The 72,089-nt window shown below is 44.7% G+C and overlaps 2 protein-coding genes across 2 annotated transcripts; one reads left to right on the plus strand and one right to left on the minus strand.

Moving 5' to 3' along the window:
• Nucleotides 1–12,708: 12,708 nt before the first annotated feature.
• LOC138246833 (complement C1r subcomponent-like protein) lies at nt 12,709–23,278 on the plus strand. Its single transcript, XM_069201590.1, has 5 exons — nt 12,709–12,775; nt 15,426–15,639; nt 16,265–16,445; nt 17,171–17,299; nt 20,580–23,278. Exons 1-5 carry the CDS (start codon nt 12,732–12,734, stop codon nt 21,341–21,343), a joined length of 1,332 nt encoding a protein of 443 aa, XP_069057691.1. The 5' UTR covers nt 12,709–12,731; the 3' UTR covers nt 21,344–23,278.
• Nucleotides 23,279–30,468: 7,190 nt separating this feature from the next.
• Nucleotides 30,469–48,596, minus strand: LOC138247200 (complement C1r subcomponent-like). The gene is made up of 4 exons (XM_069201943.1): nt 48,574–48,596; nt 42,007–42,214; nt 41,048–41,162; nt 30,469–32,432 (listed from the first exon to the last, which is right to left on the minus strand). The coding sequence occupies exons 1-4, from the start codon at nt 48,576–48,578 to the stop codon at nt 31,633–31,635; spliced, it is 1,128 nt and encodes a 375-aa protein (XP_069058044.1). The 5' UTR covers nt 48,579–48,596; the 3' UTR covers nt 30,469–31,632.
• Between the last annotated feature and the right edge of the window lie 23,493 nt (nt 48,597–72,089).

Raw genomic sequence — 72,089 nt, forward strand, 5'->3', positions numbered from 1 at the left:
CTTCACTTTAGAAGCAAGTTCACTTTTAAAGACATCGTGCAGCAAATGTGTAAAAATATAACAGTCACTTCAAAATTCAAGAAGTGTATTAAGTTAACACGCAGTCCATTTCACTTAAGTATAATTTATTGTATCAGTACAATGAGAAGTATTCATTTAAATGTGATAGTTTTCAAACAAGAATTTAGAAACATAAATTTTCACCTCTACCCTGACAAATACGCCAATAGTGAATTAAACAAGCAAGCCAGATGTTATGTGCACTTTTTGAGTGACCTGGGTTCCTATTATAGATGAACAACATTATAGTTTATTAAATCAAACACAGGAGCAGATTTGTACGATGCAGACCCTGAACCTAAAATTAAGCTATTGCCCATGATCACACAATTTGTAAAAGTGGGGACGCCAAGATTAATCCCAGGTTTTCTAGTTTCATATTGCTCAATTCAGCCACTAGATGTATATCCTTCGCTTCGCCTAGCAATATTTAATCGCCAGTCCTCCAACCCCCTCGCCCGACCACCATTCCGCTGGCATTGATGCGGCCCTCGGGCACATCACAGACCTAACTTTTTGGCCCCGGGAAAATGTTTGCGAGTACCCATGCTTTAGGCTATGTTGTGGAGCATTGTGGCTGCTGTGCAACATGTTGAAAAGTTATACTAAAGTAAAGAACGGATGTGACAGTTTGCAGTGTGCATGCCAGTTAGTAGGCTGCAAAGAAGAGGGGCACTGATGCCAAAAAATTGTAAATGATAGACGGGCGTCTGGCGAGCCAGACCCATGCGTTAGCGCACACACTCGCAGGCTCAACCCTAAAAATGTATTGTGATTGTACGTAGTGGAAGCTGCAAAATGTGCCTCAGTAGGGCTAAGGAGGGATAGCGGATAACATGATTTAGTGGAAACGCAACACGGAAAATTAACACCTGTCGGGAAAAATGCAGGCCCATATTTATACTTTTTTAGCGCCACAATTGCGTCATTTTTTGATGCAAAAGCGGCGCAAACGTACAAAATACAATTGCTAAAAAAGTATAGATATGGGCAGCAGTTTTTGAAACTGATTTGTGCCCACAAAGGAGACACATCAATCTAGGAAGCCAGACAGAGCCACGTCACAGGCCTGCCCCTTCTACCTGAGGCCTCCAGAATGGCGGGGGCAGGTATTTCATAATCAGGCGCCTCCCTAGTTCCTTGAGTGTTCTGGAAGAGGCAGTGCTTAATTTGTGCTTGTTGTTTCCGGTGCTGAGCACCGGCACTTATTTTTGAAGGCCGGGGCTTATACTTATGCCTCAAGCATTTTCTGCGAGCAAAAGACACATGGGAAAGACAGAGGAAGGAAAAACTAAAAAGCGTCATAAAGGGAGAAAGTAGAAAGTTGCAGGATGAGCTGAAGGGGCAGGGAGTGCTGTAAATGGATTGAAGAGGCCCGTGATGGCTTCAGGATTACGCTGCCTCAGTATTCAGTGCTGGCAGATTTAATTACAGCTGCCTCGTGTTTAAGAGAAGGGCTTTGAGCACACTGGGAAGAGGGTTTTTGTGGATGACAAACTTGGGCTAATATCTCACTCGAACCATTTGTGAAAACTTCAAACAGCAAAAGAAGAGGCTATATTTACGAACAACCCTGTAGTGCGAGATACATGTATAAGGTGTTGTTAATGCTTCGGGTTGGGAGAAAGAGAAATCTGCAATTTTTGTTTCGTAATTTACCAAGTAGTGACATTTTCTAGATTTGAAGCAGTCCCTTGGGCGGTGAAGTTAATGGGCATGGAATATTGTGCTCTCTGACTACTAAAGAGACATTCCTCATTATCATTTACACTCCGCCAACTGTATGAAGGCCCAGATGTGAATTAATCAGCACAAAATTAACCAACATACACATGCATATGATTTTTCCCCCCTGCCAATAACGTCACAAACGAGCTAAAAATCGCAAGATTGGAATGTGGGGCGTTGTGAATGCAATTGGCTGTGATGAATTCAGGTATTCCACCCATCGCTTGTTTTGGGTGGGTGGCGTCGATGTCACAACACGACACTTTAACGGAACCTTCCATCACAATCACGTGATTGTTTCTCTATGAAAAATAGGCGCTTTCACGATGTGCCTCATGAGGTTTATGAGAGTGCTTAGGGCGTTTTTATAGACACAAAATAATGCTTTCCCATAGAAAAAAACATGAACGATCAAAGGAAATGAATGGGATGTCCAAAACAGTAGGCCAGCACAGTGTTTCAAACAATAAAGTCAGTGGTCTTAGGTGCATCCAGGAGGTTTACACAGGGAGCTGAACATTATCCCCTGAATAAACAGATGTTTAGGATGTCATGAGATTGCATTCCATTGAGGCAAGTACAGGCTTCAATCCTTCTGAGGTCGGTAGCTCGCCCACTATAAATCGGGTAATGCCAGTACGGTATTCCCAAAATATCCTCATCCATGGGGCTTCGTGGTCCTGGAGGGAAAAAGCAACACATTTACGAGAAAACGAGAGGAAAGCACACAAAAGAAACAACAACTGGGAATCATGTGCACTCATGGAGTCCTTTAGCAAAAAGATATCTGCAGCAGCTTGGTGAGCCTGCACTACCCACAACTCCTGGGACTGATGGCAGGACGGGGGAGGGAGGACGGGCAAGCAACCAGAAAATCAGCCCTATGGGGAAATAGTACCTCAATCTAATCAAGAGCAGTGGACGGGCACAAAATAAGTTGACTCAATCTGTGCTTGGTCCCTGCTCCACTGTAAGGAACAGATGTGACGTTTGTAGTGCACAAGCCAGTTACTAGGCAGCAAAGCAGAAGGGCACTGACAGGTAAGTGACAGGCGGACTCCAAGCCAAATACTGTACACAACAAAGTGAGACACATGCCCTAGCGCACGCTCAACCCTAAAAATTAAATTTTTGTGTCTGGCAAGTGGATACACTTGCAGGTCATAATGGCAGTTTCAAACTGCAGGGTAGGCCTGAGACTTGTTTGAAAGGCTACTGTAGTGGGTTCACAGTCAGTGCTGCAGGCCCACTAGTAGCATTTAATGTACAGGCCCTGGGCACATCTAGTGCACTTTATTACGACTTACAAGTAAGTTAAATAAGCCAATTGTGAATAAGTCAATGTTACCATGTTTTACAGTACAGAGCACCTGCATTTTAGCACTGGTCAGCAGTGGTAAAGTGTCCAGAATTCTAAAACCAACAAAAACAAGGTCAGAAAACAAGGAGGAGGAAAGCAAAAAGTCTGGGGATGACCTTACAGAAAGGCCCATTTCCAATAATTCTCATGAGACTCACCGATGCTGTGAGTCCCCAAGCAAGTCATTCCCTAAAAAATGGAAACCTTATAATATTGTATTGAAATGTAGAATATACATGTCAAATGTTGTGTTAAAAAGCAGAACTATAACCATAATGAAAATATAAAAACAAATGCAACAAGTGTATTTATTATAATGTACATTAAAAATGTTAAATTATATAAAACATGTTAAAATTTATGTCAAATCGCATGAGTAAAAGCATTATGAATTGTGTAAAAATGAAACTGAGGTTAAAAAACAATGTTTAAGAATGATTTGTAATAATGCAACAATACTGTACTATAACCTGCAGAAGGGTTCATCTTCTAGTCCCGTTCCAATGTAAGGTACCTTTGGGAAAGCGTTCAACATTAAAGAGGTTAGATTTACAATTCCCACTCCAACACAGGCTATACTGGGGAAAAGGTTGCACTCTGAAGGGGTTAGATATACTATTTCTACTTCTGTCTAAGCTAGGTTGGGCAGGGTGTTGGACTTTAACAGGGGTAGATTTACAAATCCTATGCCAATCTAAGCTACATTGCACATTGAAGGGGTTAAATTACTATTCCCACTACAGTCTAAGCTACATTGAGGATGGCGTTGGACTATAATAAGGATAAATGTACTATTCATATTCCAATATAAGCTACATTGGGGGAAGTGGTGGACCTTGAAGGGTCAAATTTAGTATTCCCTCTCCAGTCTAACATACATTGGGGATGGTGTAGGACTGTACGAGGTATACATTTACTATTCCCACTCAATCTAAAATACACTGGGCAAGGTGTTGGAATGTAAAAGGGATATGTTTACAATTCCCACTCCAATTCCAACCACATTTGCAAAAGTCTTGGAGATTGAAAGTATTAGATGTACTATTCCAACTCCAATCTAAGGCACATTGGGGAAGGCTTTGCATTATAAGAGGGGTAGATTTACTATTACTACTGCAAAAGAGGTTGATCGGTTTGTGGTACTCCCTCTCCGCGCTTGAAGAGAATACCCAATGAATAACATTTGTGAACTATATCCGTAAGATGGCTTGTGATTTATAGATCAATTTTTTGCTATGTGAGGGATAGTCCCTAATTTAGGGATGTCTTTTGTTAAGATACAGGGATGCTCTCCCACAGAACTGGTATGCTTCATCACTGGGTCTGGCTCCTCATTCAGTGAGGGGATGAAATACCTAACTGGTACCCTTTCTGAGCTCTTCTCAAGATCTTTTATCCTAAGTTCAATATGCCTGTGTGGCTTATTGAACTTCTCACTTATGACATTTTCTTTTTGAATCCTTTGGGGTGGTGATTGGGCCACAACACACTATGGGTCCTATAATTAACCATGGAAACCCAAAATGAGGAAGAAAAAATGTTTTATTGACAAATGGATTCCATGGTAATATTAAAAACAGAGGCCACCATAGGTAATTGTACGTTCACTACGTTCGTTGGCAGAGTCTACATTCTCCAAGCCTCTGGATTCACATGAAAGCCCAGACCTGGAAACAATGCCTACAGTGGCCAAGTAGGGGGCGGTCACCCAGGTCTGGGATAGTATGCCATTGGCCTGTTTTATGAAACGTAAAAAAGCTTGTAGAGTGGTTAGTACAAACAACTTGTGATATTTGGTGCATAACATAATCAGGGTAAATCTTTCCAATTAATTTAAGTGAAGAATATTAATTTCTATAGAATTCGACATGTTGCGTAGACAAATTGATGCCCGTTGTTAGATATTTTCATCCACAATCTATATCGAAAGACTTGACCAAACATAATAATAAACCTAGGGTGATTTAACAACCTATTTCCAATATAAACCTTTCCTGATTCTCAAAGGACAGCTTCGTAACATCAGATATCTACTCCATTTGACTCCCTCCAACATTTGGAGTAAACTTCCAAATTTTATGAGATCCATAAAAAAATCCCAAAGTACTCCTGGAAGTCTACAACAATCTTACATTTTCAGTTGTAGTCCTAACGGGAAAACAAATGTACTGCTGTGGATTTCCAACTGGGTGTAAAGTCTGCATGAGTAAATTATGGGCAAATGTGCCTTTGCCAAATTAACTTTTTTTTCTTTTTTTTTTAAATTTTCGAATGTAGAAACCCCTTCCCTACACCTTCCCCCATGAAATACGGGGACGTTTCCTCACCTTTGCCACCCTTCTACAAGACTTGTTACTTATGTCTTTCCAGTGCAGGATTCTCCCTGCAGAATGTTTGGCTCTGGTGAGCCCGGACAGAGACTGACTGGTTTGGGAGGTGGTGACCACTGAGCTCTAGTGTAATGACCACAAAAAGGTGAGCCAGTCAATGAAAATTAAGATCTGTAATGTTTAAGCTTGAAGGGAGAGAAAGAGTCCACATGAGGAAACCAAGTGAGATGGATTTATGCAACTGTCCTCTCCTAAACATAAAGGGCCACGACACACAAAGCTTTCCACCATTGGAAAAAGTGAAGCAAATCCATTTTGTATCCTTTTTTGGCTTCTAAAATGAGGAGATAGTTTTTTCGGAAAACTAAAATGTTGCACCTGGTAAAAATGGGGAAAAACCTGAGTTGCACAGGAACTCAAGAGTCATCAATGAGCCAACAAAAACACGTTGAGTCCTCCAACCTATGACTACATCTAATGCCTGCATGTGTCTAAGCCCTGCATAATCTACAGATTTCAAAAGAAGGGCCATTTCAATTATAAAATCCAGTAGCATTATAATGAAGTATTTGCAACATTTGCAACCTAATCCACAACAATGCCGCATAATTTCCCAATTATAACAAAAATTACATTTTTTAGCCCAAACGGATCAAACATTCCTAAAAATGCTGCAAGGACCATACACAAAGGTTGACTAGTGACCTTTATGGTGCTTTTGCTGTATTCGTGTGTTAAACTGGTAATGAGATGAAGCCTTTGCCAAGACAGTGTCAACATCTGTAAACATTACAAATTAATTTTGACAAAATAATGAATTAATTCAATCACAAAATGTGCTGCTTTACGCCCCATAATTATTATTTCTTTCTGCATAATTTACTCCTGCCTACAAGCATAGTTTAGTCCTCCCCTATCACATAATTACAACTGCCTTGGTCAAATGCCTTGATTCTGTTCAGACATCCTTTTATGACATTCTGTGCATATATGAGAGTCTCAGAAACATCAAACAGCAGAGGCAAAGTCCAATAGCTTTGGTTTCCATATTGGACACTTATCAGAGGCTTCCTCTAATGTATGTAAATATCTAAAGTATCTGTCTGTGCAAATACCTGAAGCAGTCATACTGTGCACCTTTGTGAGGTTTCTATACTTGCATATATTTGTGGTGTGAATAGTGTGAAAATGTAAAGTTGTACCTACTGTGCAGTTATCCTTGTTAGGCTTCCAGTGTATGTTCATTACATGTACTTTTATTTTACTAAATGTTTATTTTGCACACATTCATTTTATAATGCTGCCATCCGCTGTCTGTGGACATATAGATTAAAAAATAAAACACCCCATTGGAAAATGAAGGTTTTGCTTCTGTCCTCCATTTTGGGTCCACAATACCAAAGTTGGATCCATGAACCCCAAAACAGAGTCCACAAACCCTTAAAAAATGAATATTAATTTCATGCAGATCTGGCTTAAGGAGCCAAAGTTGGTAGCAAATCAAACATTTGGTTCCCCCACACTTTCTTTTTACTCCCCCTTGATGAATCTGCCTAAAACTTGATGTGCAAAGAGACAAGTAAACAACTAAAAGTTAGCCAAATTTCATGTGGATACTGGAAATGCTATCACAATTATTAGTAAATGAACACTTTTTTAACAGTGAACCCATCCTTGTCAAATCTTCACTTTTTTTTAAAAAAAGCATATGCTAATAATGCTATGCATTTGACAAATCTTGTGCAAATTCACCAATCAGCCTTAAAATTGGAGGGAAGTAAAAAAAAAAAAAAATGTAACCTCTTTGTGAAAGACCACACCAACTGTTAAAAATGAATTTCACAAAACTACAGAATTTACAGCTAGGTTAGCTCAGACATTCCCTTGAGTACAGTTCTACTTTCATGCCGAGTTTGGTGTCATTTTGTTCACCATTTTTTATTTACAGAGCAAAGAATCCCAGGGGAGGTAAAATGGGGAATCTCACTTTTTAAATCCTCCACTGCCTGTTTTTATTGCCCTCAGTTTGACAAATCTACATAAAACCTGCTATGTTGAATCAAAGTGGCTGAACTTTTTTTTGGAAGGTTTAGTGTACTAAAGTTATTATGAAAAATAAAAATAAAAAAAAGCTTTTTTATTACAAACTTAATAACCTTATCAACATAGGGCCTGTTTCACAAAGGTAAACTTACACTTTTGTGTAACTCTACTATTTTTCTTAAATTCACAAACTATGAGTTAATAGTAGGTTTACAACTGCAGAGACTCGGCCGTCGGGCGGAGAAACACCGCAAGGCCTGTTGTATATTTCTATGTTGGGAGTTCTCAGCCCTCATAGTTTGTGCATCACGCCTGTATAGGATTCATGTTCTGCCATGGCATATTGTAAAGCACCGATGGCTCAGAATCCATTGTGAATGGATCCTCCCTTTTACTGTCAAGACAGCCGTCAAGAAACAGCCCACCACTGTGAATGGCTAGGGGAGGATGAAATGGGAGAGCGAGAAAGAGAAATACCGCTGTATTGTAGTTTCCTTGGATCATGATATGTGGAGCCCTCTCTGTGTAAATGATATTTTCCGGCAATTGTCTTAACCCCAAATCAGCCTTCCCCAGGGGAGCAGAAAGCCCCTAGCACCAAGGATTTTTTTATAATTATATGTTTCCATTTTTGTAATCAAAACACTGGGTTGGGTTAGTCCACCCTGACATTGAGCCTTGTCCCTATCCCCCAAAATGCACCACAGTTGTTCTGCACACCTTAGCCCCAATCTTCTACAGAGTAGAAAGCCAACTAGAATCAGGATTTGTTCTTCTATGTTTTTTTATTTAACAAAAAAATGAGGTAGGGCGGCTGTCCAGTCATTGAGCCTTACCCCCACCACAAAGGTTCCCAAAAGTCTTTCTGCATCCCTGATGGGAGCTGATTGTGGTGTTTACCCCACATTTGTGTTCCCAATGAACATATTTTTTAAACAAAACGATTGTGGCAAGGGCCGGCTGGTCATGGCATCAGGCTGTACCCTAGACCCCCAATATATTTCTGCCTCCCATGGGACCTAGAACATCCCAAGTTCCATGGCAAGCAAGAGGAAATTTTTCTTTAGTTTTGACATATGGGCCAGCAGAGGGGGTAAATCCCAATTTCCTTTCACTTGCCATAGTGAATGACTGTACTACTCAGGCACGGGATCAGCCGTCAACCAGGGAACCCTACCAACCCTGGACATTTCTGGAAACTAGATGACCCAGGGAGTCTATGGTGGTGTAGCTTGTGTGGATATCAGCAGGCTTTCTTTCTTAGGAAGCCAAGCAAATGTGAAAATATGGGTCAAAAAATATATATTTTTCCCATATTTTGTGACATAAAACTCGGGCACTTCTAGCCAATAACCCTTACAACCCTGCATTCAACACATACTCTCAACTGAAACACTACCTCCCATGTGTGGGTGAAACTAACGCATGTTCTTGTAAGAGACAAAAACAGCAACCATACGAAGATGTAATTGCGACTTGATATGTAAATGAAATAAATGACTGTGTTGGATCTTGTATAGTCTACTACCTTCACTGTGATGTTCCAGCAACTTGTAACTAATAGAAAAGTTGAAATGATTCCAGAGTTGGAAGGCGTGGGAGTTCCCCTGTTTGCCAGGCACCTAGTGGTTACAGTACTTCTGAAATATCTTCAATCACGACATGAGCTTAAGGGGGGCGCCAACAGTCTTCTTGACATTATGCTACTGATACACCACATTGACATCACATGGTTCAGTATGACCAGTTCTTGTACCAGGTGAGAGGCCCAACAACACAAGTGGAGTACGTTTTAATTGTGAGAACTGTAGGAATGCTGGGTGGTAGGAATTTTGTGTATCCCCTCAGATTTCAGAGATATGAGAAAAATGTGATATTTTAGACAAAGTTCGATGCTGCAGGGCATTCTGGGAAAGAAAACATAGTTGGAACTATGCAAGGGACACCACTGTGGAGTACTTGGGTGTCTAGTTTTCAGAAATGCCTGGGCATGATGGGTTTCCCCGGGTGCTACTTGAGCCCACTTCCAAATACGTAGCAACCCAAATTATCAAAATGGGTCAATTTGCAAGGAAAGCAATTGATATATCCCTGTTGCATTTTGGTGCATTTTCTGTTACAGGAGTTAGATCCAGTGACACAAATGATGTAACTTTTTACGAGGATAACAGTAGGAATGCTGGGTGGTAGGAAAGTTGTGGATACCTATAGATTCCAGAACTTTCCCTCAGAGAAATGTGTCAAAATGTGATTTTAGCCAAAGGTCTTCCAAAGTTTGAGGTTTACAGTACAACCCAAGTAAGACAATTTCATGAAATCCACAAAACTCACACCAGCCTGGACTCACTTCATTGTCTAGTTTTCAGAAATATTTGGGGTTGGTAGGTTTCATTAGGTGGAGGCTGAGCCGTGGCCCAAACACCACCGTTACCCACATATTCAAGGTGGCTCTATCTTCATGGCGAAATCTTTATGTCTCCATTTTGCATTTGGCCCATTCCACAAACAGCAACAAACAGACAAAGGACCACACAGACCAGTGGGGTACCATCAATATCAGGAGAAGTATGTGAACAGAGCATGGGTAACCCCAAATTCAGAGCTGTACAACTAACCCCACTTCGTAAACCCTGTATCTTGGGCAAATTTAAAAAATGCATAAGTTTCATTCATACCAATTTTACATTCAGTACCTTGTGAACTGAAGAATAGATGGAATGCAATGGAAATCCATTAAAAGCTGTATCTCAGTTGTTAGCTCTGGCTACAGTGATTTTGAGCAACCAACAAACATTATACATCCCTGTGACCAGAAGGGTCTGGTTGATGTAATGGTATATCGCTTTTGGAAACCAGCCATTGGGGCAAGAAAATTGCAGATGAAAACATTGCCACATATTTCCATTTTTACGTACTTACTTTCATTCATTTTTTTATTTCAGTGCTTATTTTCTTTGGAAAAACCACCAGGAGGACCAATGAAATTAAGCAATTCAGCTGTTGTGGTGTTTTCTGCATAAGTATGAATTTGCCAGTCTTGCCACATAATCTATCATTTTCTCCATAATTTACAGATTACAACAAAAAATTAGTTTCTAGCTCAAACAGATAAAAATGTTTTTAAAACGCTGACACATGTTGCTGCGCAGGACCTTTACTGTGCAATGATAGGTCACCTTTATCGCTGATTACTGCATTTTAGTGTAAAATGATACTAATGAGGTGCAGCATCTGCCAAAACAGTGTTCTGCCACATAATTTGGCTTTTTTCTTGCTGCATAATTTAATTGACCCTACTGCAAATTGTTCATTATCCAGTTGCACTGATTATGAGTTATTACAGAACTGACCCCTACTGCAAATAGGTGAAACTACATAATTCATACTACTAAAAAAATGCATACAATGTGGTAAAAGTGTTTTATACAACTTTGCGAGCTCCTGAAAGCTGGAATGAGGCTGTTTTTAGCACAGCAAGCCTTGTGTTGCCACTTTTAGCAAAAAAATATATACACTTTCTTGCACAACACGTTTTCCCAGTTTTTGTTAACAAAAATGTTGCTATATTGGCTGTTTTCTGAGGTCCCTACAAGAGAATTTACAAGTCCTTGGTGCCTGTAAAATGCTCAATATGAGGAAAAAAGAAAACAAATTTGATCTGGATATCATTTGTGGAATAAAAAATCTGGAGGCCAATTACGGACTCTACTTAGTTTAAATTTGGCAGTAAAGGCACTCACCCTGCTCAGAGGCTCACGGGAGCCCAGCTTTTCTCCCTCCCTTGTGTGACCTTTGTTCAGGAGCACCTGCATGATTGAGGCAAGTTTGCAACTCCACATTACTGTCCAAGACTATATAGGACCTGACCAGTACCTGTGCCAGGAAGCAATTCACCATCCTGGGCAGAGATCCACCCTTCAGCCCCATATATAAGAAAGGTATTCATGGCCTTACATTTCTCAAGATGCTGTCCATTTTTGGGGGCCTCGCTGGCCTATCTGGTAGGTCCCAGTCTGATGTCATGATCAGTGCACCAAGGAGTATCTCAGGTAGCACCCTGCCAGGGCGTGAAGCCATGAGCCTGAGTCCCAATGCTCCAGGACTGGTGCATGGGCTCTGACGGGATAGATGGTGGGCATGTATAGCAGCTGGGTGTGATCTACGGAGGTGCGGCTGCTCTAGGCGCTGACTTGGTTGGGGAAGCACTGACCTGGCGGGGATGCAAGTTGCGGCTTGCGACGGGCAAAAGGGGTGGGGCTGTGTGTGGCGGGCGGAGGTGACAAACAACAAATAAATAAATAAAAAACTTACCTGACGTTCCTCGTCACAGGAGGCACAGGCTCCCAGCCTGCCCTGCTGCCACGCCTAACGCTGGAAGCAGTGTTAAAATTTGCCAGAGCGCCCTGGATTGGTGCTCTGAGGCAGAGTGGGAGCCTCTGCCTGCTGCCTACAACCCGGCAACACAGTGCCGGGTTGTAGAAAGCCCAGTGCGCATGTGTGTTTGGCCAACCAAACACACAGGCGCACTGAAGTGCCGAGCACTCCTCCTCTGTCCTGTCATCGCCCGTGGCCCCACCCCCTCAAAAATAAAAATTCTTTTTTTGCCTCAAGCATTTGCTGTGAGCAAAAGACACATATGGGAAAGAAGGAGGAAGAGAAAAACGAAAAAGTGTCACAAAGGGAAAAAGCAGAAAGCTGCAAGAGTGAGCTGAAGAGGCAGGGAGTGGCAGGGAGTAGCTGTAAATGGATTGAAGAGGCCCGAGGTGGCTTCAGGATTACACTGCCTCAGTATTCCGTGCTCGCACATTTAATTGTAGCAGCCGTTTAAGAGGAGGGCTTTGAACACCGGCACATTTTTATTTACAAATTAAGTACTGACCACAGGAGACCAGCTAGTTTGTGACAGTTCACAACTGCAGTTCCTTAGAGACTGGTTGGTATGTGCTCTTGCACACAACTGTGACATTGTGCCGCAGAAACAAGTGCCGCCTGCCCAAGAGCACAAACAAGTCAGTGGGAGCCTGGCGACTCCACACTGCGTGGGCAGCCGCTCACTTTCCATTAAATCCACTTGGAGAACAGACTGTGTCCTCCAGCCTGGTTAAAAATTACAAACCTCCACTCCCCGCCCACTCAACTTCCCGCCAGCTGCAGCACTGCCCTGTGCACTGCCCGGATACACACAACCTCTGCCGGGAGTCAGAGCTGCCATGCCTCCCCAGTCTCTCCCCTGGCCCCATGGCGTCTTCAGATGGTGAGTAAACCTCGAGGGCTGGTTACAACTGTGGGATGGCCATGGAAGGGGGTTCCATGTATAAGAATGACTTGGCCTTCTGTCTTGTTCCTCTATATGCATGGCCACTGGAATTATGCGGCAAGCGAGGCCCAAATTATGCGGCAGGGTAGGCTAACTTATGTAGCAAGAAAAGGCAAATTAAGAGGTGTAATGCAGCACATTTTGGGATAGCATGACTTCATTATTTCTTCATTGCTACATATATTCACACTGACTGCCCAACCATTTCTTCTCATTAGTAAAAGTTTAACAAACAAACACAGCAACTGAAAGGGGAGCAGTCAATCTTTTTGCATGGCCTTTCACTGCACTGAAACACTCATTGCTGAGTTTTGAGCACCTTTTGAGCCACAGAAGCTAGAAAATCCAGGATGTGGGACATGGGGAAAGTCCATAGATGTGTGAAAGCTCTGCAGCTGCAAAATCACATAATTCCAGTGGCCCTGAACTCTTCAGTGACATCCAATATCCTGATAAGGCAGAGCAGAGGGTATTTTATCCAATTACTATTGGTGTTTCATTGCTTGTTGAGACTTAGGTGAAAGTGCTGCTGATGGGTGTGTTGTTAAGTCATTAAGGATTTCAACGTTGGTGTGCCTTTTCTACTAAACTTTACAAGCTTGTATCACAATATTGGAATCAAAACTATTATCCTTGACCTATCTCATATAAAACAGTCAGTTTAAAAATGCTGTTTTCACACTAGTCTGCTCTTCATACAGTATTGTTCACTGGTGTGCTGACTTTTTTTATTTGGTCTTCATTAATACTAATCTTCAGATGTCCCTAATGTTCACACTCACAGCTTATGCATGTGTCTTGATTCTGCTGTGCAATCCCCCTTGAGACTCGGGTGGGAGGTTTTGCTCAGTCTAATTTAGGAAGGTAACACTTTAGCCCTCATTTACAAGAATCTGACGCATCGGCTCCGATGCGTCAGATTTCTTTCGCCTCCCTGCGCCCCCTAACAACGCTATGGATGCACTGTATTAACAACACAGATCTCCATGGCGCAGATTTTCACAGATGCGCCAGAAATTCTGACGCATCTGTGGAGCTAAACGCATGCGTGGCTGGACTAGCGTAAAAAAATTACGCTACTCCAGCAATGTGAGGAGACCCCCCGGACAAAAGCCCAGTGTCACTTTTACTGCCTGCTCTGAGCAGGCGGTAAAATTCTGGCGCAGTGACGGCGCTCAATGAGGGAGTAAAATGTTGTAAATTACACTGCATCAGTTCTGCGTGGCTTTTTGAATGGGAACGCCTACTTTCCATATCACTGCCGGTAGCTGGCTCCCAGGAGTGAAAGGTGACGCTAGCTTCACTGTGTAGATTTCGCATTGTTTAGCGCCGCCGCAGCATACAAAAAATTACACAACGGTGGCGCAAGGGGCTTGTAAATAAGCACATTGGTCTCTACTGCAAGAACAAACAAGGGGACACAGGTGGGGTGCAGTATTCATAAACAAAAGATTACAAGGATTTAAAGGGTCTAATTTGTAAAAATATAAGTGACAGGGCCCAAGATTTTGTTCAAAAGCTGGCGGCCGCAGCTATCAAAGCTCAGGAATCGAGGCTGCTTAGTCTGGATTCCACCTCATATCTTCTTTAAGCCACCCTCAGACACTTCTTTCTACTTTTTTCATCCTCGCTTTCTGTTTTCCCATCCTTCCATCTTTCCCTTCTTTCGTCTTTCCACCTTTTGTGTTTTTCTCTCTCTTGTGATCAGTCTGTTGAGGAACAATAAGTGCCAGAGCGCCCCACGGCCAACCACCGGCTCAAATTAAGCCCTGTGGAAAGAGCCCCCTAGAGGTCACATTGGAAGTTGAAGTTTGAGTCACCCTTACTTTGGTGCTGGACACAGGTCGCCATCACCGGCACTCAGCTCCGCTAGTATTTCACCCCGTTTACCCCACCATCACACAGAGCCTATAAAACAGCATGCCTCACTCCACAGCACCTGGCTCCGAAGCTCGGGATCTTGCAAGCTGGGTTGTAGTTTGGAAGAAAAACTCATGTATGCCCGAGGTCCCTGTTTCTTTTAAAACAAACCCTCAGCCGAATCATGTTTTTTTGTAAAACTTAAAATGCGCTCCAGGAGCATATCTACGTTGTCCATCCTTTATCACACCCAAAAATTGCCTCGGAGACATCTCCAGAGAGCTCTGGAGCCTCACAGAATTGTCTTCCGCAGTTAAGTCTGTCTTCTATTTCGCACCAGTGTTGTAGCCCCTCGTCCTGTCTTCTGTCGACTACTCCAAATGCACCTGTGCAAATCACACTATTCCGGGATGTATCTTAGTACTTTCATGGTCCTCTTTAATAACTGTGATTATTTATATTGAAAGTGTTAAGCGCCGTTTAACAGTTAAGTGTGTGCACACCTGAGCAAACACATGCTTGAGTGAATGCGAACCGAGGAGGATGGATACATGAGTGATTGAGTACATGGACGGATAAGTGGATGAACGAGTAAATTGCTACTTGCCAACAATGGTTAGGTGTCCAATTAATAGACAGACGGGTGGATAAATGATACACAAGATGGGATTCCATCTTGTGCATGGTTATGTTTGGATTGTTGCCCTAATATGTGTTTTTGTCACAGGGTGGTGCTTTCTCTGCTTATGGAGCCCAACATGGTGGCCGACGGAATCCTTCAGACTGGAGAGATCTCATCCCTGATTTATCACAAGTACCCTGATAATATGAGGCGTAACCAGACCTGGCACCTCCACGTGGCAAGAGGGTATCGGATCCGGCTGCGCTTCACCCACTTCGATGTCGCCAGAGATGGAGACAACTGCCAGGACTACGTCAAGGTGATTCCATCATCAGCTACTTCCTGGACATCTTCATCAATGAGACCCCCTTACAGATCATGACTGGGCCATCAGATGATCTCATTCCAGAATTCTCTTCCCACTCCTCCTCCTGACAGGTGATCTCTTTCCAAACTCTTCTCAGCATCACCTCTGTCAGGTGGTCCACCTTCCGAAACGTTCTCTACATCACACTTGCCAGAGTCACTTTCACCCCATCAGTTGATCCCCCTCGTTGAACCTTTGCTGTCTCTTCCCATCATGGTGATCTGATTCTGAAATCTTTATTTTGTCCCTTAAGGGGATTCTATTTTTGGACCAACATCCTATTCCCTTCATTAAGGAGCTTTCGTTCCAGAACCTTTTTTGTGTCACCTCTGTTAAGCTGATACCTACCATAACCTTCCCCTAATTCTTTCTTTCAGGAAAGTATTCTCTAGGGCCCTCTCCTTAGTCTCTTCCTCAGGGTGATGTCTGTGTAGAATATTCTCCCACTCAGCTCTGTAGATGGGACTGTGCAAAATTATCGCAATCTTGGGAGAAATTTGACCTTTGTAGTAAGGCACATGATGGAGCGGCTGAGAATTTTTTTTAAAAGCAGGAATCCATTTATCTTTCCCTTCAGGTCAGCGATGGACAGAAGCCGACTCTCACCATCTGCGGACATAGGGATCATCCCACTGAGAGGAGCCCCCAGGTTCCCATGGTCTTATTCTCAACATCCAACAGGATGACTGTGAAATTCTATTCCACCGGATCTAAGCGGGAACACTTGGGAAGCTTCTCTGCTCGATATGTTGCTGTCGGTATGGTGCCTTTTTCAGCTATTGACATGAAAACATCTGGGACATCTAACCCCCTTGTCGATTATGTCACACATTAGGTCTTCTGTTGTGAAACCCTGTCCTCAATGATGCTACACATTATTGCAACATATCTTCAATGATGTCATCTTAAATCTTCCTACCTTCGATGCTGCAACCAACCTTTTCAGATTCCTCACCTTTTTTCATTAACATATTTTAAGATCTATGTTCTCTTTAAGGATTGGGCCTGCTGCTTCATTTAATGAAGTCTTCCATTAGTGATCTTACATGCAATTCTTCTGATATTTCACCGTATCCCCAGCAAAGTCATATTTAACTATGGCATCATATTAGATCTATAATAATGTCACAACTTGATGTCTGTGATTGCTCACCCTCTATTTAATGATGTCACGTGCTACTTCTGGTATCCCTGACACTCTCCATATTTTTACCTTTTTTGTTAATTTGGCCTATCTATCGATACCACACATTAGTTCCTATGATACGCCCACAATGATGTCATACACGTTCCACGTTCTGGGCAGTGATTTTATAATACCTCCTGAGATGTCATACATTCACCTCTATGATGTCACTGTGCCCGTATGTTGTAATTCCAAGGTGACCAATGCAACACTATGACATTATCTATGCGCAAAGCTGTCCGCTTCCAATTTCCTGTTGCCTTCACCTGTGATTCTTTAATTTTCCCTCCCTCACAGACATTGACGAGTGTGCATTTAGGAATGGTCAGTGCGAGCAACTCTGCTACAACTTCCCGGGGAGCTTCTCGTGCGACTGTAATCTTGGGTTTACTCTGAGGCCAGACAACAGGACCTGTGAGGCACCAGGTATGTCTACCCAGAATCCTCATGAAAAATTCACCTGTTATACCCGTAAAATATCAATTGATGGGTGGAGCTCCCAAAAGCCAGAATTACCTTATTATGTCCACTAGAGCCCTTCAAATAATTGCATACCTTCCTATTGGAAGAACAACAAATGCGGCAGTTCAACGGCAGCCATCTTGGGTCATCTTTAGCTCAACTGTTTTCAAATGCAGGAAGAGCTAAGAATGGAGGTCAAAATGGCAGCTGCAGCACTATAAACTTTGTAAACTGGGACAGTGCGTGATTTTTTCATTGAAGGAGGAGTCAATATCACATGGTGGCAGGGAAAGTGAGATGGAAACCATTGCACCAGTGTGGTTCCAGCTTGTCTTTGGAGGCTCTAAGCAGATGACGTCCATTAGGGTGTGATAAAATACCCCAGGACATCTGGGGCACCTTCAGCAAGCTTTTGTTTTTTTGGGGTGGGGAGTGTGTGAAGAGGGGATAGAAGTGCCTTTCAGTCAGTCCTTGTCATGAAGCCCCGCCCCCTCCTAGGCCCTGCCCTCTCCTCACAAGGAATATTTTTTTGAAGTTACCATCTGTGCATAGTGGAAGAAAATGTTGTCCTCTGGAGCTAAGATAATGCTCAGGTGGTTAAAATACACTATAATGGTACCAGGCCTTGGTAGTGAAAGCTGGTAAATCCATAGGCAGAGATGTCAAATTGGCCCTAATGGATTTACAAAGTTGTGTAAAAAAATTACAACTTCCAACATTCGTGATAATGTGAAGTCAGTAGATTTTGCCTAACTTCACAATTCAAAATATACACCCCTGTTTTTAGTCCAGCAATCTAACGTCTGTGGTGGCAACTGGGAAGGAGAAGGTACCAGAGATGATGATGCGGATGGAGAGAGGCTGATGGGTGGTAAGGTCACTGCAATGATGATGTGGAGGGAAAGACACTGAAGGGTGACAAGCTGACCGTGATGATGACGTGAAGCCAAAGAGCCAGAAGGGCGGAAAGTTCACCGTGATGATGACGTGGAGGGAGAGAGGCTGAAGGGTGGTGATGCTTTCAGGGTAGTCGATTGCCAGCTACATAGGGTGCCCCTACAACTTCACTGATAATCAGAAACAGAACTCTCCACGGGCCATTCACCCAAGAACTCATCGTTCTTTTTTTCTCCTGCTGAGTTTGGAACTCGAACATTCACCTGTTCCTCCCTGAGCCAGGTTCTCTCCTCAGTCTTTGTTTTTTTATCCACACACGTCTGCAAAACCATAGCCCAAACGTAGCTAAAAGGCAGCGGAGCACTGTACAAGGTCGAAGGCAAGCTTAAAGTCAGCGAGTAATAGGAGAGGAAGCTGAGATCTGGACGGTGGTCAATGCCTTTTGATGTAGTGTTCTTTAAAGAGGGCAGCTTTCAACTCTTTCCTACATAGGAGCAATGTTTGGTTAGTCCTGATGGATACGGGGATGTTGTTCCTGATCCTGGGTGTGTAGATGGTCATTTTTACCTACGTCAAGAGTGCAAATGGAACTGACCATGGAGCTGGGAAGTTTTTGCATCAGTAGGGTTCCATCATAATGACAGAGGGTTAAACCTCTGTAATTATTAAGACACATGGGGTTCATTTCTCTCTTAAGGAAACTGAAAATTATTCGGTGAAGCTGCTGGAAGTGGTTGAAGAGATTAAGATGAAAACAGCAGTTAAGGGTGTGAGGTCAGAACCTGCATCATCTTAGCAGGTTCTCCTGACTACTCAAAAGATCTAGATAATGGCTTGAGGGCCAGAGAAAGAGGGAAGGCAGCTTCCCTTACAACAGTGGACTTTTTGGGGAGGGGCTAAGGAGCCAGAAGTTATAGCATGGGTTCCACAGCAGCTAAGGGACCACAGCACCAGTTGATGCTGAGTTTCTGCTGCTCTGCGAGAGAAGGAAGTAATTCATTCATGTTATTGAGACATGCCTGTCCACCATCCTTAAGAATAGTGCTAATTAGGAAATCACACCATTTTTGTCACAAGAGGGAGAAGCTAAAGAAATCCCTAGTTGATAACAAGTTGGAGTAAAGTTTCAGTTAAGATTCAGTTAACTTGTAGTGGATTTTATGGTTTTCAGAGAAGTTGACACCTTGCAACGTTTCACCGAGTAGGTAGTCTGCCTAATGGACCTACAGTTCCAGATTGGACAATTGACTAGCTGCTCTAAATTGAGACATGAGGCCTGGCAGGGAATGTGGGGGAACTTGGAGATGCTGAGAAAGAGAAGAATCTGGGAGATCAAATAGGGTGTCTAAGTTAGGGTCTTTAAAGCTACATGAGTGGGTTGATTTGGTTTAGCAGCTGAGGAGGTAAGTCAACACAAATAGGGTTCTTTAGACCCCGGTGAGCTTTCCGTTTTTCCGCTGGGGTGGGGAATCCCTTTACCACTCACTACCCTGTGGCTGATAATTTAGACCTGCCCTTTTTAACTGGATATTTTTGTCAAAACTCCTGTGACCAACACAGAGGGAGCAATTTAGTCAAACATTTAGGGCCTGATTACGACCTTGGCGGAGGGGATTACTCTGTCTCAAAAGTGACGGATATCCTGTCCACCATTTCACAAGTTCCAGAGAATATAATGGAACTTGTAATACGGTGGGCGGGATATCCGTCATGTTTGGGACTGTGTAATCTCCTCTGCCAAGGTCGTAATCAGGCCCTCAATGTTAGACAGGCTGCCATGCCACAGCAGCCAAATCATCAGTATATTGGTTTATCAGAAACAAATAAACAATAGCCTTGCCTGGCATTCCTAGGCAGAATGGCCATTCGGGGCAGGACGGGGCACCTTCCGGGGAAGATTAACACCCTGTGCAGGATGGTGTATGTGTTCACAATTTCTGATGTCAAATCCAGCTGAGGATTCACCATCAAAAACACGGCGGTTCAATGAGGTGGGGGGGCCAGGGTTTTGGTGGGTGCAAAAGTCCGGACAATATGCAGGAGCTATCTTGCTCCCTAAAGCTTCAAATGACCCCCTCTGATTAGTTTGATGAACAGAATTCATAGAATGCATAAGGCGATGCATGCTGAGGACTTGCTATGCAAGTACTATTGCTAAGTAAGGCAACAATTGTTCAACATCTTGGTAATGTGCCTGGTGGATTGCTGGCTGTATCCATCCCCACCAAAACAACAAGTTATCAGTTGATCAGTGAGAGAAAGTCTATGACTTCCATTGAATTAGAGGTAGGAGAGCCAGAGTTAGGTTAATCAAAAATGCTCCTAAAACCTTCTCTTTCCTTTGCAGATTGTGGACGTCTTGAGAAACCGCTAGTGACGTATGCCCGGATTTTTGGTGGCTCCTCAGCGGGGGTGGAGAACTTCCCCTGGCATGCACAGATTAAGGTCATAGGCAACCCATATGTGGGAAAGGGAGCTGGAGCTCTGATCGCTAGTCATTGGGTGCTGACCTCCGTCAGCGACTTAGTTGGGGTTCCAGCAACGACAATACAGGTGGAACTGGATTTGGAAAAGAAAGCATTAATCAGAAGGCATAGAGTGGAGAACATCTTTATACACCCATCGTACGCCACCACCAGGGCACCTGGACAAAACATCGCTCTGCTGAAACTGGTGAAACCAGTGCAGTTCACCAAGCGGGTGATGCCCATCTGCCTGCCTTCGAAAGGTGGAGACCTCTACTCTCCTGGTAGAATGGGCTATGTTTCGGGGTACGGTGAAACAGAATTGGCAAAGATCAGCCTACGGATGAAATACACAGTACTGCCCATACTGGATGACATCACATGCCAGGCTGGTCAGAGGGAGGCTGGCCTTGATGGAAGCCAGATACTTTTCTGTGCTGGCTACCTGGAGGGGGAGATGGCGAGCGGGCCCTGTCAGGGGGACGTGGGTTCTCCGTTCGTTGTCTACGAATATGAGAGGAAAGTCTGGGTCTTGGCAGGACTTACTGCCTGGGTCAGAGGGTGCAGAAACTCAGGCAAGTACAGCTTCTATACCCATATCTCCCAGCACCTTCCATGGATAACCAGCGTCGTGTCATCGCAGTGACCCCCATCTCTTCTGTAGTTTAACAATGAAAATTAAATCTTCTGCCACAGACTAAGAATCCAAGCTGACATTGCCAGAACTGGAACTTGTATTGCCGAAGGGTGTGTGACAATTCCACGCTTACAAGGAGGAAATTGGTTAAAATTTACAAATTATGATGTTGAGTGGAAGGTCCTCTGAGACTCAGGACTGTAACTTCCCAGGAAGTTAGGAGGACATTTGTTTGTGTGACCCCTAAAACTAGCAGCTGAAGGACCTGAGGGCTGGATCTTGCAGTCCCAGACACAAAACAGCTAGAGATCTGAGTGGTGTGAACTGTTCTCAGTATGCCAGAGAATGTCTCCATTACCCAATACCAGGTGACCATTTCTGTACTCAGCACAGTTCTTAATTGACTTTCACTTCCCTAAGGTTCCATCCTGTGTGTTAATCTCCTGGACACCACCATCATTGCTTCAATACGTTATGCAAGCACAATTACTGAATAAGGCATTTTACATCTTATCCTGATCTGTTAATTTGCATATATTAAAATACATCTTCGGGTATTTTTCCATCCGTTAAAACCCTGCCCTCCACTCTGAATGATTTCACTACTAAATATCTACACCAACATTATCGTGATAGAAGAATATCGAAGACAGAATATTGAGGATCAAAAAATCGAAAGGTATGTGCATATAGGCAAGACTGGATTTTCCTTGAAGATATATGTACTTCGTAGGTACGTATATGTGGGGTTAGGTATAGAAAATCTTGACTTGCCCAGTGCTTAATTTGAGCCGGTGGTTTCCGGTGTACGGCACCAGTACTTATTTTTGAGGGCCGGCACTTATTTGTCTGCATCAGACATTTGATGCGAGCAAAAGACATATATGGGAAAGACAGAGGAAGAGAAAAATGAGAAAGCCTCACAAAGGGAGAAAGCAAAAAGCTGCAAGAGTGAGCTGATGGGGCAGGGAGTGGCTGTAAATGAATTAAAGAGGTCAGAGATGCCGTTAGGATTACGCTGCCTCAGTATTCTGTGCTCGCACATTTAATTGCAGCAGCTGCGCATTTCAAATGAGAGCTTTGGGCACCTGCACATTTTTATTTACAAATTAAGCACTGGACTTACCTATCGGTCAATACATTGTTTTCGATATTTTGTCCTTAATATTCTGTCCACCAACATTGTGGGTTTGGTATTCAGGGTGCACACACTCTGAACAATTTTAAAGAGAGGAGACACAACCATCCTCTCATCTGAATGTACTCATAAGCTCCTAGTGATTCTAAGGACAAATACTACGTTTGCCTCTGCTCTCTTCATTTTAGGGCACAAACAGCTTCAAATGTTTCAAAGAATTTGTGTAATCTGTAAGAATCTATGGTTGCTGTCTCCTTCATCACACTCATGAACTGTTGGTTTAACTATCATTATATGTGGAGTTTAGACACTGAAAAAAAGCATGGATCTTAGACATTTTCCAGTGAATGAAGTCAACATAGGAATTAATTTACTCTTGTGTTTGCTTTACGTCATGAAGCTGCTTGCTGACTTGAAAAACAACATTTTCACCATAAGAAGCAGCGACTGCAAGGAATTCACAGGCTGAATATATATTTTTTTCTTTAGAGTTTACAAACAAAACTATACGAAGGTACAGTTTAAATATGTACTAAATCGCTGTATATTGGATTAGCACAATTAAATATTTGTTTTAACCATGAAATGCTAGATCTCGGGCCAAGGTCGGATCAGAGTTAATGTTTTCTATTCTTCTGCAAGTAACATCAGGCAGGGATATTGTCTGACGCACACCCACGTCACCTATCCTTGTGTATAATGTGATGGTTACTTGACACGTTTACTAGATGCACTCGAACGCTTTGAAATGTAATTGAAACGATTGTTACTGAATGTTGTATAGCAGGCTGTTTGCACAATAAACTACTAAGATATATCTATGTCTTTCTGTATTTAACAAATTCACAGATAGTATGGTGGGAAGCAGCACTCTTTTAATCACCACTAATTTCCACATTCAGTAAAAGATCCCTTTATCAGGAAAGGTGGCTCAGAAAGCTGATCACTTGTCCCTGACAAAGGGTGTGTTTGGGAAGACATGAGCTTGGCAGGGCCAACGCAGCCGCCTATCCTTTTATGTAGATAAATAAAGTCCAAATGGATAATTGAGAAATAATCACACTTGTTATGCACAGCGCATGGGCACTTCGATTTCTTCCAGTGTTGTTGGATGCTCACTGGCTCTTCCTTGTTTTGAAAGACTTGAATGTATTTGACCTGTTTAGTATTAAACTGTGGATCGTGAAGGATGTAAACATTTCAGTACCAATCAACAACAGCCTTACCAGGAGCATGCTATAAGTTACTCCGATCAAGCTGATTCACCCACTGTGGAGGGCCTGGGGTTGAAGGGCCTTCAGACTCAAGATAGTTCAGGACATCTCCTTTTTCAAGAACTATAATATAAATGTTTTGTAAAACTAGTCTCCTTCTTTCAGTTGCACAAGAACTAGTTTTACTGTTAAAACTATGGGGCAGATTTAAGAGCCCCTGGCGCCATAATAGTGCCATATTAGCATCATTTTTTACGCTAATGTGGTGATATTATGGCAAAAACACAGCGCCAGATATACAAACTGGTGCAATGCATGCACTGCGCCACTTTGTAACCCCCTGTGCCACATTATGCCTGCGCCAGGCATAATGTATGCAAGGGGGGTGTTCCCCCGTTAGGGGGACTGAAAAAATGGTGCAAAGAAATCTGAAAGATTTATTTGCGTTATTTTTTTCGGCATTTTTAATGCCTGCTCGGAGCAGATGTGAAAAGAGGGCACACCATTATTTATAATGGGCCCCTATGTACTGCTCAGGTTAGCGCCAAACTTTTGGTGCTAACTCTGAACAGTACATCAATAGTGTCACAAATTCTGATGCTATTGTCCCAGGCCCTGCACCATGGTGCGCCGTATTTTAAATACAGTGCACACATGGTGGAGGTAGTGGGGCGCTAAGGGGCACAAGGAAAGTGGCACTGCACCGGGTGCAGCACAACTTTTCTTTAATCTGCCCCCATGGGTTTCGTTTAAAATATAGTGGCCTGTCTGCTAGGTCGGGGAAGGCCTTCATCGTCCCAGAAGTGGATTGCCTTCTCTTGTTAGAGGTACCCTTCAGTAGGGAGGGATCTCTCAGCCCTTAACAAAAATTTGTATGATGGCTCCTTTGATGTCAGTGAAGCTTTGGCACTTGGGCACCATCTTTGATGCACCTGATGAGTGGTGTTTTTGGTTTTTCAAGAACAAACTTCTAAAGTGAGTGCTTGTTTTTGAAAAACCCAAAATGAATGACCTTCAGGTGCTGATTGTTTTGAGTCTATGTGTGGGTGCCAGTAGGCAAATTTCCTACCTGGCTCTGCCATGCCTCGAATGGTTGTCCAAGCAAGGGAATATAGTGGTGGTTGTTCCACCCTGAGCAGGATGACTGCCTCTACGACCTGAAGGCTTTCTGAGGGACAGGCCACCAGGTCAAAAGTTTCTGACAATGAAGCCAGTGGAGGACGACTGTCAGAAGCCTTGCTCTTCCCCCCGATTCTACCCCGGGTGCTGGAGTGGAAATTGTCTTGTAAAGTACGAGGGCTGGTCACCACATTAATCAGCACCACTAAATTAGAATAAACATTTTGGTGTTGTCGATTAGGTGTGTGACTGTAGGACAGATTCCCTCACAATTGTGGGCTGAAGAAACAGAGGGCCAAATGTACAAAGCATTTTACTAGTTGCAAACGGGCACATTCACAGACAAATGTTTTTTGGGATGTACAAATCCTTAATTGCGCTTGGGGTACTTGTTACTGAATAGCAATTTGGGTTTTGTGATTCGGTATTAAGAAGGGGTATGTTCAGGGCGTCCCTTCCAAATACCAAGTCTGAATGGTATGTATGATTGTTTTGCGATCGTGAATGCAGTCGCAAAACAATCTCAGTTAACACCCAATTCAAACTGGTGCTAACCCATTCACAAATGGAAAGGGGTCCCCAAGGGCCTCTCTTCCCCTTTGTAAATGGTAGCAAAATGTTTTTTCAGAGCGGGCAGTGGTCTTTACTCTGGCCTACTCTGAAAAAATGAAAAAAAAGCTTTTCATTTTTCTTTTTGAAATGCGCCCTGTTTTTCTTTAAGGAAAATAAGCTGCATTTTAAAAAAATGCTTTATTTAAACAGCAGTCACAAACATGGTGGTCTGCTTTCCCTAGCAGGTCACCATCCCTGCGAGTGCGGCCATTCCCAATGGGGTCGCAAATTGCGACCTACCTCATGAATATTGATGAGGTAGGTCCTTTACGACCCCATTGGGAATCGCAAACAGTGTACGTAACACTGTTGTACATTTTGTTTTGCAACTCACAATTTGCAATTCCCAAACGGATCGCAAATTGCGAGTCGCAAAACTAAAGGTCGTACATCTGGCCCATAGTTCTCCTGGAATGTTGATTTTATGTTGTAAGTCAGGAACAATGTAAAGTCTGAGGATGTGGATGGTAGATATGAGGCTGTGAGAACCTTTTCAGGAGCCCCAGGGCAGTTAGAGGGCAGGTCAGGATATAGCAGTCATAACCTTCTACCAGCTCTATCCTGGGGCTTTACCCTACCAATGAGCCCAGGGCACAGCACTAAGTACAACCCTTTAGCTCTTGACACTCAAAGTAGCAAAATCAAGCAGACCAAGACTTACTGAGGGAGGAGAAGTGAACTAGAAACTCAGAACTGAATAAAACCTCCAAATTCATATCATAAACCATGGGTCAGCCAGTACTTTTACTTAGAAAATAAAAAGTACTTGTCTTCAGCACAAAACCCAATACTGTACATACTCTTCAAAAGGCCCTTAAAAATTGTAATTATTTAGGAGGGAGGGGTTTTTAGGGCAATCATACAATCTCCCTAACTATACTACTGTTGAGTTTACCTGGATAAGAAGGAATGCAATAATACTCCGCGCACCCCAACACATCAGCAAGCATGGGGGTCAGGAGGCGGTCCATAGGTGTCTAACTATGAGCAGATGCAGTGTGTGCTGGTGCCATTTGTGATCCTAAAACCTCTTCTGACAAGGGCAACCATCTTCTCTGCCAGGGTCTCACAGACTGTACTTATGGTGTGGCTTGGCTGGCAGCACTGTCCTCCAGATGCCTCCAGATGCATGTGTGTAGCTTCTCCCTGCCCCCCTGAAGGTGCCTGAGGTGCTGCCTTACCCTTCAAAGGAGGGCTAATCACCTTGTCCATTGATACTTGACCCTCACTGACCCCGCCCACTGCCCCATAGCCAGTAACACCTCTGCTGTCCCCTGGACTGCACCACCCACGAGAAATGCTGGGAGCCAAGGCGCCTCTGTCACTTGCCACACCCCCAGCCCCCAATTTGAAACATAATATCACCTTTAAGAAACTTTGGTGCATTGAAGTGAAGATAGTGTTTTTTCTACCTCTATGTTCTAGCAGCCCGGAAGTGGATCTGTGCGGGTGGGTGGAGTGGACAAGCTGATGCAAAAAATATAGTGTGTCTTCAGTATTTGCTCACAGGTCTGCATTTCAGTCTTACTGATTTTGACTACCATTTCGTAACGATTACTATGAGGGATAGTCTTTGTGAATTTGCGTCTCATTTCAAGTGGCAACCGTCTCAGAAGTTGGCTGCACAAAGCAAATAGTGAAAAGGCTGAACGTCTGCTATACGCTCCCCCACCTTTGTTAAGTACAAAAGAATAAAGACAGAGCACCCCTACAACAGGCAATCAATGTAGCAACATATGAACGAAGGTACTGCAATGCACACACTTGAACATCACCAACATACGCAATTCAACAGTTTAGGATTACCGGAATACCACACTGTGAAACACATATAGAGATTTAAAACGTCTGCTGCATAACTTATTCTTGTAAACACTAGAAAGGCAATTCCCTAAGTGTCTATGCTTTCTCCAGAATTGGTGTTTCTCTAGTTTTTATGCAACATATAATTTTTGTATTACTATACCAGGGGTCTCCAACCTCTTCTGCAATAAGACCTACTTATGTTGAATGAAAATCATCCCAACGTACTGATATTATTAGTGTTATAATAGTGACCACAACTGGCAAGATGACATTAGTGGCCACCGTATGCAAGATTACTAGCAGTAGCATCTCAGTGGATCAGGCAGGGTGCCAGCAGCATGTGAAATAAGCTGTGTCAATTTGGAAGGTAATGAGTAATACACAACAGCATTATCTGCAGTCCCATTGACACCAAGGTAATAATGTTACTAACACATCTGCGAAATGGGAAACACCCAGAACAACGAGTTCGGAACCACGAGGTTGTGAAAAACGAAAGCATAACAACACTTTCATTTTCCACGACTCCCTGGTTTTGGTACCTTGACCACGCATGTCTGAACAACATACATGCGTGGTTAAGGTACAGAAGGGAGTCGGAGTGGACGCGGTGAAGGAGGAGGTAAGCTGGGCTGGGACTGGGGCTGTTTTGGGGGGTGGCGGGGCTGGGGGTGATTAGGGTTTAGGGGGCAGGGTTTAGGTTTTAGGGGCGGGGTGGGGACTGGGGTATTTTTAGTTTTTGGGGTGGGGTAGGGGACTGGGGAGGATTAGAGTTTGGGGGGGTCAGAGTTTAGGTTTAAAGGTTTAAGGGGTGGGGTGGGTGGCTGGGGTGGAAGCATGCTGGGGCGTGCATGCTGATTGGTAATGCCTTTACCAGGAATGCGTTTACAACAGTAAAATCGTTGTAAACGCATTCGTGATAAACGCATTAGTGCTTCGAACGAGGTCATTGTTCCGACCTCGTTGTTGAGCCACGGATGGTTTAGGCACCCGTGGTTCCGACATATAACCCTCCCAAATGCCACATGATTTATCATTCTAATATCAGCCTTAAATATATTTTGGAAATGTTGCCATTTTGCTATAAACATTGTCTTATGAATGCTAAAAATACAAACATTATTGTTCTTGAATTCACACTTGAATTCACACTCTCGGTTTTAGTATACATATAATAATTCAATCAAACAAAAGCTCCACATTTAGAGGGCTGAGGTGCACAAGGAGGACTACTTGCAGGTAGCCGAAGAGCTACTCGCTGGAGAAGCCAGATCTATACTTAGATCCGTGTGGCCTCTCGGTGTCTGGTGGGGTTTAGGTTGTGTTAACAACACAAAAGAATGATGGACGGAGTGCTGACAATGCAAACACTCTCCCCCAGTCACAAATCTGGGTTTAATCCATCGTTTTTTTGCTGCCCATGCCATTCCAGTTTGGACCCAGCCATATGCAAATCAGCCTTGACCCTGTTCCCCATGGGAACAGTCCAGCCCGAACTGCCAGGCCAGGTCTTCCCTGGACTGGAAACAAGCATCCTGGGACCGGTTTCGGGGTTTCACCCCTCATCAGCCAGGCTAGCTTGAATCCAGTGGCATGGGAAGCACGGGACCCACGTCTGGGCATACCCTTCCCACTTAGGGCAATATTAACAACACAAAAGAATGATGGACGGAGTGCTGACAATGCAAACACTCTCCCCCAGTCACAAATCTGGGTTTAATCCATCGTTTTTTTGCTGCCCATGCCATTCCAGTTTGGACCCAGCCATATGCAAATCAGCCTTGACCCTGTTCCCCATGGGAACAGTCCAGCCCGAACTGCCAGGCCAGGTCTTCCCTGGACTGGAAACAAGCATCCTGGGACCGGTTTCGGGGTTTCACCCCTCATCAGCCAGGCTAGCTTGAATCCAGTGGCATGGGAAGCACGGGACCCACGTCTGGGCATACCCTTCCCACTTAGGGCAATATTAACAACACAAAAGAATGATGGACGGAGTGCTGACAATGCAAACACTCTCCCCCAGTCACAAATCTGGGTTTAATCCATCGTTTTTTTGCTGCCCATGCCATTCCAGTTTGGACCCAGCCATATGCAAATCAGCCTTGACCCTGTTCCCCATGGGAACAGTCCAGCCCGAACTGCCAGGCCAGGTCTTCCCTGGACTGGAAACAAGCATCCTGGGACCGGTTTCGGGGTTTCACCCCTCATCAGCCAGGTTAGCTTGAATCCAGTGGCATGGGAAGCACGGGACCCACGTCTGGGCATACCCTTCCCACTTAGGGCAATATTAACAACACAAAAGAAGGTTGTGGTTGGGTTGTATGATGATGCAGGACGGAGGGTTCTGAAGTTGAGTCTCTAGGCAGAGAAAGGTTCTCACAGTGCCTGCCAGTGGGTCAGGAAGTATTGGTCAGGTGGCATGCTGGGTGAAGCACAGGATTTTAGGTTACATGTTTTATGCCACAACCTTAATTAAATAGGCTATGCCTCTTAAAACAAGTTTTCTAGTTACACTTCTTTGGCCAATCACTTTTTAGAGAACCCAACCTTATTTCCACCCCATTTAAAACACCAGAGAAATTGAAACGGAAGCTAAGTAGACACAATGCTGGGTGGCTTTCAACCAGGTAGCCCTGAAATAGAGTGACCCTACTTTAAAGTCATGTGTGGGGGCATAGCAGAGTTTGTAGCCTCAATACCTGCAGCAAGGACACCTGCTTCATAGAGGGTGTGTGTGAGGCACTCTGGTGTCTGGAGGTGGACTCCTTTGAGATCCAAAAAAAGGGCAATGGGGCAGTGCTGATGAGTCTTGTCTCATCGCTGGTGCCCATGGTGGTGGCTGGAGATGGACTCCTGCGCCTCTCGATATACAACCGAAATATCATCACTCATGATGACTAACATTTCAAGCCACAAATTTTCTGTCCAGTGGTTTGATCCAAAATGTGAATGACACTTTCAACCAAGCAAAGGCTGCAGGTGGCTGAACCATTACCATTCACATAGATGTATGTTCCAGGCTGATCAAAAATGTAAATGCTTCTTCACCATGCTGAGCACTTCTTTATGAGAAACATAAGCTTGAAAGATAGGTAAACACAGAGACATAAAAAGGCACCTTCACTGTTCTAAACATATTTCAGTTCATCCTGGATCCAACACAGAGACAGACTCTGACACAGACACAACCTTACTATTCATCTTCTAAATTTAATACAGGTAGGATTCAACTTTACAGAAATGCTGATTTTTTTGCATATTATGCACATATTTGAAATTAGTCATTGGGCGTTGCAAGGGAGATTCTTTTTTATGCTTACCATAGTGGGTTCATTTTTTCACAGTACACTCTCAGCCATTTTCCTTTTGCTCAATCGGAAATCACATGTTCTATGTACTTTTTATGGTGAAAGCGACGTCTGGCTGGTGATGACTAGTTAGTGTTAGCTTAGACGCAGCAACTGGTGCCAGACACAATATGCTGACTTGGGGTGCAGGCGGACACTATCCTGAATGTTCAGTCTGGCTTTTCTAAAAAATTCGAGTTGGCAACACTGGCTATGAGCCATGTGTAGCTTTGGAAGGCAAAAGGCCTTTGCAAGCGGTGTCTCCGCCTCCTAGCAATGCTCTTGGGCGTGGCTTGGCCTTGCCCCTCCTTAACTCGTGCTGATTATCCCACTAAACATACTGTGCCTGAAGGCCCTCCTCTGAAACAGCTAAGGCTAGGAGTTAGTAAGACTGAGATGTTCATTTATAGGGCACATGGAACCACAGGGCATATACCCAGAGGTGCCCCTCAATGAGGAAACCATTACTGAAATGCAGAAGAATAGCATCCCCTTGTATAGTCTCTTCTTGTTCGAGATATGTGGATATGGTTCACTACTCACAAACACAACATTTCAACTCATGAGATCTCCCTTAGAGCTGGAGTCTGACATATGGCATGGGCTGCCCTGTCTTGGTGACTCGTGGACAGCAGCATAGCCTGGCACAGGCAGAACATGCCTGAGAGAGGCGACCCAAAAATGGTGTTGGTATTGTGATATTTCCGAAGTGCATCTTCGGTGGAGAAGACACTCTGAAGTTATGTCTTGACAAATGTCTGGAAAGCCAGCAGGAAGAAGAGACAGGAGGTGCAAATAGTACATTTATGCTTGACGTATGGGTGCGAGGAAAACTTTTAGGACATTTTCAAGGGTTGATGTTGCTGCAGAAAGGAAAAGGAGGCCAGGACTGGATGGAAGTCATTAGTAATATGACCGACCACACAGTGGAAATCACATTTTAGAAAGTGGATGTTGCGGTGATGTCAGCATTTCGATGAACGGCTTTTGGCTTCGCCAAGAAGACGGTGTATCTAATGTCATATCGTTGATTGTGCTTTATTTGTGTTGGAGGAATGAGTGCTAATGGCTGGAGAGCACACGGTTGATCCAGACAACATAGCTGGCCACCTTAGTGTAAAATCCATACTGATTGGGCATACCACACCCGATGCTCCAGGACACCAGACCTGTCACCACCCAGGCCTCTCTTTCCTTGTCAAACACCACAAAGGCTCCTCCGCTGTCCCCCATGCAAGCATCTCTTCCTCCCTCAGGATACCCAGCGCAGAACATGTGTTGGTCCACAATGGTGGGCAGGTCATAGATGGTCTTGTTCTTCACAGATGTTGCGCAAGTATCCGGATCTACCACGGGTAACTGTATGTACCTTAGCTTATTCAGCAGCCTCTGTTTCCCAATTTCACCATGTCCCGACACATAGCCTAGCCGGCCCGGTGCATAGAAAGCAATGTTCTCTGGTTTTGGAAGGCAGATTGGTGATATGTTCTTGTCATAGACAACTGGGTACTTGAGTTTTATGAGGGCAATGTCATGGCGGAAGTCATTGGCATCGTCCTTGTACCCAGGGTGGACAACCACATGTTCCACCTCATGGGATCCAAGCTGTACCATTTTCTTGACATCGGTATCACCAAGGTATGCCCAAACTTGCTGTCTGGTGTCTTGCGCCCACTCTCTGGGGGCCATCTTTGGGCGGAGTATGTGCGCGACTGTTAAGATCCAGCGGTCAGCAACCAATGCCCCGGCTGCCCGCCCGTTGACCCTCAGCAGGACCTGCCATGGGAAGCTGCCTGCCTGCGCCTCTGCTCCTCCCATGATCCGGGCATGCGCAGTCATGGGCATGGCAGGCTGCCCGCAACCTACCGAAGAAAAAATACAGCAACAAAATCTTGTTCACTTATTAGCAAAATACATTTATGTACATACTATCAAGAAGTAATAGTCTTAATTTCCTGCATCTATTCGTCCCACTTTTTATCTAATTTATATTTTGTAATGACTGAATAACCAATAGCTAAGCAGTACAATAGTCAGTGTAAAAGGTCAAGGAAAGAATTTTTCAATAAACAATCAAACACGTAAACATAGGTAATAACGAAATTTAACTCATTCAGACAATACATGGTAAATAGCAACACAAAAGGATGATGGATGGAGTGCTGACAATGCAAACACTCACCCCCAGTCACAGATCTGGGTTTAATCCATCGTTTAGCATTCCGTTCATCATCCTTTTGTGTTGCTAAAGTTGCCCTAAGTGGGAAGGGTATGCCCAGACGTGGGCCCCGTGCTCACTGTGCCACTGGATTCACGCTAGCCTGGCTGATGAAAGGTGATTCCCTGAAACCGGTCCCAGGATGCTTGTTTCTGGTCCAGTGAGGACCTGGCTTGGCAATTCGGGCTGGACTGTTCCCATGAGGAACAGGGTCAAGACTGATTTGCATATGGCTGGGTCCAAACTGGGGTGGCAGGGTGAGCAATAGAACATGGATTAAACCCAGATCTGTGACTGGGGGTGAGTGTCTGCATTGTTCAGCACTCCGTCCATCATCCTTTTGTGTTGCAATACATGGTAATTAAACAGAAATATTAAATTATTTGTGCTCCTAAAAGTGATCACGTGGTGCAAGGGTGAAAAGCTGAAAAATTATGTATATACAATTCAAAACAGCCGATTCATAGACTCCAAGAACATTGTATTAGAAAAAGGACCCATCCGGAATGAAAAAGATCACAGTAAAAAGCAGGCAGCACATAGAAAGGTCTGAGGAACTGGCTGTGTGGTTGTCAAGTGATTCTTGTCCTTTGAGGACCCGCACTAGCTGCCTTTAACTGTGTGCACTCGGTATTGTCACGTTTTCACCTGATAATGTGCCATTCATAAGCACATGGCGTCAGAAAAATGCTGCAGAAAAAGCATCCTTCTCGCCAGAGGGGTGGAAAAAAAATTGAATTTTAGTCCATAAGAAATGAGAAATAAAAGTGCAGGACGTTAGCAGAACATTTAATATTATTAAAAGCAGATAATATCCGTGCTTGCAAATTCCTACAATCAATTATTTACTATAAATAATTGAAACATTACCACACGCCTGACCCTTGTGGTCAGTAAGATGGACACAATTGCCTGCAGGAACCCTAACGTCAAGCTGAGGGGGCAGAGGTAAGAGAGAGAGACCACTTTAAATAACAAGCATTGGCAAAGCCTAAAGATCTCGCCTATGTGATACCTATTGGCTTTGCCAGTATGTTTTAACAATGCTCGACAACTACCATAAAAATATTAAACTAGCCTGCAAAAAACATTTAACGAATAAAATTATCCCGGCTGCAAATTCAGAGTAAGAACTTTTTTAAGTTCTTTATGAATTTCCTAAACTTTGCGCTTGCAATCGGGCCATCCCTGCATCTCAGGATCTGTGTGATTTGTTCAATAACTTCTTCGAAGAGAAAATCAACAGTCTATAAGAGCTTCCACACTAACCATGGGCATGAGCTAAGAGGAGGCTGTTGATTTCAGCTTGCCGCACCTGAATGCCATCTCCTTCTTACAGAGTTTGGAACCATGCACCCAGCGGCGGCTGGCGCAAATATCAAGGGGGGGGGAGTGACGGGGGTAACAAATATTAATTTAAAAAAACACTTACCCTTTCGCTGTTCCTGCCGCCTCCTGTCGTCTCACTCCTCTGCTCCTGATGGTGTCCCAGCATTCACTGGGATACCAGCAAAGGCTCCTGAGCAATCCTAGCGCTGCTCACAAGCTAAAACTAGCATGAAAGCAACGTCATGATTGGTCTTAGCGGCTTGGACTGCCACTCAGACAGTGGACAGTTGTTCAACACAGCCGGGCTGGAGAAATCTAAGTGTGCATGTGTGTTTGGCTGGCCTGAAACGGCTGGCCAAACACACATGCGCACTTATTGCACTTCACTCCCCCTCCCCCCTCACCCCTTCAGTGGCTCAGCTCCACACCTCCCTGCACTGCTGGCTGAGCCAGCAGACGAAAAATAAAACAATAGGAATCTATTGTTTTATTTTTCATCTGCTGGCTCTTGGTCAGGGGGGCGACGCTCCTCTGCCATAGTGGAGGAGCCGCCCCTGCATTCACCCTTGAGCAAACATAGGGGTTGCTGGCCCACTGCAAATCAGGATCTCCGTTAGATGCATGCACTCCTAGTTCTACTGCCTGCCTAGCCAACTCTACTGCGTCTTTTGTCGTGACGCTTTCCAACCTCTCCTTGAACTCAGCAAAAATTCTGGCAGCCTGGAAATCTGTGCAGGTTTCTCCAATTACAAAGGAACCAAACGCTGACCCGGAAAATCTCTCCAAATACTGACCCATCCCGCTACTTCCTCTTTTAGCAAAAAAACGAGAAAGCCTCATTAAGCTAGCCGCTTTTTTGTCGGCATCCGAGGTTCTGGATCCTTCATAGTCTTGATTCAGAGCATTGCACAGTTCCGAGACTGCGCTGGTTGCTGTCACGGATACCATTAGACCACCCCAGGCCGCTAGAACCCTGGGTATACTGGTGCTGCTGGACCTGTCAGCAGCTTTTGACACCGTCTCTTATGCTAAACTTATTTGCAGGTTGTATGATGTGGGCATCTGTGGCAAAGTGCTATAATGGCTCCTGGGTTTTCTTGGAAGCACGCAGTTGTGCAGCACACAGCCGCCCAACTGGTCTGCAATCTTCCCTCAGCACCCATTTTAATTGCCTTGATTGGTTACCAGTCAGGAAGTGTGCTATCTTCAAGTTATACTGTCTTACTCACCAAGCGCTAACTAGCAAAGCCACAATCTGTCTACATAGTAGGCTCTCCTATTATTTCCCTTCAGGCTGCTTAGATCCACAAACAAACTCTGTTATGGATTCCTCGAATCCGCACCTCAAGAGTCGGTGGCAGATCTTTCTCCAACCTTGCCCCGTTCCATTGGGACCAACTTAACATATAACATAGCATAACATGTTGCACACCAGTGTGGCTGCTGTTCAGCAGAACTAAATGTCAGTGGCCTAGAGGAGAGAGTTGGGGAGTGCAGTGAGTAGAGTGGAGTGTTATAGAGTGAAGTGACACGAGTGGAGTGGCAGACAGTGGAGTAAAGTGTCACAGAGTGGTGTAGAGTGGACTAAAGTGGAGTGCAGTAGAGTAACAAGGAGTGGAGTGGGGTAGAGTGAAATAGAGTGTTGTAAATTGGAGTGCAATAGAGTGTCGTAGAGTGCAGTGACACTGAGTGGAGTAGAGTGTTTTAAAGTGGAGTGGCATGGAGTATTATAGCGTGTCATAGAGTGGAGTGGGGTAGAGTTGACTGGCATACAGTGCTGTGGAGTGTCAAAGACTGTAATGGAGTAGGATGTTGTGGAGTGGCACAGATGAGTAGAGCAGAGTAGAGTAGTGGAGTGGCCTAGAGTGTCATATAGTGTTGTAGATTGTCATAGAGTGGAGCGGTGTGGAGTGGAGCAAAGTGGAGTAGAGTGTTGTAGAGTGGAGTGGGGTAAAGTGGAGTCATGTGTAGAAGAGTAGAGTGTCATAGAGTGCAGTCTCTTGGAGTGGAGTTGCTCAGAGTAGCGTAGAGTGGAGGGGCATAGAGTAGAAGAAAATGATGTGGAGTGGCATAGAGTGGAGAAGAGTGTTGTAGAGTAGAGTGGAGTGGTGTAGAGTTGAGTGTTGTAGAGAGAGTGATTTGGGAGAAGAGTGTTGTAGAGTAGAGTGGAGTGGTGTAGAGTGGAGTGTTGTAGAGTGAGTTGGAATAGTGAAGAGTGGAGCATCGTAGAGTGGAGGGACATAGAGTGTCATAGCGTTAAGGGACATAGGGGGTCATTCCGAGATTGGCGGGCGGCGGGCGCTGCCCGCCAAGCGGAAACCACCAATTGGCCGCTCCGCGGTCAAAAGACCGCGGAGGCCATTCTGGCTTTCCCGCTGGGCCGGCGGGCGCCCGCCAAAGGAGCACCCGCCGGCCCAGCGGGAAAGGCCCTGCAACATAGAAGCCGGCTCCGAATGCAATGCAGACAGTGAAAATCATGCTGGGGCCCTGTTAGGGGGCCCCTGCACTGCCCATGCCAGTGGCATGGGCAGTGCAGGGGCCCCCAGGGACCCCACGACACCCGTTCCCGCCATCCTGTTACTGGCAGGGAAAACCGCCAGAAACAGGGTGGCGGGAAGGGGGTCGGAATCTCCATGGCGGCGCTGCTTGCAGCGCCGCCATGGAGATTCAGCCCAGACAGGGGAAATCCGGCGGGAAACCGCCGGATCCCCTTTTCTGACTGCGGCTTTACCGCCGCGGTCAGAATGGGCAGGGAAGCACCGCCAGCCTGTTGGCGGTGCTTCCGTGGTCATCCACAGGGTTGGAATGACCCCCATAGTGTGGCATAGAGTGGGGTAGAGTATTGTAGAGTGGTGTAGAGTGGATTAGACTTGTTGAGTAGAGTAGCATTGAGTTGAGTACAATGGAATATTGTCGTAAAGTGGAGTGGTGTAGAGTAGAGTGTCGTAGATTGGAGTGATGTAGAGTGGAGTGGCAAAAAGTGTAGTCAAGTGGCATGGAGTGTCATAAAGTGGAGTGGTGTAGAGTAGACTAGAGTAGAGTGGAGTGGAGTAGCATAGAGTGGAGTAGCATAAAGTGGGGATATTGTCCTACAGTGGAGTGGAGTACAGTGCCATAGGGTGGGGTAGCATAGAGTGGAATAAAGTGTTGAGGAGTGGAGTAGTGCGGAGTTGCCTGTTGTAAAGTGGAGTGGCACAGAGTGGAGTGTCGTAGAGTGCAATACTGTACAGGAGCGCAGAAATGAGTGGTGTAGATTAGGGTGGCATAGAGTGGAGTATAGTGTTTGAAGTGGAGTACGGTGGAATGGGATGGAGTGGAGTGGGGTAGAGTGGAGTGTCGTATAGTGGAGCGTTGTAGAGTGGAGTGACATAGAGTGGAGTTGCACAAAATGGAGTAGAGTGAAGTGGCATGGAGTGGCATAGAGTGGACCAGAGTGATGTAGAGTGGAGTGTGATAGAGTGGAGTGGGGTAGAGTGGAGTAGAGTGTCATTGAATGGAGAGTAATAGAGTGAAGTGTCATAGACCGGATTACAGTGGAGTGCATAGAGTGGAGTTGCGTGAAATGGAGTAAACTGTTGTCGAGCAGAGTGGAGTGGCATTGAGTGGCGAGAAGTGAGGTTCAGTGGCGTAGAGTGGAGTAGAGTGTTGTAGAGTGCAGGAGTGTAGAGTAGCATAGAGCGGAGTAGAGTGTTGTAGAGTGGAGTGACGTAGAGTGGATTAGAGTGTCAGAGTGGAGTGGCATAGAGTAGAGTATGCATGGTGTGGTAGTACACTGGCATTACAGACAGCACATTTTTAATTGACATTATCATTACATTTCCACAGACATTCAGTTCTACTGATAAATAAATGTCTTACAGCATTCCTTTAACACCCCCCGGTACCCAGAAAGATTGTCACATAAATACTTCCACTTTGCAGTCAAAGAAAGAAAAGTAAACACCAACATCCTTGGAAGGGAGAGCCTAACATTCGACCTCTGTCTCTGAATGCACAACAATGTGACAGGATAAAAACTAAATTTAAAGGTCTATTTATTGCTCATTCTCTTCTGAACTCCACCATGGCTATTTTGGGGGGTGCTTCAGCACCTCCCACTTCACTGCTTCCAGTGCCTATATCGTGGGCATGAAATTGAGGAAGAAGATTAAGTTATGCTATTAGTGAAGAGCACTTACCAAAATTACCAAACTCGTAGACAGAACATTGTTCCTCACAGGCCTGAAAGAGTGATGAACTGATAAGTAGAATAAGTCAAGTAGAAAGATAGGAAGCAGGAAATCTTTTCAAATAAATACAGCGCGTTTACTTCTGTGAACTAGCATACAAGAAAAAACACTTCCTCTCCAAGAGGCCTCAAAAAAATAAAAAAAGAGTTCCCATAAAGCAACCACTCATGGAAGAATACAAGGAGAAAGTCAGGGAGGTGGTAAACAGACTATGCTCTGAGGGAGGGACAAAGAAATGCATTCCTAAGCAAGCTTTCAGTATGTTACCAATATGTCTTTGCAACCAGACAGCTAAGCTTTCTGATAGGCTTCAACCTGAAAAGTATGAAGTTTACCTGAGGCTGTATCATGACGAGGTGCGCTGGGTCAGCTCATTATGATACTGTTCAAGGAGTCAATAGCTATGCCACAAGCTTCTATACCATTGCTTTCAAAATGTTTAAAAACCACAGCCTACTTTTTAGAATGAGAAACTTTTGCAACCCATCTACCTTTAATGGACAGGAGGAGGGATGATTCTTTTAATGTAACTAACGCATTGTGTGGCAGCACATTTTCATTCACAGACAGCATACTTTCCATTCAAATGGCCGATAACTTTGCACAGGAATACAGTTTTACTGATAAAAATATATAGCACTCAAATGATAATTTGTGGAAATCAGTTTTTCTGTGAATATTTATCATTTGTGCATCACCAGGTAAAGTGTTTTGATTTTATTTGATCCCTCTTAAAATCTCTGTGTACACCACACTTCAGAATTACAAAAAATGTGCTTCATTTTTACTTTCCTAATGACTGAATGCATACATTTCATTAACAAGCTTTTACATTATGTTGTGTGTTGAAAAACACAATATTCTACAACCTGTCTTTTAACACACCCTACAAGCCAGCAAGATTGTCACATAATTCACATTAAAAATCTCCTTTCACTTTGCAGTCAGAGAAAGAAAAATGAACACCCATGTTAAAAGATTAAGCAGCTATCTGTCAGAATGCATAGCCTGACATTTGAACCCTGTCTTTGATGCACTGCAATGTGATAAGATAGACATAGAATGTAAAGGTATATTTATTTATTTCTCTGACTTTTCAACTCTACCAAAAATCGGCTCGCAACCCTGTTCCACACAATGTTGATCTGCTGAACAGTTACGTTAAATTCATCGCACATGATACAGTGCTTCAGTAACAGTAGGCATGGAGCAATTGCAGTATAAAAATATATTATTTAAGGCGTGCAGTTTGCTTTGTGGAAACATTTCTTGCTATTCTATTCTGCACTGCATTCTATTAATTCATGTGTGTGTGTATATATATATATATATATATATATAGGTCTTTTGACTTATTGTTTTGCTTTCTTTCAGGAAGGAAAAGTCTGTCTGTATGGAAGTCATCCTTGCTCTCAATGCAGTCCCCTTTTAGTTTCTATGCCAAATAAACAGTGGGTGTACATACGAACTTCATTACAGTTCTTTCTTTCTAACTCATAGAAACTAAAGAACTACTATGATGAAGACCGCTTTGCCAACAGACCCCTATTTGACATAGAATTAAAAACAGGATGGTACTAAAGCCAATGGTTCTTTCACTAAAAAGACAGTTGGATAACTGCTGAGGAGTGGTACAGGCTGGCTGGTAAATACTTTTTCTCTTACTCTGCGCAGAAAATCCAATAGTTGTGTTCACAAACTGTGAAATACATATTCTCTGTAAAGAATTCTGGAGCCCATGAGACCTGATCCGTGCTGCTCAAAACTATGTTGATCAATAAAGTGAAGGTGATCCATTGCCTGTAAGTCATTCATTTGTGATGCACTTTTGAAATCTGAAAAGAAGCTTCTTATTCCTGGAGTGCACATTTGATGTATAAAATAATCTTTCAATATTATATAACTCATTAATTTTGCAAATAACTAGTTGAAGATTTCAGTAGGTCTCCAGGTACCTGCATTCAGTTACACTTTTAAAGGATTTGTGACAGTGGTGTGGACCCACTGCTGAGGGGCCACTGAACCCTGTTTCTCAATGGTGGGCCATTCCCTTCCTTGCACTAGGGCCACACTGTGCTGGTCACTCTATTGAGTGTATGTGAGAGAGCTGGAAGAAAGACTGATAGGAAGGACATCTGAAAAGAAGAAAGAAACTGTCACACGAAGGAAGGGTCAAAAGAATTAAAAGATGGGTGCAAGGGTGATGTGACTGATAGAAAAAGTGTAAAACAACATTTGAATCAGTGGGTGAAAGAAAGATTGGCAGGAATGATGAAAGGCTGGATGGATGGGTAGATGGATGATTGAACGTCTAGATGGATGGGTTGTTTGATGAAAGGAGGGTGACATGATAGGTGGGTGAATAGCTGGAAAGGTGAGTGGAAGGATAGAAGGATGGATGGACAAGGGTAATGTTGAACGGGGATAGACAGAATGGTAAAGGAGGATGGATGAATATTGAAAGGATAAATGGATGGAATCATGAAAGGGTGAGTGGGTGTGTGAGAGGTTTAAAGGATGGGGAGAAAGATGGACAGAACTTGGGATGAAGGGACCTCATCTAGGGAGGATAAGGCTTACTCACATCACTCATCCGAAGGCATTTGAAGTATGGATCAAAATGAGGGTTATATTAATGTTCTGGCACCTCCCTTGATGTGCTTGAGAGAGGAGCAGCAGTGATAAAGGGGTGCCCACTTACCTGATGCATGATTGTGGCCATTCCTGAGCAAGCTTCTGTCTGACTGGGTAAAGGGACTGACAGTGGGAACGAAATGGTGGAGATTCCCTTCCCAAGCAGGTGGTCCTTGGTGTTGCTGGGGAATTCAGGATTTGCAAAATGAAAACGTCAGAGAAAAGGAAACATAAGAACAGGAGCGTTTAAGAAAAAGCACAAAACTGAAATATGTCAATTGAAAGAAAAAGCAATGTCACTGGTCTTGTTTTACTCTATAGGGAAACCACCACTAAGAAATAGAAGATTGGTTTAGATTGAACCAGTGTGTAGGGATCAGTTTCCAGTTAAATCTATCCATACCCATCAGAGCACATACCGTACGGAGCAGGCGGAAAGTGTGTGCAGAAATGCCAGTGCAGTCGCGGGATCGGGAGGTGGGGTGATAGGTGCTCGAGGGGAGATTGTAGCTACTTTAAAGCTGCTCTGTGTTTCACTGTGCAGGTGACAACCCGCCTCCACTTTTAAGAGGGTTTAGAGTAGAGATCCCATTGCAGACAGGTGCAGTGAGTGATTGGACCCGCCTGCAAAGGGATGTCTGGGGAGTACATAGGACACCCTTTCCTTCCCTCCAGAGGGCTGCCATCAGGGGGCGCACTGCCAGAATGCCCGCTTTTAGTTTGTGCACTGTAACACCAAAGTGCCCCGATGGGGTGTAAAGCGGGCGTACATGGCCAATGGGCCCCTGAGGCACTTCTATAATACGGCCCCTGGTGTCTCTATGTTTTCTGATATGACAGTTTGGGCCCGAAACACTTATAATTTCAATTTGCCTTATTTCATACTAGCTCACCTCACATCTCCTGGTGAAATAAAGCAATACGTAATGATTGCCATTGTGATCATGTTTGCTACACATGGACAGTCACCAGGCTAAGTTTCATAAAATAGATTGACAAACAGATTGGATTTATCAAGATGCTCACCCGCAGAACGTTGTGTGTGTTAGGCCGCGTCTCTTCAGCATCACTCAGGGCACATTGTGGGTAATTTCCAGGTGTGGAGAGGTTCCAGGACTCATTTTGACTTAGAAGGCAAGTGTATAGATTGCTAGGTGATGGCAACACTTTGGAGAAACCCTCTGCATCACAAGATCCCACCACAGATGAGCAAAGAATGAGGAAGATGTGAGCCCTAGAGAAGTACAGACTCCACAAGGAGAGGATGCAGGTTAGCCAAAGGTTTCATGATCACATCCACACACACTCCCACCACCAACATGCTCCATTCCTCTTCATATATACAGAAGCATTATTAAAAGAAATCAACAAAAAGCACATTCAAATGAATATAAATAAGGACTGTGGCAGGAACAAGAAAATCAGAACTACCCAGGCCTAGAACAGGGAAGAGTACAACCAAGAAGAATATTTTTAACTTATTGCTTATGGATTATTTTAATGGGTCTATATTTATGAATTTATTAATGCATGCATATATCTATAACATTAAGCGGCTTGTATTACTACCTCCATTTCCAGGGAGCTGGATTTTGCAGGAGGCATAGGGCAAATGATGAAAGGACTAGGGACGTAGAGGAGGCTTCGGGAAACAAGTATAACCTCACTAACTGGGGGTGAATCTCATGCCATGGATCAAAGTCTGATGTGTTGGGTGAGTCTTGTTCTTGGTTCCCAGTGTCCCTCACTGTTTAAAATTCTTACTTGATGGAGTGCAGCTGCACTTTTTTTTGCATGAGTCCTACCCGGTGATGCACACTCTTACTAGGTGAAGCATCCATGACTTGGAGCACAGCCTCACACATTGGATATGGGGATTACATGTATGATTTTTACTCACCAGGTGTGTCTCACTTTTTGAAGCACAGCCTTGCTCATTCTTACTCACTTCCCTAAGTATAACCTCACTCACTTGGTGTGAGTTACACTCCCTAGAGCACAACCCCAACCATTGTCTCTCTGTCTCGAGGTTGATGCACAGTGTCCATCCTTGGGTGGAGGTACCTAACCTGGGAGTACAGTCTCGCTCACTGGATCTGGGTCTCATGCCTTCGTCGTACTCATTTGATGTGAGTTCCACGCCTTTATGCAAAGTCTCGCACAACTGGCAGGAATACTATACTGGTGTGCATCTCTGCTCTGGAAGCAGAATGTCAATATTGTATATTCTCAATGGGCCACTTACTTTAACAGAGTTGTTTACCCTAATTAATTTTGGACCTAATCACCCACAGTTTCACTGATATGAACTCATAGCCTTGGGATACTTCTGGCTGAAATGATCAATGTAAAAAAAAGTAGGGTCTCTGGTGAGAAAATGTGTGTAAGCTTCACTTCTACTGGTGCCATGTTGAATTCTAACAAGTTCTGGCATATAGTTAAAGCTGTCTTCATACCAGACCTAAACAGTAGCACTGAGACTTGAAATGTAGATGGCACTCATACTAATCGAGAAAGCACTAACCCAACCAGAGACAGGATGAAATCAGATTGAGGGAGACCGGGCCAAACAGAACTCATGCATCTGCACTCACCAGTTGCCCTCACACCTCACTTATCAACTGCCCTCTCCAAGGTCCCTCACACCTCTACTCATCAACATCCCTCATGCTTACTCTCACAAACGGCTCTCACACTTGTTCTCACACTTGCTCACATCTGCCTTCAACTTCCTCACCAACTGCCCTCACACCTGACATCAACCCTCTCACCAGATTTCTTCATACGAGCACCAACTAAATTCTCCAAGCGCCCACACATCAGTTCTCAGCTGAACTCACCAGCTTCACTCAAACCTGGTCATGCCAACTACTCGCAGATTCCCTTTGACCTAAGCAACGGTATTACACCTGCCCTTGCAGTTCACTTGCTCTCCTGCTTCAATCCTGCCTTGCTACATGCCACCAACAACTACCATCATGCCAGGCCTTGATACATTAAAGTCATTGGGAAATATGCATGTATGGAGCAGTTCATACATGTTGATGGATACATGCACATGAGCATGACTGAGTCGACTTCCCCATTCCCAGATTGCCCCAACTTTGGTCTACCAATGCCAGCACTGAAATCAACTCAATATGACCTCTGCAGTTATACCTCTAATACCCCATACCTGGTAGCTGGGTGGAAAGTGGCAAACTACCCACCCCAGATCTACCTGGCACAGGTGGAGTGAACCTGCCTGCTCCAAACTTCCAAAGTGGGTGAAGAGCTGGAGATGTCATGGTCCAATAAGCTCTGCACTGTTACACACTGGTGCTAGGTGCCAGGAGCACCACAATGGACTCTACACTACGCGGGGTGATGAAGCCACGAGGGGTTCTGGGCAGATGCAGGCAGTGATGCTAGAAATTTCCATCCTGGAGCAAGCCACGAGGGGTTCTGGGCAGATGCAGGCAGTGATGCTAGAAATTTCCATCCTGGAGCAAGACCTGATATCTCCGATGATCAAGCCATGGGGCAATCTCCAGAAGGTAGTGTGAAGACTGACTCAATGTGAGGTAAGCCAGAACCCCTGGAGGAGTCACAGCGAGGAAGAAGCACTTTCAGCTGCTAAAGGGTCACTTGTCTCGACACCAGACAACTCTTCTTCACAGTAAGTGTCCAGCTCACGCTTGACGGTCCCTGATGAAACTTTGGATCCCTATACAGTGGCACAAGTGCAGCCCAGGGGGCACTCAGAGTTGTTGACAGAACCACATATGCTCCTCCAGTACTGAGCACTATTACTTTGAAGGGACGTTAGTGCTTTCTACGGCCCTCATTCTGCGCCTCCTTTGAGGGATTGCACGGAATGTGGTGCGTTGGCAGCTGGAGGTGGACTACTTAGCCCGGTGGTAGCCATCCTTCATTTAAAGAGATGAAATAGACAAAATTCCCTCCTTCTTGATGACTGACACCAGGGCCGGCTTTAGCACTGGTGGTACCCAAGGCTACAACCTGTTTTTAGCACCTCCTCAATGACCTCCTCCCTGGATTCCCTCACTACCACTCAGCAAAAGTGCCCCTCATCTCTCCATTGTGCTCTCTCACATACATTTCATTTGTTTTAAAAGCACTGGTAAAGATTGGCTTTAGTAACCCAATCAGCTATCCACACTGTTCTTTGCAGGAGAATTATTAATCCTCTGCGCTATATTATAGCGAGTCAAAACTCTGAAATTTCTCTCTCTCTCTCTAGCAGTAATATTAATTAGAAGAATTACCTTGACATTTGTATTGTTGCCCGAAGGCTGGAGCACAAGGAACTCTGCAGAAGTTGCTTTTAAACTGTAAATTATTGCTAAAGGCCGCACATCCCATGAGGTCAGTGCCCCCCTCCAGGTCAGCACTGAAAATGCAAATGACACTTCCCGTAATCAATGGCTGAATAGTAGTATTTTTTCCTTCTTTACATGAGTCGTGGCAGACAGTTCAGGTGTCTTTATCCCAGACCTAAAAATAATTTAATTTGTTTACAGTAAGCTATCAAAAGTAGCGCTGCTGAGAGAAGGGGATTGTGAGAGAACAGGGCAGATTGCAGAGGCCCCCTAACTTTTTGCCCCCATTTTCCACTTTTTGCTGGTGTTTTCCTGACTCTGATGGTGCCCTGGGTACTGCTAACCAGTCCAAAGGCCTGTGCTCTGTGTAAAATCAGTATGCAAATTAGGCTAAATATAATTGCCTAAGTCAACCTACCTATAAGTCCCTAGTATATGGTAGGGCATGTAGGTTTAGGGAACCCAGCATAGGTAGTGCACCCATAGGTGCACTGCTGAGGTGCCCAGTGTCATTTTACAGACAGGCCTGCCTTGCTGGCTGCTTTTAAATTAAAGTTATATGCAAATTCGACTTTGGAATTAAAAGTAGTTCCAAAGTCTTAAACTACCTTATTTTTACATATAAGTCACCCCTAAGGTGTGCCCTATGTGCCCCTAGGGCTGGGTGCCATGTAACTATAAGCAGGGACCTTATAAAAATAGTTTTATAAGCCCTGGTGAGGTAAAACAGCCACATTTTCTTTATCCTCATTGTAGTGAATGGCCTCCATAGGCTAGAATGGGGAGACTTTATTTTAATTTTAAAAGTCCCCTTAAGTAACAGATACTAGAAGTTTGGTATCAAAATAATTGTTATAATAAATCCCACATGTCCAGTTGTTTGATTTAATATAACTTGTTCAGGTAAAGAGTTTTAAACTTTACCTGAAAAGTTGCCAACTGCAGCCCTGCAGTGTTTTTGTTGCTGTGCTATGTTTGGCCAGCCTCTGGCAGCCTGGCCAGGTTGCCTTGATGAGGTGTGAAGTGGCCTGGCTTCACACAAAGAGATTTGCCTGTGGGAGGGGATCTCCCATCAGCAGATGGTGAGGCAGGAAGGGGGAGGGCTGCCAAACTGGTCTTCAAAGGCAGAGAAGGACATTTGGAGCAACCCCCCAACATCCTGCAAACCCAGACTATTAGGTGCCCCCTGGATTAGATTAGGAGGGGGCAGGAGAGGGGTGTATTTAGGATTTTTAGCCACACCAGTGGGTGGGCTCAGCCAGATGTAACCTCCAAAAATCACTTTCAGCCATGATGGATTTTTGAGGAATGTTGGTCCCTGGGATTGATTTTTGCCACACTTCCCAGGAAGTGGTCATCACAAGGGGAAGGACCCTGCCCCTGATTGGAGAGCCAGGACCCCCCTGCTTTTCACCCAGGAACAAAGATAAAACTGGCAGACCTGCACCCGCACCTCAGTTTCCTACCAGATCCCCATCAGATTCCAACAAGGAAGAACCAAAGGACAAGAAGGACTGCCCTGCTGGACCCCTGGCCTGCACCTGGACCCTGCACTCTGAAGGACTGCAGCAGCTGCACACTTGGGCTTCACCACAAGAAGGACTTTGCCTGGCTTTAACTGGTTCAAGGAGGACTCCCTGTTTGCCGCAGGTGAAAAATTGCTAACCAGAGTCCCCTGCACCAACTCCTGAAGAAACCAACCAGCTGACCACTGTCCAGTGGCCAAAAAGGAGTTTGCGCCAGGTGCATTCTGGGATTTGCAGGTTCGTCTCGGTGAATAAAATCTCCAAAAAATAGACTAAGTCCGAACGTAGAAAGTTGACCGGGACCTCCCAGCCAGAGTATCCGAGGAGGGCTCCAAGGACGTTGGATCAAGATCCAGGTTTTCCCCGGTTGAAGGATTTTCACCTTGGAAAAACGACAAAGTCCGAAGGTAAAAATCTCCACCGAGGGCTTCTGCGACGCGTATCCGGAGAAGGGTTCCAGGAGGTCAGATTGGACTGGCAGGTTCGTCCCGCTGAAGAAAATCTTCAGAAAAATTACTAAGTGCGAAGGTAAACTTTTGACCGATGCCTCCCGCGGGCTGTAGCCGAGCCGGGCTCCATCTCGGTCGGCCTTAAACTTTGACTTTGCCCTGGTCGAGGTTCAACCAAATGACCCGATTGGCGCTTTTTGTTTCTAGGTGCGAAAAAACAATAATTCTTCAAAAATTCATATCTCCAGTTCCCCTTATCTGATTTTATTCATTTTTGTGTCATTTTAATGATAAAAATATAATCTGAATTGGTTTTGGATTTTTAAACTGTTTCCTGTGTTTTATTTAAATACTGTTTTGTGATATTTGAATGCTTTACACCCTGTCTCCTAAGTTAAGCCTTGACGCTTGTTTGCAAGCTACCAAGGGCTGAGCTAGGTTTAATTTACTGAGACCTAACTGGACCTAAGTGGAGGTTAGTGGCCTATTGCTAAGTGTAGGTACTTAACTGCCCTTACCAATAAACCATTTTCCAACAGGGATCCTACATTAATTTGCGTGCAATCACAATAAAGCCCAGACCTGTGAGGCACCTCAGGACAGGAGTGGGAAATGTGTCCTTCTGCTTTCTGCACTGGGCAAAAAACACACAGGACAAAAACCGGGATCGAGAGCCAGAGTCCAGACTTCTGAAGTAAAATCCTGCTGTTATGGAATCTCATTGGAGAGCAACGCTGTGGGGAACATGTTCATTTTGGGCGAAAACATTCTGGATAAGACTCCAGGCTTAATTTGAGACGGTGGTTGCCGGGGGAGGGGGCACCAGCACTTATTTTTGAGGGCCGGCACTTATTTTTTTGCCTCAAGCATTTACTGTGAGCAAAAGCTACCTATGAGAAAAAAGGAAAAATGTCACAAAGGGAGAAAGCAGAAAGCTGCAAGATTGAGCTGAAGGGGCAGGGAGTGGCTGTAAATGTATTAAAGAGGCCAGAGATGGCTTCAGGATTAGCTGCCTCAGTATTCTGTGCTCGCACATTTAATTGCAGCAGCTTCTTGTTTCAGAGGAAGGCTTTGGGCACCGGTACGTTTTTATTTACAAATTAAGCACTATCTCCTGCCTACCCATACAGAAGCTCCCCCCAAACAAATGTTGATCTGAGCCTCTCTGATAAGGTTGTGCAGATGTCCTGCGGCCCTCACACCCACCACAACCCCAGTATCTCAATAGCTCCCATCCCTTACCCAGCAGAACATGATGAATCGAACTTCAGGTGTAAAAAAACTCCACAAACATACCTCATTGCAGAACGCAGCAGAAATTCCCTCTCTAGGCCTGGGGTGGTGTGTATTACTGGCAACCGTGGGCGTATAAAAGAGTGAAAATAGATCAAGCCCTTGCTCGGGCCAAAGTGCATTGGGAACGGGAACAATAGGTAAAAGTCAGGTTGTATGAGCGGTAAACAGGAAAAACATTGGCAGCGTTATCAGAGGAAGGGGAGGTCACCAAAGGCAAATATTCTGCTGAGAAGTTGAGTGGACAGAGGCCCAACAATGTTTTATCTCCTCCCCCATACACAGACTGAGATCAGAGTCGTTTTACGGCATGGGCACATTGGGCTCTCGCTCAGAGCCCCAACTTTTCAAGGCCCCCTCTAAGAGAACCAGCTCTGTTCTCCACACAGTTGTGCACTGGTGACCTTGAATGATTTTTAAAACATAGACTGTTTTAAATACAATTTGCCTTCAATTTCTTTTTAATACTGGTAATCTGTAGGTGTCTGTTTCAGGCATTTTGCAGAGAAATGTTGTGTTTTGCAACAGCCATTAAAAAGTTCCTTTTAGATCAAAACAGGACCTTGCATGTAAAAAATGGAAGGATGTCACAGAGATTATTTGCAGTAATGTTAGTGAGCTGGTGCTGTGTTACAATATTGAAAACGCACATCACCATCCCTGAATATTGGATAGAAACACATCAAGAATTTGGACCAGTGTGTCTGTGCATTCTAAGTGACCTGGCCAAAGAGGACGTGAAAGAGCTGAGACTGGATCATGAATTCAAAGCTGCTCTGAACAGGAGCCCCCAAACTACAGGCCTCATTATGACACTGAAGGTCCGTGAACTCCCATTGCTGCAGTAGCAGTCGGACCGGTGCACTCCAGTCAGTCTGACCACCACATCACGACCCTGGCAGTTGGACGACCACGGAACCGCCGACCCCCTCCAGGAACATGGCACCCGATGGGCAGACGGCGGCCAAGAGTTGTGGTCAGCCACAGTGGCGATGAGTTCAGTGCTGCCGGGCTGATCATCAGTTCAGTTTCCACCAGCCTTTTCATGGCGGGGACCCCGGGGAGCTGCAGGGGGGGCCCCTGCACTGCCCACAACCGTGTCCCCCTGGCCAGCACCCTCGGAATGCGCATTGACTGCTACGCAAATAGTGCGCATTCCGAGGGTACTGGGGGGCACTCTCTGTGCGATATTGGCCTAGGCTCCATGAGGCCAATGCCGCTGCACAATTTCCATTGGGCTGCCGACGGAAACCTCTGATTTCAGAGGGTTCCACCAGTCAGCCCAGTGGAAACCGCGTTATGGGCAGGAGGGAGACTGTCAGCTCTGCGGCGGTCTCATCATCACAAGGCTGGTAGGCTAACAGTTAGCCCGCCAGCCTTGTAATGAGGCCCTGAGATTGTCCCAGGGCCCCCCAAATCCTTAAATGACCATGATTCAGATACCTCACAGGGATGACAAATAGCACGTACAGATGTATGACATTGCAACGCATGCCTTTAACACCCAGCCTTTGCCAAGAATGCCTTTACCACCGTTGTTTTTATCTCTAATACCCTTACTATACTTTTTCATTCACTAAAATTAAAACTACCTAAACAACGCATACTTTACCATGCATACTATTACCACACACGTCTTTACAATGATTATTTTTGCAAAAACATCTCAAAATAATTTTAAACATAAAATAAAACATATACTATCAATAGTTTCAAAATTACTCAAAAATAGCTTTTTTAATGCAATTTGAAATGCCCGTACCAAGATGGTGGACCAATATATGTTAGAATGTGATGATTAAACCCTAAAAATTCATTCAGCTCTTAAATCATAGGTTTAGTCTTGTTTTTAAAGAAAAAAAAATCAAGATTTCAGACGCAAATTCAAAAATTAATTTTCCCTCCAAAATGGCATCCACCATTTTGTGATTAGCGTGTCATTAACCACTGAGGTGACAGACATGTGAACAAATAGCAAAGACTGCCTATCTGACTTGGCTTTCAGACTGCCACCTCTGAAAATAACTATTACTTTCTCACAAAAAGTAATACTCAAATTAAAACATTTTCAGAAATAATTTTTATTAACAATAAAATATTTTTTTGAAAATTGACAACGTAATTTACTCAAACCAGGACATCAATCATTTTGTGAGAAACAAACCAAGATTAACATTTAGAATATTAAAGTAGGTTTTTGTAAAATGTTGCTATACTCTTACAAATAGTACAGATATTTTTAAAGGGAATAGTATAATAGAAAATAGACAAATACATGTAAAATAAGTGGGGGAAAGTACTGGACACTGGTACGGTGGCAGATTTTCTATTCCCAACTCCATCCTGTGCCATTTCGGGTAAGGTGTGGGGCACTGGCAGGGAATGCAAATTTACTGTTGCTAACTCCATCCTGTGTGAACTCGGGGAAGGTACTCGACATTGGCAGGGGGGTAGGTTTACTGTTCCCACCTCCACCCTATGTCAACTCGGTGAAGGTACTCAACACTGGCAGGGGGGGCAGGTTTACTATTCCTAACTCTTCCTAGTGCCAACTCAGGAAGGTGCTGGGCACTGGCAGGGGGAAGATTTACTATTCCAATCTCTGCCCTGTGTCAACATGGGGAAGGTGCTGGACACTGGCACTGTGGCATATTTTCAATTCCCAACACTGTCCAGTGATAATTTGGAGAAGGTGATGGGCATCTCTGCCAACTCAGGGAAGGTGCTGGACATTGACAGGGCAGCCAGATTTACTGTTCTCAACTATGCCCTGTGCCAACTCAGGGAAGGTGCAGGGCACTGGCAGGGGGTGGGTTTAATATTACCAACTCTGCCCTTTGGAAACTCTGGGAAGGTTCTAGGTGCTGGCACAGAAAAGGATTACTATTCCCAACTCCACCCTGTGCCACCTTGGGGAAGGTGCTGGGCACTGGCAGGGGGGCAGATTTACTATTCCCAACTCCACCCTGTGCTAGCTCGGGAAGGATGCTGGACACTGGCAGTGGGCCAGATTTACCAACTCATTCTCTTTGTTCTCCATCAATATATCAGGAAAAGCATTATCAGATCCAACCTTGACAAGAAATCAACCTTCACATCAAATACCATATGACTGAACCATCAGGTAATCAACTTCACAAAAAGTTGTTAAAAAAACCTCCAAAAAAATACTAACTATATTTTGAAATTCAAATCAGGCAAACAATTACCATTATTCGCTTTCTTAAAGAAGAATAAAAATCCAAATTGTTTAGGCCATACACAATGATTTCAATCCACAACACAAGTTTCCGTTTTACAGGATTAAGTAGAATATGTAAAAAAAACTGAAAACATTTTTAACACTATAATTTCAGTCATTTCAGAAAAGCAATATCCTAAAAATTGAAGAACAAACATCTTGAGTACTGAAAAAGAGTCCATCATACCAAATTCTCAACCAAACACCAGTACTTTACCGAAATACATAAATTCAAGGATGGGAAAAAACATTAAAAAAACATAGGTGAAGATTTCATGTCAAACAGTAAACTTCAATTTCAACTAAGAAAATGAACAGGTTTTTTGTTGTGTGCCTCCTGAATGTGTGAATGACTTGAACACATTATTTAGTCAATCAGATTTTTTACACACAGAACGAGGAAAAATTGGCAGTCCTTTTAAGTTATTTTGAACATAGATGGATTGGTCATCGAAGCAGGTTGGGTCACAGGAGGAAAGCAAGCTTTTCAACTAAATCGACCTACAAAGAGGGAGGTGCACAAACAATGCCATTGAGAGTTCAACTGGTAAACATCACCCCTTCTTGTATCATTTCCTGGAAATTTAAAAAAAGGAACAAAGTTTTCAGGAAATGAGGCAGGTGCAATCTTTAATAGGCAGTTTGACTTCTTGAATATCCAAAAAATTTAAAGACATATCTGACAGACTATTGATGGAAAAACAGCAGTTTTCTATGGTTGGAGCTTTAGAGTACCTGGGAAACGTTGCTTACATTGTGCACTATTGACAACACTTAAGTCTTACATATATTTTTCTCTTATATTTTAACTTATTTTTTTTAATTAAATTGGCTTTAAGAAAATTAATTTCTAAGAACATTTTTTCAAAGGAATGGGCTGACACCTGGTTTTACATTCTACTCGGCACCACATAAGGCACTATCTGGGATTGACATGATCGTTCTAAGATGTGTGGAGAAGTGTGGCACAATGGTTAGAGCAGCAGACCCTGATGCAAAAGTCTGGCCCGGGGCCAGGGTTCAATTCCCACCTTGCTGAGTCTTGGGCTCAGGTCCCTTGGACCAGATAATTCTTGCCTTAGTGCCTAATCTAATTAAGGGGTCCCAGTCTGGGCAATAGCTTGCTTAATCTCCACAACAGCCCTCTCAGTGCTTGGATGCCTGGCTTCACCCTGAGGCTGTCCAGGAGTGGGTGCCTCACAGTTAAAAGCCAGGAGGGGTTCCACAGTGGTATGTGTACAGCGCCTTGAGACCATAACAGGAAAGTAGTGCAAAGTTTACAGCTTTAACCTGCACTATTCTCTTTCTTTCAATGAATTTGAACCTGTGCATAACTCCCTTTCTTTATTCATGTCATTAAGCTCTAATGGGGCTACTGCCTCTCCTTCATGATGTCCCTTTGACCGCAAATTGCTGTCGGAAACTAATACTTGACATATATGATGACCGCTCTGGAGGATTTGTTTTCACATGACCAAAATTCGACCTCTTCTGCAATAGTCTGGGATGGTATGAAAGCTGTTGTCTGGGGCCAGACCCTCAGCTACACCATTCAATGCGACAAAAAGAAACGGAGACATGGCAGAACAGGCCTGTGTGGATCTTCTATCTTTGGAATTTGAATATTCCATAAAACTGGTGGGCAGCTTCCCTTGGGAGGCTGAAAAAGTTGTGGCGCAAATAATTATTACTTGTATGGGATTACAGAAGGAGATTTAGGATAGGGCTTATCAGCGATGGTGTACAAAACAAGCTTTTTGTTTTGAGAACAGCGAAGAGGTGGGATGGCGTCTTTCTCTTCAAATTAGAGACAGACAATCTAAGAATGTGATTGCCAGTATGTGTGATTTATCAAGCCAGGTATGGTATGGCGCTAAGCAATCCTATCTGTTCTACAATAAATTTATACAGCACTCTATCATGAAGAGAGCTCCTTATCTTTGATAGCAATTATGAAGTATGTGGGGGTGATTAGTCTTCCTTGTTTAACGCACATTCAAACTCAGATCTTTGACTCCCCTAATACCCATATAGGAATCAGGAAAACATTGACCGAACTAGCCTCAGGTAAAGCATCGGCTGAATTCTATTCATCTTGTGTTTTATAGAGTGGTTGAAGATATTCTTCTCCCTATATTTGAGCCAATGATTAATTCTCCAGCTTTTTGACAATCAGCACCTGCGTCTTAGGCGGAAGCATATATCTCGATCTTGTTAAAGAAGGGCAAGGATCTTATGAATTGTGGGTCACATTACCCTTCTTTAATGAAGACAGACACTAAAATGTATACCTGTTTCTTGGCTAATCGCTTATCTTCGGTCATCAATATTTTAGTTGATGACAAGCCGCATGGGTTCATCCTGAGATGAGATACTACGGCTCATGTTAATGCAGCCATTTCTGTTCTGGACGTCACAGAAACAAAAAGCGAGCCTGCTGGACTGATTTTACTCAATGCTGAGAAGGCATTTGATATGGTTATATGGGGTTTTCAATGGATTGTCTTGTCTAAAATGGGGCTGGGATGAAAGTTTATGTGTGTGACACCGTACAGACTAGCGGCGTCCCCCTCGTAGGCCGAGGTCAGATCGGCGGTCCACGTTTTGGGCAGCCGGTTCTGCCACAGGCCACTTTTCGGGCCGCAACCTACTTTCTGGGCCGCGGCGTGGTCTGGAAGTCATCGTTTGGGCTCTGGGTCACGCTGCACCCATTCACGAACCCCATAGTTTTGCTCACTTGCTTTCTGGCTTTCTTTTTTCTGGTTTTCTTTTTTTTGTTCTCCTTCCTTGGGCATATCTTCTTCTTCCCAGGAGTCTGTGTTTCCTTTCTGCATGCATTGCTCACCACCTTTTCTACTATGGCTATTTTTCCATTCACGTGTATGTGTCTTTTCCTAATCCAAGATGCTGTCTTTAGCTCTTCCTGTATGTCACTTCCTGTTTGTCAGTGTAAGCACAGAAGTTCTTCTGTTCCTTGCGGTGCAAACACTTCCGTCCTGGTGGTTCTCCTTGCTCCCATGTCCTGTGATTTGGGCCTCTCCTGTTTTGCCGCAGATTTGTTGTACCTGATTTTTCTTGTGTTTTTCTTTTTTCCTTTTTGCCTCTTTTCAGGCGTTCCTGTGATCTGAGTTCTGTTTTTTTTCAATATTGTTTTTTTCCCTCTGGGACTCTTTCTGGAGTTTACAGGCTGCTAGGCGTAATACTGTCAGCAGCACCGTGGCTACTGGAAAGGGTCGCCCTTACCTTGGGCAATCCAGAACAAGCAAGAAACCAGGTGGTGCCCCGAGAGTGGAAGATTGCAGTGGTAAGGAGCATGCAAATCGTGACAATATGTGCATTTAAGACTCTCTATACTTCTTTATCCCTTGTATTGCCAGCATGGGGGTAATATCAGACATTATTATACTTCAATTGGTACCCGGATGGGCTGGCCCTTGTCTACACTATTATTTGCACTATACTTGGAGCCTTTTATGCTGAGACTCTAGCTTCTAGATACCATACCTCCATTGCACTTGAATCAGTTCACAGGAAAGGTTATGGCTTATGCTGATGATATTGCCATCTTGTCGTCATATCCCGCTCAAGGACTTACCTATATTGAGGCCACAGCTTCAGATTTCGGTATAGTTTTGGTTTACAAATTAAAAATCGGGAAAACCCAAATTATAACCAGCTCCACTGTTGACCCTGGCGTACCCTGTCATGTCATGGAAGCAACTTATCTAAGGGTTTGTAAGTCTCCCAGCTCAGAGAGTGTGGTTGGGTGCAATTATGTGGGGCTATACCACAATTCTATGATACTCTTTTGTAAATGGGCTATGCTTTGGCTGGGGCTGATCGGCCACTGTAATCTCATAAAAATGGCAATTTTGCCTCAGTTTTTGTACCTCTTTTTGGTCTATTCCATTATGGCCCTCACTACAACCCTGGCGGTCAAAGACCGCCAGAGTTGTTTTGATCGATTGTACCGCCAACCGGCTGGCGGTACAATTTGCCATATTATGACCCCGGCGGTAGCGCCGCGGTCGCACCGCCGGTGCCGGTGGTTTCCCGCCATTGTTGTCCCAGCGGTTATAATCCACCAGGGCAGCACTGCTTGCAGCGCTGCCCTGGGGATTATGACTCCCCTTCCCGCCAGCCTATCCATGGCGGTAGAGACCGCCATGGAAAGGCTGGCAGGAAGGGGAGTCGCGGGGCCCTTGGGGGCCCTGCACTGCCGATGCACTTGGCATGGGCAGTGCAGGGCCCCCCAGGCACAGCCCCACCCTGCTTTTCGAAAAGCGCGACGGGTGCAGCTGCACCTGTCGCACAGCCGCAACACTGCCGGCTCCATTAGGAGCCGGCTCCAATGTTACGCCCGACATCCCCGCTGGGCCGGCCGGCCCAGCAGGTATGTTGTAATGCGGCTGGTGGGATTGCGGCTGCAAAGGCAGCCGCTCGGCAGTCCAACCTTGGCTGGCGGCCTCTGCCGCCCGGCAAGGTTGTAATGAGGGCCTATATCTCCTATGAAATTATCTAAAAGGGTTGAGACTAGCTGGAAGGGCTTTATCTGAGGGTATTAAAAACCTTACTACGCCATAGGCTATTTGCAGCTCCCCTTGTGACATGGGTGTCAGGAGCCTTCCATCATTGTGGCTGTTTTTCGTGTCTTAATTTGGATTGTGACTCTTGGAAGTCATGGGCAGGGTCGAAAGGCAGTTATCGTTCTTATTTCTGGAATACTGAGAGTTCAATTATGCATCACCTACAGTGTTGGGCATGATTGACACAGTCTATTTCAGATTCAAGACGCTCGACCTCTATCACAAAGCATGGGACTTAATTAGGGCACACTGCAATATTTCTGTTTTCAATCAGTTCACTTCCCTGGAGCGCAAGCCTAACTTACCAGTGTCCTTGCATGAAGGCTATTGGCAATTCTGGCACCAGATTGACTTTAAACAACTTGACCAACTATTCTTTAATGGAATATTTTTTTCTTTCGAGACTTTGTGGTGCACATCCCTTGTTTTTTTTAGATACCTTCAGCTCAGGGATTTTGTCATCCAATTGCTGCCCACTTATACTTCTATGTGCCTTAATCCATTGTTGAAGCAGTTTTAGTGCCTGCCTATACTTTGGTCTATTGGTATTTTCTACAACGCTCTCACCTCCTGTGGCTCCCCTACAAAAAAGATACAACAGCTTGCACTGAGGTAGACTAAGAATTTAGGCCTCCCAGTGACTGAAAGGGACATCTGGGCTAGTGTCCAGCTGGCTCCCAAAATTCTCAATATGTCTTATTTTAAAGCATATTTTTTAAAGATAATATTTGATTTATACTGCATCCCTTATAGATTGTTCGAAGTGGGCCTTCGACCATCTTCCGATTGCTTTAGGTGCTCGAGAACAAGGCTTGGAACGCTTATATAGTTGACACAGGTCCTTCCCTCTCTTCATTCTGGGCTTCATCATTTTATAGGCTAAAAATATCTTTCGGGGTAAGTAGATTATGACCCCAAGTTTATCATGCTTGGTCATTTGACCTCTATTCCACCTAATCTTAATCTGGCATAGATTTATTTTTACATCATCACAGTGGCTAGACTGTGCAAGGTTGTCCATTCAGGATGCTCTATACGTGATGCACCACTTCAAGGAAATAGGATGGCTATTCTAGGCATGGAGCAGACTATTTCCTGTTGTAGACTCTGTGTGAAAAAAGGTAGTAACTCTGTTACCTTTAATCAAAACCTCCCTGTCCAAAAACACTGTGGCCACTGTGTATGCTGCAAGAGAATTCAAGGTTAACATTGTTGTCATTCAACCTCGCCACAAATTATTTGGCATGTTGGTCACTCCCTTGCCATATAAGAAACAGATTGTCAATGAACTTTAACCACAACTTGATGTGTTACATGTCATCAAGGCACTCAGGTGTGATGGACACCTGTTCCTCCCACCAGCCAATCACAGGTTAGCGTAGTTGGGGGCAAAACAAATGCCTATCACAGTCCCCTGGAGTTGTCTTTACAGTGTCTGCTAAAAAAAAAAAGATGTTGTTAGTGAGGCAAAATAGCATCATCTCAAGGAGCATGCGAGTATGGGCAAAGTAACAAATGGGCCTGGATCACGCTCCAATCCACCACACTCCATTTCATGGCACTCCAGTCAACAGCACTCCAGTGTAAAACTCTCCGCTCTACTGTTCGACATGCCATTACACTGTTAAACATGCTGCTGCACTCTGCAGTACTCCACTCCATGATACAACACACCATGCCACTCCACTCCACGTTTTAACACTTTACGTCACTGTATGCTATGTCACTCCACTCTACTGGACTCCACTTTATTCCACTCTACAACACTTCACTCTATGATACTAGACTCTACGACACTCTCTTTCACTGTACTGTACTGCATTCCACTTCACAGCACTCCAATCAATGACACTCCAAACTGCAATTTGAAACACATTTTTATTAAAAAATAAAACCTATTAACATGCAATGGACAAAAAAAAGGTTAAGGATAATTTATACACCACCTTCAAATTGCAGTAAGTCGCACACCTCCAAACACAGCCTTGTCACCTCACTTGCAACACTACATTTACTATAACTCATGCCTTTTCCATTGTGTGTTTATATCCTTGAATACATCACAAATAGCATGTGAAATCACAGCATTCATAACAACACTTATAGCTTCTCAAATGACATTATTTGTCACAACCCAGTGCATGGTAGAGTGGGGAGTTGTGATTAGTGGTGTCTGGTTAGCGAGCGGAAAAGAGTGCGTAGCAAGGCCCACTACTAATAATAATTTGAAGGTGGTGGATAAATTGTAAATGAAAGTTGTAACTATAACTTTGTAGAACAAATTTAGATTTTTATTTTTATTTGTCAATAGTTTTATGTGCAAATGGAAACCCAGTTGTCATGATAATGGTCTCTGCAAAATGTGTAATAATGCAGTTGAAAATGAAGAGGATGTTCCTTTTTTCTGCCTATGTTAAAGATTTGTATGGAAAAAAAGGATTTGACCATTCTTCTTCAATCTGCTAGAGGGCAGAATGTTCTAATAAATAAAACAAAGTCCTCATGGAGCCCGACAGGATTAAAATCACCTTGGGCTCCGTGAGGCCATTCTTCACAGCTCTTGCTGTGAACAAATAGAATATGGAATGTTGATGCTTGGGCTTTTACCAGCCAGTAAAAGCCCGGAACACTCAATTGTCTGCAATGGAGCTACCAACATTCCAATGTTCTAATTGCCGGTAGAGCCCGTTACAGCAGGCTCTAAGGCTATTAGAACATTCTGCCACTAGAGGGCAAAATGGTCTGATAAATAAAAGAAAGTCCTCACAGAGCCTGAGGGGATTAAAATCCCCTCGTGCTCCCTAAGGCTTTTGTTCACAGCTGTTTCTGTGAACAAAGAGAATATTGGAATGTTGACGCTCAGGGTTATACCAGCCAGTAAAAGCCCGGAGCACTCCTTTGTCTGCAATGGAGTTTCCAACATTCCAATGTTCTAGTAATCGTTAGATACCTGCTGCTTGATTGTGGGAAGTAGGAAATAGGATACAGTGCAAATTGTTTTGAAATAACTAACATCAGAAGCTCACTCCAAAACCTCATATGTTATCTATCCTCACCTTTGCATGACAACATAGGGCTGCACCTCACATAATGTACAAACACCACTTATGTTTTATGTGTGATGACATGAATGTGGTTTGCAGCGTGCATTACTCATTCTCCACATCTGTGATTTAATGGAACAATAGTGATTTGGTAGGAGACACTGATGCCGGACATTTTGGTCACATGAGAATAGTGCTATTTTTAAGGTATCCTATTCAAAACCTTTACGCCGGGGGTAGCCGCGTTGGTCTAGAATGGTCAAATCAAGGTCATATTCAGATTATTTGTTTTTGCATTAATTCTAGGTGAGCATCCTGGAAGATGTGCAAGATTCTGCCTATCCTGGCCCATCATTGAACACCTACATTTCACCTACGCAAACAAACAGAAACTTCAACAGTTTCAGCCCGATAGGTTAAAAGGCCTTCTTCTTGATAAAGATGTAGATGTAGATTTAACTCTGTAGTTAGCTCGATGTCACAGTCAATGTAGTTGGAGCTCTTGATTTCTTGCAATGTTCCCAGATTACAACATACGGATAGACCCAAGAATAGGCTATTATAATATAATATGTCCTGAAAAATGTGATTCTTAATTACACACAGAAAGTAAATGACCTTGGAGTTGCGGATTGTTATACCACCTGTGAAAAGTGTATGGGCACCAAAATTAAATTTGTGCATCTTTTTTTATAAAACTATTTGAGTTTAAGATTAAAAGTCTTGCAGCACTGTGTACATATTTTTAGATCCATCAAGCTTAACAGATTCCTATTTAATAAATACATTCCCAGAAAACTCACCAATTGCACAAGAAGCAAAATAATTAACACCTTCTATAGGTAAACCATAACCCTAAATCACTTACAGGTTCTCCCTTGAGTAATCTTCTAGTGGAAAATGTATATTTTTACTTTAGGGATTAACCCGTTATTAGAACACCAAACAACCTTTTAGGAAAGCCAACAACAATTTCCACGACAACTGATGACTCTTCTTTCGAAGATTGATATTGTATCCACACTGTTGAAATATCACCTTGCTGAAAAACAAAATTTCTGACACAGGACGTCTGGGGACAGGGGGAATTGCGAAGGATGCTAAGTAACTGGGAGCTCTCATTCCATGACCTCATCACCAACAAGCCCTAAAATATCCGATTATCAGAAAGAGAAGCATTGCACTTCACACCCTTTCCACCTGTATATTTTTATTTTCCTTGCTGGCCTGTGCCCTACCATTCTCATATCCTGTAAGTAGCTGCCTGATCTAGAAGGAACTGAAAGGTGAAAAACAATTGACGAGGCTGAAGCCCATCCTCAATTTAAAAAAATGCTTGGTATTTGAGATGAGTAGGAACAACATCCAGACATAAAGAGTTGTCTAGACCATGGAAATCTACAAGAGGGCAGGTCATCTTGTTGCCAACATAATAGCCTTTCATTTGAAAAACAACTTGCAAATAACCAGAGTTTTGCAGTATTTTAGACGGTCATTGGCAGGCTAGAGCAAACATGGTGAAATTCCCAGAAGATAAACACACCTGACCTTTACATGGGTCCTGATAGGAAATCATGTGGTTTGCAGGAACAGCAACTTGCTTAATAGAAGCTTTATTTTCAGATTATTCAAGCAATCAATACATTGCAAACAGATCTTGAATAACCCACTCCCTCTTCCTCTACCTCCTATGTGTGTAACTGGAGGATCAGAAGCACTTCAGTTGCATACCTGATCAATCAATCAATCAATCAATCATGGCATTTATAAAGCGCGCTATGTACCCGTCAGGGTTTCGAGGCGCTGAGGGGGGGGGGGGGGGAGCGCTGCTGATTTAGCGGTCGAAGAGCCAGGTCTTGAGGAGCCTTCTGAATGCGAGGAGGTCCTGGGTCTGGCGAAGAGATGTGGGGAGAGAGTTCCAGGTCTTGGCGGCGAGGAAGGAGAAGGATCTGCCGCCGGATGTCTTGCGCTGGATTCGGGGTACGATGGCGAGGGCGAGGTTGGCGGATCGGAGTTGACGTGTTGGAGTGTAGAAGTTAAGTCTGGTGTTGAGGTAGGAGGGTCCGGTGTTGTGAAGTGCCTTGTGAGCGTGGGTCAGGAGTTTAAAGGTGATCCTCTTGTCTACCGGGAGCCAGTGGAGTTCCTTTAGGTGAGGGGAGATGTGACTTCGGCAGGGTATGTCGAGGATCAGTCGGGCGGAGGCATTTTGGATACATTGGAGTCGTTTGATGTCTTTGGTTGGGATGCCTGTGTAGAGTGCGTTGCCGTAGTCAAGTCTGCTGCTGACGAGGGCTTGGGTCACCGTCTTTCTGGTTTCTGTTGGAATCCACTTGAAGATTCTGCGGAGCATTCGAAGGGTGTTGAAACAGGAGGAGGAGACGGCGCTGACCTGTTTGGACATGGTGAGGTCGGAGTCCAAGATGAAGCCGAGGTTTCTTGCGTGGCTGGCAGGCGTGGGCGGGGGTCCGAGGACGGAGGGCCACCATGAGTCGTTCCAGGCCGAGGGAGTGCGCCCGAGGATGAGGACTTCCGTCTTGTCGGAGTTGAGTTTCAGGCGACTGTTGTTCATCCAATCGGCGATGGATTTTAGTCCCTCGTGGAGGTTTGTTTTGGCGGTGAGCGGGTCTTTGGTCAGGGAGAGGACGAGCTGGGTGTCGTCGGCGTAGGAGATGATGCTGAGATGATGTTGGCGGGCCAGTTGAGCGAGGGGGGCCATGTAGACGTTGAACAACGTAGGGCTGAGGGAGGATCCTTGGGGGACACCGCAGATGAGGTTGGTGGCTTTGGAGCGGAAAGGGGAGAGACGGACTCTCTGCGTTCTGTTGGAGAGGAAGGATGAGATCCAGTGGAGGGCTTTATCTTGGATGCCGGCTTCCTGGAGGCGGGTCAGTAGGGTGTGGTGGCAGACGGTGTCAAAGGCGGCTGATAAGTCGAGGAGGATGAAGGCTGAGGTTTCGCCGTTGTCCATTTGATGTCTGATGTCATCTGTGGCGGCGAGGAGAGCAGTCTCAGTGCTGTGGTTTCGTCTGAATCCGGATTGTGAGGGGTCCAGGATGGAATTGTCTTCGAGGAAGTGGGTGAGCTGAGTGTTGACGATCTTCTCGATGACTTTCGCTGGAAAAGGGAGGAGAGAGATCGGACGGAAGTTTTTGAGATCGTTGGGGTCGGCCTTGGGTTTTTTGAGGAGGGGTTGGATTTCTGCGTGTTTCCAGCTGTCCGGGAAGGTGGCAGAAGTGAAGGAGAGGTTGATGATCTTGCGGAGTTCGGGGGCGATGGTGGCGTTGGCTGAGTTGAAAACATGATGTGGGCAGGGGTCCGTGGGGGAGCCTGAGTGGATGGTGTTCATGGTTGTTATGGTTTCTGCCTCGTCCACGTGGGTCCAGGCGGTGAGGCGGCAGTCGCGGGAGGAGACGTCGGGGGTGGGGTCTGGCGGTGGACCGGTGTTGAAGCTGTCGTGGATGGTAGCGATTTTCTGGTGGAAGAAGGTGGAGAGGTCGTCGCAGAGTTTCTGGGAGGGCGGGATGTCGTTGGAGTTGGCTTTTGGATTGGAGAGTTCCTTCACGATGCCGAAGAGTTCTTTGCAGTCGTGGGCGTTGTTGTTGATGCGTTCGGTGAAGTGGGCGCGCTTGGCGATGCGGATCCGTTGGTGGTGTTCGCGGTTGGCGTTTTTGAGGGCGGCGAGGTTGTCGGGTGTGCGTTCTTGGATCCATTTCTTTTTGAGCTTCTGGCAGATGCTTTTGGAGGTGGTTAGATCGTCTGTGAACCAGGCTGGTTTTTTCTTTCCTTGGATGGCAGTGGGTTTCTTGAGAGGGGCAAGGGTGTTGGCGCAGTCGAGGATCCATTGATGGAGGTTGATGGCGGCTGTGCTCGGGTCGGTTGCGTCGGGTGGAAGGTTGTTGGTGAGGGTGCTGGTCAGTTGGTCTTGGGTGACTTTGCCCCAGCGGCGGTGGGGAGGTAGCTGGATGCGGTGTTGCTCTGTGGTTTTCTTATAGGTGAAATGGACGCAGTGATGGTCGGTCCAGTGGAGTTCGGAGGTGTGGCTGAAGGAAATGTGGTTGCTTGAGGTGAAGAGGGGGTCAAGGGTGTGTCCGGCGATGTGGGTGGGCGTGTTGACTAGCTGGCGGAGTCCGAGGTTGAGGAGGTTGGAGGTCAGTGATGCGGTGTTGACGTCGTTGGCATTTTCCAGATGGTAGTTCAGATCTCCCAGGAGGATGTAATCCGGGGAAGCGAGGGCGTGGGTGCTTGCAAGGTCGGCGATGGTGTCGCTGAAGGGGGCTCTTGGTCCTGGAGGGCGGTAAATGAGGGTTCCTCTGAGGGTCGTGTTGGGGTCCGTGTGGATCTGGAAGTGGAGGTGTTCGGCTGTCCTGAGGGTGTCGTCCGAGTGGGTGTGGATTTTGAGGGTAGCTTTGTGAGCGATGGCTATTCCGCCGCCGATTCCGTTGGTTCGATCTCTTCTGGTGATTTTGTAGCCGTCCGGTATGGCGATGGCGATGTCCGGAGACGAGGAGGCGTTCCACCAGGTTTCGGTCAGGAAAGCCACGTCAGGAGCAGTGGTGTCGAGCAAATCCCAGAGCTCGATGGCGTGTTTTCGTGCGGAGCGGGTGTTGATGAGGATGCAGTTCAGGTGGTTGGGGTTGAATGTTTCAGTAGTTGGATTGGTCGTTCTGATGCAGGAGAAGTTGCAGGTACGGCAGGAAAAAGGTCCTTTAGTGTGCTTCGGGGATGCCCGGCAGCATTCAGTGGAGGGGCCGGGGTTGAAGGCGCGGAGTTCGTCGATTGAGTAGCGGATGCGGGGGGCGCGAGGGCCAGGGGGTGTGGCGCTGGGCGCGGTCCAGGCGTGGACGGGCGCAGACGGGCTTGCCTCTGGCGCGCCTTCGGCGCGCCAGCGGCGCGACCGCTGCGCACGTCCGCTGCGCGGACGCGCAGCGCCAGCCATTAAGAAGGGAGGGGGGAGGGAGGAGCAGCTGGGAGGCGGGAGGCGGGAGGCGGGAGGCGGGAGGCGGGAGGGAGCGGCAAATGGGGGCGCGAGGGGGGCGGGGCCGCAGGGAGGCAGCGGCAGGGAACGGGGAGCGCACAAGGGGCAAAAAACACTGAAAACGAGCAAAACTACAAGCAGTTACAAAGAGAAAATACAATCAGAAATACAAAAATGGCACAATACACGATCGGGGAGACAGCAATCAGGGGGGCACAAAGGGGGCAGAAGCGCCGGCGGCGAGGCGCGGAAAAAACCGAAAAAGCCAAAAACACTTACAGGACGGCGGAAGCGGCACACGGGTCAAGTGAGCCCACTAGCCACCAGGGATGAGGCGCAGGAGGATGCCTGCGGGTGGAGGAGGGCCTCGAACACGCAAACGGCAGCGTGCTCGTGGGACAGAGGCAGAGGGCAGCAGGTTGGTGCTGCGGTCGTGGGGGGCGAGCTCAGGACCTGAAACAGGTCAGAGTTCGCTCCCTGAGTACATGCAATCTCAACAAGATATTATAAACCTCATCACAGAGCAGTTAAACGCACCCTAGCGTGATCATCCCCATCCCAGAGCATCTAACAATCATTCCAAAGTGTTTAGATCCTATCTGAAAACACTTCAACCTCATACAACCTTAGCAAGAGTTTTAAACCCATTTCAGAACTCATAGGCCCCACTACAGAGGATCAGACATATTTTATAATGATTAAACTCCATTAGAAATCACTCCAATCCCATATATGAGTATATATCATCTTAATCCAAAACCCACAAATCCCACCCCAGAGCATCTAAATCCTTCCAAATAGTTTAAACCTCTTTTAGAATGAATACATTCCATCCAAGTGCCCTCAAATCCCATCCCAGAGCATCTAAATCCTTCTAAATAGTTTAAACCTCTTTTAGAATGAATACTTTCCATCCATGTGCCCTCAAATCCCATCCGAAAGCATCTAAATCCTTCTAAATAGTTTAAACCTCTTTTAGAATGAATACATTCCATCCAAGCGCCATCAAATCCCATCCTAGAACAATTAATCCCATCCAATGGCCTTTAGCATCACCCAGAGCTATTGAATGAAACCCTAAAACACTTAAACTGCTTCACAGAACCAGAAACCAATCTCAGATATTAAAAGCCAACTCATACTGATTTAACCCATTCACAACACGCTTCAATGTTACATCAAACTGCATAAACCCCATCCCAGAGCACTCAACCCAATCACAAACAAGGCACACAGGCCGACCCCAGTTATTCAATCCTTTTCTTAGGTGCTCAAAATATCAGAAAAGATAAATCTCATCCTGGATCTCTAATTCTATTATACAGTGCTTAAATCTCACCCTAGAACTTTGAGCCCCATTTCATAGCTGTTAACCCCTAATTCACAGTGCTTAAATCTCATTCCAGGTCCGTTAAGCACCATTTCAGAGCACTTGATTCATATGCTACAATGCTTAAATTCCATCCCAGATCTTTTAAACCCCAATTCCACTGTGCATACATTTCATGCCATAATGTATAAATGTCATCACAACACTCTTACATTCCCTCTCCTCCCAGCAAACTTCACTTCATCACAGAGCCATAGACCGCAATCAAGAGCCTTAACACCCACCAAGGGTGTTAAAAGCCCCTCCACATTCATTAGGTCACTCCTCAAATCATCTAAATATGGTACCGTAAGGGATAAATCGGTGCTTAATTTGTGCCTGTTGTTTCCGGTGAGGAGCACCGGCACTTGTTTTGGAGGGCCGCCACTTATTTTTCTGCCTCAAGCATTTACTGGGAAGTAAAGGTACATATGGGATAGAAGGAGGAAGAGAAAAACGAAAAAGTGTCACAATGGAAGAAAGCTGCAAGAGTGAGCTGAAGGGGCAGGGAGTGGCTGTAAATGGATTGAAGATGCTCGAGATGGCTTCAGGGTTACGCTGCCTAAGTATTCCGTGCTCGCACATTTAATTGCAGCAGCCGCGTGTTTAAGAGGAGGACTTTGGGCACCGGCACGTTATTTACAAATTAAGCACTGGCATAAATACCAGCCTAGAGCTTGTAAACCCCAGCCTAGAATTCTTAACTCTATCCCAGATCCTTAACCTCTATCTCAAAGTCAGAAGCTCACCCGTAGATATGAAAACCGTTCACAATTTGAAAGTATGAACTAGAACATTGTTAAGAAGAACATGTGCTTGCTTTTTTAACTCAGATAAAAAAAAAAATAACTTGCTGTAAAAACATACCAAATCCCCAGAAATTTATGTTCAAAGGCCATGAAGGTCACATTTCAGACCTAAATACCACAGATGTTTGCCAGTAAAGGTGAGATGCACAGCTATAAGCTACTATAAGTACACTGCTCAGGTGCTCACACGTGATGCATGTCACATTTGATTGACATCATCTGAGCTGCTCTATGTGTTCCTGTGATCCCTCGTGTATGTGTTACCCTGATATATGTGTGCAGCGAAAACATTGCAGCAATTACATCCCTAACAATATATAGTTTCAGTGGGAGCTGTGTACTTGCAGTACTACTTTAAATTTGCAGATATCCCTACAAAGAACTCAGGACCAGATGCACTGCGTTTTGGACTAATGAATCGTTATTTGTGATTTTTACAGAATCACAAATAACAAATCACTAATCCATATGCACAAAATAGACTGTCAAAGGTTTAGCAAATTGGTAGAATTGCAATGGCAAAATACCAGATATCAGTTTAAGATTCTTTATTTTGCAGACGCGTCCATGGTGAAATTTGGAATTTGCCACTCCGTTCGCCAGTTGTGAATTGTCGCTCCGGAAGCATATGATGACATCACTCAAAGGAAGTACAGAGGCATATGATCAGAGACTCCAAGGAGAACATACCAGAGTAGAGGAGAGCTACTGTACAACCCACTGCAGACCAAAACAATCCTTGGGAATCATGGCCAGCGAAAACCTGCCAAGGGAAGGAGGTGCCAGAAAGAAAAAGCAGTTGTGGCCTGCAGGGTAAAATCATGGTGGGGTGCAATGGCGCCAAACTCACCATATTCAGGCTCCCCCCAGGCGGGGCACTTCTCTCTTGTGTCCAGCAGCAGGAGTGGAAGGACGTCCTTCCTGCTCGGTGGAACTGGATTCCAACCAATGCAGGGGCTGTTTCCATGCTGTTTTCAGCATGAGAGCAGCTCCAGGATTGGTGGGAGCAGGCTAATCCAGCGATGTGCCAGCAATCTCCTGGCTGTTTAACAGCCCTGGGATTGCTGGGTCTACAGTGCGCATGTCAGGCTGGCCGTAGCTAGCCAACCTGCGAACCAGACATGCACACTGTAAGGGTGTAAGGGGCAGCAGTGTTCCTGCAATTGCAAGATTCAGTCAAACCCCATTCCCTCACGCGCATGCTGTACACAACACGAGCGCGAGGGCAAAATAAAATGGCACGCACCTCCTCTCTTAAGGAGGAATTGCCCCTGAGAGAAAGTGCACGTTTCTGTGAGGAACTTTTGAAAACACATATTTGTCTGTTCTGGGTTCACCCAAAACAAATCTGAACACATATTCAGGAATTCATTATTGAAGACGGTGTCCCACATCATGCTATCAATGAAAAATGCAAAATGGCAACTGACTTTGTTGTACTATGGAGAGGCTGGCTGCCCAAAACAAAGGGGCAAGAACCACTGGAGGAGGTCCTCTTGCAGAGGAACCATCCAGGTCCCATAGAACAATTAATTGAATACACCCTACAAGGGCAGTCTCTGGAATCACAGACATTGATAGCTATGCTCGTATACCACTATCCTTGGGTAAATCATGTCAAAAGCTTAATACAGATACCTTATAGTAATTGCCTGACATATATATTAAGTATTACAATAGAAAACAATATGAACATATTAAATATATGTTATATGAATATTATCTCTATTCCTACAAGGAGCGATGCATTATAGGATTTGTAATTCACTCATTAAAAAATCATATATAAAGTGTTACTATATATATATATATATATATATATATAAATATATCTATACATAAATATATATGCATAGATAGATAGATAGATAGATAGATAGATAGATAGATAGATAGATAGATAGATAGATAGATAGATAGATTAAACAGTGCTGATCACCACTGTGTAGTTATAGTTAGGTCAGACTTTCTATAAGAAGAATGTTTTTGTTCTGTAAATAACTTTCGCACAATTTGACAGAGCATCACAAAACTTTTTTTTAAAGTGTCAGCTCCTGGAAGGTTTTGGGGTGATTTGCCAAGCAGGGCCAAGAAAAAGGGGGTTTCAAAATGAAATTTCATCACACAAACTACACAGGAAGTTTTGAACAGTGATATACAGATAACAGCTAAACAGTGTTATACCAGATGTGGTAGAAAGCAAGATCTTGACCCAGAAAGTGTGATTTTTGTGATGTGGTGTAAATCTGTCCATCTATTTTTGAGAAATTAGGGTTCCAAAATAGAGATATCTGGATGATTGGTCCCACAGGACTCCTGCGAGACTCACACAGGACTTTAACTTAAAAAAATAGATCATGGGCTTTTTTACCATTAGCTGGTTTGGTCTTAGATGACCGAGCAATCTCATGGGATGGCCACAACATAAAAGAAAATGTTGCTGTTGCTGTTACAGAACACAGGGACTCGTCCCCATGTCCTGAAAGTAATTTTAAAATAAATATTAGAGGGCAGGTTAGCGGCACCCTGACCCCCTGGCCTTTGTAGGGGGGGTTCCAGAGGAACCTGTCCTTGGCATAAAATATTTGTAAAAGTCCATCCGCAGTAGTCTCACAGGGAGTCCTGTGGGAATGGATTTTTTTTTTTTAAAAGGAAGACTGTTCATCAGGGGTCAGTGGCAGTTGGCCGCTCACAACAATTTAACCGCCTGCAGCCGTGCGAGGCTGGGCCGTCGGCCACCTTTGGAGTATTGGTATAGTAATACGATCTTACTTTACGTACAGAACTACTCCAAGGACTGCCCACTCACTCTACACACCCAAAGCCCCTTAGGTGGTGAAGGGCTTACTAAGCGCAGCCTTCAATTTGTATAGAACACTTTGCAATAGCTGACCGCTTGTGGAAAACTACATGTTCCATACAATATTAATTTCTCTGCACAATTTTTCATTGAGACCACTCCCTCCAGACACTCAAAGCCCAAAAGCTAATTTCCCCATACATTTTCAGGACTTTTTCAAGCAGAGCTAAAGCAAAAACTGCTGATCCAAATTACATCAAATTTGGCAGGAAACTAGATCTTGGTACACAGGTTATGTTTTTTGTGAATTAGTATAAATCCATTCAGTAGTTTTTGAGGAATCAGGATTCACAAATGTTTGTATATCTGGGCCTTTGTGTTCAAGGGACTCTCGTAAGTCCTATTAAAAAAAATAGAGCCTTCTGATTAGCCCTGGGAGCTTTTCTTCCCTTTTTCCCCAGGGCAAATATGATCCCAGGAGAGTCAGACTCCCATGGGAGCAGCGCTCTGGTTGGCTGCCAGCAGCATGAGCAAAGATGTTGCTAGCAGCCTTTAGAGGACTCAGGGTCTTAGTCCCCTTGTCCTGACGTTAAAACAAATAAATAATATAAGGGGGCAGGGTAGGGAAATCCCATTGGGCCAATTTGTTTTAAAAAATGACAATTCTTGCAGGATCCCATTGGAGTCCCGCAGGGTCACATAAAAAAAAAATGGCAGCCACCATTTTATAATAAATATATGGGGCGGGGAGCATCAGTAGGGCCCTATCCGTGTGCCCACTTAGGGTCTTCAGGACCCCATCCCCAGGGTCGGAATTTGTAAAAGAAAGGGGAGGGGCAACACAGCACACCTTTCTGAGCCTGTGAAGGTCTCGGGCACCTCAGCGCCCTAGACTGATTTTTTTTTTTAAAAGAGAGGAGGCCTGCATGGCCAAAATGCACAAAAAATGGGAGGGGACTGCACAGCCCCCCTCCCTAAGGCTTTAAAAGCTCTGGGGACCCACTCTCCCGGTGCCAACTCATTGACTGTGTTGTATGGAATTCATCCCCAAACACAGTAGTTTCCCTGCCCTCACCAGCATAGGCATGGAAACGTGTTTTTGCTCAGGTCTGGTGGAAGCAGTTTTAAGGCTCCTGCCAAACGGTAGCAAATAGATAAGTCTGCACCCAGTTGGTTGGAGTTTTAAATATTCTCCTGCTGGCTTCCCTGCATGCACTCCTGTGGCCAGGAAAACAAACGCATATTGCTTCCCTGGGGAGGGAGCATGCAAAAAGCAGGTGCCCACTCCAGGCTGGTGTAATGCCCGTACCTGCACCATGCAAGTAGCTGGGTGTGGCAGTGGGGCTGTCGGGCCTTGGGGCTGCACCGCGGGCCCCAACGTGGTGCTAGGTGGATGCCCTGAGTGGGCACTGGGGTACCAACTCATCATTAATGAAAGCCCCCACAGATGGGGTCCCCGTGGCCAAAACAGGCTCAATGTCACTTGAGATGTCATCAGTGATGTCATAGAACATGTCATGAGTGATGCAATATGTGAGTTAATAAACAGTGCACAGTGGGGGCACAACTTATAGTTAGCTCTACTAAATATAACTGGTGAATTTCGGTGTTTTTTTTTTGTTCAAAATGTTAATGTCTTCACTGATATATTCACCTAACTATAATGTTACTTTATACTTTGGTTTGTTCAGTAAACATACATACACAGTGGGACCTCCGCCACAAGTGCAGGACCCCCGCCACAACTGCGGGGCCCTTTTGTGAATTAGGCCCTGAGTATTTAAGCATTGGATTAGCACAATACCATACAAGCCAAGCTAGAAAGTGACAAAGCTTTTTGCCATTTTTACATCAAGAGTATTTAAGCATAGGTTTAGCCCAGTGACATTGAAACCAAGCTAAAAAAAAGACAAAAGCCTTTTATCACTCCAGGCACACTATTAAAGCTTTGGAGTTGTAAAATACCATACACACCAACCTGGAATAAAAACAAGCAACCCCTGAAACATATTTCACTCTAATCAGAGCTGATCAGAGAGGTATAGCTTTGTCCAGACACAGGGGAGCACTCAGTGTAAGTAAACACAAAGGCCTTTTGACATTTAACCAAACCGTAATATCGCATTAACCTTTCTTTTAGTGAAAAAATATACACACACATGCTCACACACACAGGGCCACATACATACACTCGGTGAGTCAGGGCTTTTCTACCTGTGCATGTGAACACTGTTCCAGCTGCCTGAGCAGAGGAAACCTCACTGGTTCCATGGTCAGGAAGGCAGTGACAGCAAGCATTGTGGAACGCAAGGCACAACAAGATATGTAAGGCGTACTGTGCCCTGCCCTATCTACAGCCATCTTCATTTCTGTCCTGTCACTCGATACAGATGCAATAGGGAAGAGAGAGTGAGGTTGACGTCATGCAACTCTCTCTCCTTTTAATCCTACTCATGTGCAAGTCGCAACACTGTCTCAAGTCCCGTGGCGATGCGCGACCGACGACACAGCAGGTGTGGATACACTGGGAGCTGTAGCCATGGACATGCACTCAAGTGGCTCAGGCTTAATGGTCGTTCCTCACCGGCCGAAGCAGCAGTGGAGCTCGGCGTGTTCCTGAGTGACTGGGCAGCCCTATTCAGGATTGGACTGGTCTCCCCTATAGAATGAGGAGGGTGCTAGAGAAGCTACCCCC

This window comes from Pleurodeles waltl, chromosome 7 (genome assembly GCF_031143425.1).
Source record: "Pleurodeles waltl isolate 20211129_DDA chromosome 7, aPleWal1.hap1.20221129, whole genome shotgun sequence".
Lineage (NCBI taxonomy): Eukaryota > Metazoa > Chordata > Amphibia > Caudata > Salamandridae > Pleurodeles > Pleurodeles waltl.

Bases quoted from the DNA above. Each gene is read 5' to 3' on its own strand.
- LOC138246833 (XM_069201590.1), top strand. From the start codon at position 12,732: ATGCCTCCCCAGTCTCTCCCCTGGCCCCATGGCGTCTTCAGATG. The intron at 16,446-17,170 runs GTATGGTGCCTT...CCTCCCTCACAG, and splicing joins TGCTCGATATGTTGCTGTCG to ACATTGACGAGTGTGCATTT. The intron at 17,300-20,579 runs GTATGTCTACCC...TTTCCTTTGCAG, and splicing joins CAGGACCTGTGAGGCACCAG to ATTGTGGACGTCTTGAGAAA.
- LOC138247200 (XM_069201943.1), bottom strand. The intron at 41,163-42,006 runs GTGAGCATCTTG...TGAATTCCCCAG, and splicing joins ACACACACAACGTTCTGCGG to CAACACCAAGGACCACCTGC. The intron at 32,433-41,047 runs GTAAGTGGGCAC...TTTCTTCGGTAG, and splicing joins TGGCCACAATCATGCATCAG to GTTGCGGGCAGCCTGCCATG.